We start from the raw sequence: 72,089 nt of genomic DNA, 5'->3' as shown, positions 1-72,089 counted from the left end.
GATAACATTACAAACATTTTTAACAGGGGCCATAATAGTGTAAATAATGTTTGTTTTGGCAGTTACAACTGAATGTAATGTTTTCTACTTTTCTACATCTGGGAAGGCATTTGCCTTCATCAGATGGAAAGTGTCTTGACCAACAACTTAAGTATTTCTTATAGCTATGCAGGGCATGCAAGCGAGCAAACAGAAACAAGAACAAACAAACAAGTGAAATGAAGAATACAATTGAAATTGTACAATATAATATTGTGGTGGTTCATCTCATAATTCAGTCTAGAGAATGCACCAGACATCTACAGTAAGACCTGCAAAAATCTAAATTTTCTAGGGGGAGGCCCCCCAAACACTTCGTGCCATTTCGTCCGCCCGCATTTTTCAGGGCAATCTCTATTGGGCTCAGGGCCATCTGTAAATTAGCTTAGATGTGATTAGCTTAGATTAGCTTAGATCATCTCCCAAAATCCTTAATGTCATGCACTGGGGCATGTTCATTTAAAAAACTATGAATGTTTTATATCCATGTAACGGGAAGAAACTCATCTAACTGATCATTCTTTTTTTTTCTTTTTTAAAACCCCACAATGCTAGCGCTGAGCCTCTGAACTAGCAACGAGCGAAAAATGCTAACAGATGACCGCACCAAAATTCATTCACAAAACCTTATTATTTATCTTTGCTGCACATCCAACCCATCGTTTCACATCGTGAGGGGGCACAGAATCGAGGGGTACCCTCATTATCACTCAATTATACAAACTCTCGGAGATAATAACAAGAACAGACATCAAAACATGTGGAGCTAGGTAGCTAAAAACGCTAACATGGCTCACCTGTGCCGTAGCTTCAAATGTATTCAGTATTGTATGAACATGTTTGAAGTGGGGGGTGGATGTCACATCCTCTAGGGCAGAGGTGCCCAGTACGTCGACCACGGGCGACCTGTCGACCGCGGGGGCAATGCTGGTAGATCGCGAGTCATTCATACAAAAAAAAATTCAGCTCCGTTAAAATGGACAAAACAGGTTTTGATCCCTCCTCCCTTGGCCTCCCTGCCACTTAATTCAGGAGTTTACTTGATTGACAGAAAAAGCGACCTATCGCTTTCCAGTCTGTTAACCCAGAATGCAAAGCGATACACAATCAGTCAAGTGCCGGGAAAACTCAAATTAAGTTAAAGAGACAAACAACAAAATGAGTGCGGGGACCGAGCAAAAAGCTAAAGACATACCATTTCCACACAGAATGGGAGGAAGAATATTTTTTTGTGATGTCACATTCAAAGGTTATTTGCCTTATTTGTAAAGCAAGCGTCGCTCTGCCAAAGAAAGGTAACGTGGAGAGGCATTATCGGAGTGTTCACAAGGCATATGACAGCGACTTCCCTCCGAGTAGCGAGTTGAGAAAGGTCATGTATTATTGCTACACAAACATTATCTCGCAGTCTTAGTGTTGCCAACTCATTTCTAACATGCAAAAAGACAAACAAATGCGTCTATGGTCGGTGTATTTTTTATCTTTCCAATCGAGACGAGATCTCTCTCTCCCGTCTGTGTGCGAGGTATGGGCTCAGAACAGTCTCATAATACACACATGCACACGGAAGGATTCACACTTGTATTTCATGATCCGCAAAAGGATTCACACTTGTATTTCTGGATCCACACTTGTGTTTTTCAATGCACACACAACGTGTTCTGTTTCATATACATGTGAATAAAATCCAAACACAGACAAAAGTTGTACATGTATTTTTGATCCACACATATTTGTTTTCCGTTTAAAACCTCTGAACCTGCAAACACAAACCGCTTTCTGTGCACGGATCGCTGTGCATTCGTGTGTGGGTTTTTTGAGACTCCCCTGACGCTCACCCGATTCGTACTTGTACTTTCTCTCATCTATAGCCAATCAGATGTCTCCTCCAGTCTAAGCCAATCACATGAGCGCGCCCCCACGAGGGTATGATTTCTTGCGTTCATGACACTTCATATACGCATTTTGCGCAGTCCGGTCAGCTCGCTAAACAGAGGGCGGAGCATCAGGTGATCATGCAGAGCTGCGTGTCTCCGTCAGACTCAGCAGCTGATCTGATCTCTCTCTCGCGTCCTCCACTCGCGTTTATGTCCATATCGATCAGATCCAGCTCTCCTGATCGGCCTAACTATTTAGAGTGAATATCGGCCGATAATGACCGCCCCCCCCCCCCCCCCCCCCCGGTGACAGGTCACTTTCCCGCACTGGCTTCGTAGTGCACTGATCGATTAGGCTAAGCTAACCTGTAGCTGCTCCCTCCACACTCACAACAACTTCATACAGACATAAATAAAGCAGCTGTATTCGCCATACAGGAAACACACATTTAAAACGGTTTTGCCTGCCATTTTTGTGTACACACAAGCATTAATCAATGGTTCGGAAAGTGGCGCTGTACCTTAATAATATAAAGGCTCGTATTTGCGTGCATTTCCTGTTCGGAAAGTGGCAATGTACTGAGAGTGGAGGTGTCCTGAGATGAGCACCTGCAGGCAGGCTCCATGGACCTGTCAGCTCCGGACTGCGCAAAATGCGTACATAATGCGTGCACTACGCCATGAACGCAAGAAATCTACCCTCGTGGGGGCGCGCTCATAATAATAATAATAATAAATGGGATTTACATAGCGCTTTTCTAGACCCAAAGACGCCTTACATTACGAGTAAGGTCGACAAACAAAACAAGAACAAAAACACAAACAAAAACAAAACAAAAACAGAAAAGCAGTCAGGAGGATGTTGGTTCAGAGGGGGGAGGGGCGGGTTTAAGGATAAGCAGAGTTGAAGAGGTGGGTTTTGAGACGGGACTGGAACAGGGTGAGGGAATCAGACTCACGGAGGTCTTGGGGGAGGGAGTTCCAGAGCTTCGGGGCTGCCACAGAGAAGGCTCTGTCCCCGAAGCTCTGGAGTTTGGCCTTGGGGATTGAAAGCAAACTGTTAATGTGATTGGCTTAGAATTGAGGAGACATCTGATTGGCTATAGATAGAAACAATTACAAGTACGAATCGGCTGACCGTCAGGGGAGTCTCAAAAAACCCACACACAAATGCACAGCGATCCATGCACAGAAAGCGGTTTGTGTTTGCAGGTTCAGAGGTTTTAAACGGAAAACAAATATGTGTGGATCAAAAATACACATTTAAAACTTTTTTCTGTATTTGGATTTTATTTACATGTATATGAAACGGAACACATTTGTGTGTGCATTGAAAAACACAAGTGTGGATCATGACATACAAGTGTGAATCCTTCTGTGTGCATGTGTGTATTATGAGACTGTTCTGAACCCATAGCGAGGGGGCGGGGCAGTTTACAAACACGCAGCTGCTACATGCAGCAACACACGGCGGCGGTTAAATGTTACCCGTCTTGAGGTGGTCAATGCTCCTTGCCAAGAGAGTTTAGTATGTAAGGGCGGTAACACGAGCAATTTGTCTAAACATTTAGCAAAAGTGCACCACATTCAGACGGAGGAATGCACCTAGTTCGACTGTCTTTCTAGCAGCTCTGTAGCCCCATCCACGAGTAACGTTTCCACGTCAGGTGTTATGTATGCTAGCAGCAACACACGGATTTAACTCCATTATACAAACATGGGTTAATGATTAGAGGTAAATGAGTTATTTATTTTGTTAAAGTTTCAGCTATTCTGTTTACAGTTCTGTCATCAGATTATTTAATACGATTTGTTAAAACATTGTTGTTTCTTTTGATGTGAAATATTATTTATTTTATTTAAATAAAAAGCAATGTTAATTTTGTTCACAATTTGTTAAGTTAATTTAATAATGTGTTTATTTTTTAATCAAGTATTCATCTTCATTGTCTTCATTGTTTGTTTCCACATGCCTAAAACAACCTCAAGCTAAATCTAAAAGTTGATGGCTAAATAAGAGCGTTTGAGAAATTGTGCAAGGCAGTAATAGTCCGAATAGTCCATTAATCGTTTCATTAATCGATAGATTAATCGATTATCAAATTAGTCGTTTGTTCCAGGAAGCCCTATTGTAGTTATCCCATGTATAAATAAAACGTGTTATTCAGCAACCCTTGCAATTTGGGATTTTTTTTTTGGTTGGTAGACCTCGGTGAGCTGGTCATTTCAAAAGTAGCTCACCAGCCAAAAAAGTGTGGCACCCCCTGCTCTAGGGGGTCCGGGGGTATGCCTCCCCGGGAAGATTTTTTTTAACATTTTAAAGTAAAATGCTTCAATCTGGTGCACTTTGATCAAACAATTACTAGAGACCTGATCTAGGGGAACTCTAAAACACCCATATGAAAAAGTAACCTACCATAGCCAATAACAAATACATGTAACTTATTTTATTTTTGTTGTTCATTCATATCTTATTTTACTAATTAACATTCATTCATTTATTCATATTATTTATCTCTCCAGTTTTAAACGATATTTTTGATTTACTGTCCTATAGTATACATTGAAAATGTACACACAAATACAAAAACCACACTTGCTTTAGTTAGAATTCAATAAAAGTTGTGTTGGTGGCAGCTTCTCCCATCCTGTCTTTTTGGAAAAATTAAGTGTGGTTTTGCCTGATAGGGTCCTCTGCTCACAAAGTCTGTTCTGACCTTATCAGATAAGGATGGCCAGTCGGCAGGGTCAACAGCTGCTGCCTTTATGGGGTCACGTGCTGCAGACTGTGCTGTGGTACTCGGGATCAATGTCTGTCCTGCTGATTGTGTAGCAGCAGGTTCACTTCGGACAGGTACATTTTCACCTGCAGCCTAATTAACTAACATGTACATTAACATGTATGTCAACAGGTAAGATAGCTGTTCACACTATGTATATTTTCTGCTATTTTATTTCTATTTGAGATGTTTACATTTTCGATTGTTTAATTCTAGTCTTTTAACTGTCTTGTGTACATGCACAATGCCTTGTATTTTGCTGCTGCAAAGCAAACATTTCCCTAACCCTAACCCTAACACGGTATCAATAAAGTACTTCTTATTTGATCTTAATCCTCAAATATTAGCAAATGTAACTTTTTCAAATATTGATGTAACTACATACACATCAATATGTTTTATACATATTGCGAATCAAAACCTTTATTCACTACTTATTACCAAAAATCGTAGTTCTATCTCCGGTAATCATGCATTAAAATGTCCCACCACGAACTTCCGGGGAACAATTGAGTCTCCCTAAACCACGCGATCAAGCATTTTGGACTTCCGTTGTCGTAACTCTTCTCTCAGCGCAGGACAAAACCAAAAAAAACATAGAGGGTAGTGTTTTGGGGCGCCCCTACGTTTTATTTTTCATATTCTCAAAAAAACATATGAATCCTGATCTGGGGGGCGCCTAAAAAAAGAACAAAACATATACATATATTTTAAAAAAATGTTTGAAAAAAAGAAAAAAAGATTTGGCGTGCACCTCCTGCGCTCCCTCTACAGTTTAGCGCCCTATGCGAACATCTATAACGACAGTGCGGCGGGCCGTACCTGGTCAGATCAGTATCAGAAAGTGATAACCTGCCTGCAGTATTTTTTGATTCAGAGACTCACTGGAGTGGTTATCCTGCCACCTGCTGTGTGCTGTAATCCCTGCTATCATTCAGCGCTGCAGGACATTCAGATTAGTTTCATTTCTATATATTTCAATATGTCCAAAAAAACCCTCCCCTACCTCTGTGACCTCATCCAACGACACACCCCCACCCGTCGCCTCAGGTCTGCTGAAGCTAACCTACTGCAGCCCATCAGGACAAAGCTCCGGACCTGGGGTGACAGGGCCTTCGCAGCAGCCTCCCCCACACTCTGGAACTCCCTCCCCAGCCACGTCAGATCCGCCATCACTCTCACATCATTCAAACAATCCCTCAAAACTCACCGTTTCACTCTTGCCTTCAACTCACAATCAACTAACCCCTGGCCCTTATTCCTCCTAGCTTAACACTTTCTACTTTTGTTGTTCTTTTTGTTTTACTTGCTTGTAAGCGCTTTGAGCATCAGGAAAAGCGCTTTATAAATGTAATGTATTATTATTTCAATGACAGTCATTGGATAAATTAGCAGACAGGAGTTCAGACCTTTTTTTTTCCGATTAAGTGGCTGTCAACAGAAGTAAAGAGTTGAGGTGGTTTGATAGTGTTTTACCAATTGGCTCAGCAGGCCGGTATCGTACGTTGGTAAGCTGGATCAATGGAGGGAAGTTCAACATTTTCAGGCAGCAATCAATCAATCAATCACATTTTATTTATATAGCCCAATAACGCAGCGTACACATTTGACACCCTCTGTCCTTTGACCCCAGCATCACTATCTGCTCTTTGACAACTGGACTCTAAATCACACTGCACATTTCATATTTATATCCAATCTTATATTTGATATTCCATTACTCACATACTTATGTATATATTATACGTTGTTTTATATTTTGTCCCTGTACATTTGTAATTCAACATTATAACCTTGAGCAGAACGCCAATATTTTATTGCTATTGAGATGTTGACATTTTAAAATGTTTATTTCTAGTCTTTTAATTTTATTTGACAATGCCATGTCTTTTTATGCTGCTGCAACACAAACATTTCCCAACTTGGGATCAATAAAGTACTTCTTATTTGATCTTATCTTAAACTCCCAAAGAAACGGTACAATTAACGGGGAAAAATGTAATAAACCTTTGTTTATATAACATCATATCATCAATCATCATATCATTTATAATATAAAACAATACTTCAAAGAAGTTGAATACAGAATGATATTGTGCCTTTAAACCGACTTTGCTGCAGCGTCAGATCAGAAAGCAGAATGATAAACTATTTGCGGATTGGGAAAACCGGATGTTTTTTGATCCTCGTTCTCTTCAAACAAACATTGGTTAATCCCTGGAATCAAAAGTTACAAAGAAACACATCGTGGATACGAACATAAATAAGAACAAATGTGTTTGTACTTCCTGAATGAGGCTCATTGTGTGTAATGTGAAAGAAGACGCTTGAGTCACTTGATTCTTCATTAAACCTCAGCCTCTAAGGAACTCACATCATCTTGTTTTGTTCAACACACAAATGAAAGAGTTTGGGTCAGTCTACTTTTCCTCTTCAACGTGGTTTCAAGCCACAGCAGGCAGCAGTATATCGATTCTGATACGTTTGTTTGGTTGGACTACTGCGGAAGAGGATTAGGGCCACTTTAAAAAAAGATTTGGGAGGATTTGAAAAAAATGTGTTTTTTTTTTGTTCTGAGAAAAAAGTCCGAATTATGAGAAAAAAGTCCGAATTCTGAGAAAAAAAGTCCGAATTATGAGAAAAAAGTCAGAATTCTGAGAAAGAAGTCAGAATTATTAGAAAAAAATTCAGAATTCTGACTTTTTTCTCAGAACAAAAAAACCAACATTTTTTTCAAATCCTCCCAAAAGAATAAATAATGTGGCCCTCATCCTCTTCCGTAGACTACCGTTAGGCCTGTGACCTAAGATTTTCATCGACATAACTGTATCTATGTACGAATGACAATAAAAGCCTTGCGTCTTGAAATAACAACAAAGGGAAAGGATTTCATTTTTTGCTTTTTTATTTTTGCAAATAGGAAAATAGCATATCTGGTATTCCAAAATAAAATTAAAATAAAGCCTGTGTTGAACCAGATAAACAGGCATGACAGAGAGAAGGGAGACAGAGAGACTGACAGAGAGAAGGGAGACAGAGAGACTGACAGAGAGACTGACAGAGAGACTGACAGAGAGACATAGCGATAGATAGAGAGAGAGAGATGATGATTAGGGAACACAGGTCTGGATGTAGGTCAGTAGAAGCTGCCTGGGGAGGCTCAGACACAAAGACAGCATTGGTTCAGACAGATAAACACGTCTGTCTGCCTTCAATGGTTTCCTACCTTACTAAGCATGGTTTGTTTATCAAACAGGAGTGCACCATAATGTATCCATTATGCTAAGAGACAGAGATATGGAGGAAGTGTAAATGTACACCGCTACATGCAGGGAGTGCTCTGCTTTTGAGTTGATCCAAAAGCCCCTAAAAATGAAAGTTAGGTTAGCCTACGTTGTGTAGCAGTGAGTGCCGCTTCAACAGAGACGAGTCAGCTCTGTGAAGCGTAATGAATACAGTCTCTTCATGTGAAGCACTGGTAGCTTTACAAGCATCGACGTGTTTTAAAGAACACATGATAACAGTGACTGCATTGCAAAGTTCCTTAGAAAATATTTATAATCTTTTTTTGGCATTTTACCGTTCGTTCCAAAAAGGTATACATGTTATGGAACTGCCATAAGAACACAATGACTGTTTTTCTCACTTTCCACGAACACAAGTGCACTTGAGACTCAGCTTAATGGTGTGTGTGTGAATAGGACTCCAAATCCCAGACCAATATCAGTCTGACATTCCACAGATTGATCACGCTACAATCAAACTCACATAAAAATACCAAAAACCCTCTCTCCGGAAACACATCTGAATAGCTTAATGCACTGATTGAAAAATCCTCATCGATTAAAAAAAACAAACACATCTATATATAAAGGCTACAAGCTGTACATGTTATCTTTGTCCTTTATGTTACGGTACACATATGTATGAGTATGCTAATACAGATGATTATGTAGATGTTAGCTGCCTATCCAGCTGTTTAAACTATTAGCTTTTCGTGCTACTATAACCAACATACATGTAATACAGTAACTGTTTCGCCTCACTCTTGCACTGTTGAGCCAAAACATAACAGTAGTAGTAGTAGTTGGGATTGGCCAGACAGAAGTCGGCTGCACAATGGTTGCAAGAGAATTTCCCAGAACAAAAGAGCTTAAAAACTGTCGTGGGTGTCGTGTTCGTGCTCTAGTTGGGCCAGAACAGGGTTTTCTGGTTTGTCCACTCCCCAGTTCCTAATCACAGTCAAATAAGAGCAGTCGTACGATAACAGTTGGATCAAGTTAGGTGGTTTTGTGATATGTACAAAGGCATCAATAGAGATTAGAGTGAACCGGGGCTGAGAGAAAAGGCATACGGGGTCAAACGAGGTGGATTATGATTGGACGACTGCAACGAAGGCCAGGATGGGATGCGTTCCACATCGGAAGTTTTCTCAGTTTGGCCAAAATTGAAGTCTGACGATGTCTCCGCATGTTCTCCTAATATCAAGAGTTCATTCAGCGTGAAGTGGGAAAGCGATTAGGGGAGATCAGAATTTCACCCCCATGTGATGGCTGTCACGCTCTGCCACTGCCACATGTCGTATGATGAGACACATGAACATTAAAATGTCCTTTCAACAGCGTATAAAAACGGAAGCTTAATCCATGGACCCTGAAGTTTGGCTTCGAGGAAGAATCACGGAAGTAAAAAGAGATTTATAGAGTTAGACACTCCTATTGCTTGTTACCTCTTGAACAGCAGATAGTAGGTTAGCTTGAGTGGTTTGCAAGAGGGGCCTCTGTAAAAACTGTCTCCTGTTAGGTGTTTTGCATTGTGTGCCAGGAAATCCACTTCCAGATGGGGGTTTCCTGAGGAGAATCAGATGCTCAGAAGGAACAGTGACATTTAAACAGCAGGGGGGGAGAGAAAGCCAAATAGGAGGAGGGGAAGAAACATCGTCCAGCTCTCATAATTCTTTTAAAAGTTCTGCTTGTGAAGCACCAAAAATATCCTGAGGGAGACCCGGACCCCCTCCTCCAGGGTGTTAAGGCTAAAGAGCGTCACATGGTGGGCTTGAGGATCCTGCCGGGTCTGGAGCTGCGGTGGACCTTGGTGTGTTTGGAGAGGTGATCGCTGCGGGCGAACTTCTTCTCGCAGAGGGAGCACTCGTACGGCTTGATTCCGGAGTGAGAGCGGCGGTGGCGGGAAAGTTCGTCAGATCGGGAAAACCTGGCGACAAAAGAGCAGGAAGGTGGAGTAAGGAACACGTGGCGAAAAGATACACCGCATTTTGTCCAAATTAGCCAACTGTCAAAGTCAAATTTAGTGTCAATCTTCCAGCTTGTGTGTACAGACACTGCAAAAACTGCAGATCTAAACAAGTGTAATAATCTTATATTTAGATTCTAAATCTAGTTGGTCTTGATTTTAGTTTAAATAGCTTATCTAGTGCTTTCTTATTTTAATAGCATGTGTTCTAATTTAGCACCCGAAAAACAAGGATTTCATAAATTTAATTTTAAGTAATTTGATGCTAAAAAGTACCCTAGTTTTTAGCTTCTTTTGCATTAAACTAGATTGCTAGATTTGATGTGCTATAATGACAGTCGGACAGCCAGACTTATTTGAAGACATCTTATCAAGTCAAATTCACTTACTGCACTGGCAGCCACATTTGCTTGTTTTAAGCTCAAGCATGCTTATATCTAGAAAGTTTGGCCTTACATTTGACAGGGCATTTTGGCCGTGCAGAGAGACCGTTTCCCCACAATCCAGAATACAAATATATAGGCAAATATGTATATACCTATATACAATCAAAGACACATGTATACATATGCCTGGATTAGTAATCTATGATAATAAGAGCATCAGAATAGAGTGGTGCATTGATGACGTTTCTTAGTAGGCCGACCTGGAAGTAAGCATCGTATTGATTCCCTCGTCAAAAAGCAATGGGATTTTTCCAGTGGATTTCGGTATATTTCATAAAATACACTAAAATAAGATAATAATTACCAAGGTCTTTCCACCCCCTTGTGATTTTTGAAGTGTAAATGCGATCGGCAGAAGTAAAAAGCTAGCGTTAAGCTATGTACGAACTACACAACGATCACATGACTTCATGTCACCGGCGCTAAGCTAATGACGGCTAATGTTCGTCGTAGTGTTAGCAACTGCATTATTGTGACGCATAGAGCTTCGGTAATATTCTCGAGTGGGGTATTGACTGACGTATTTGATGTCGTAGGACAAAACGTGAAAGTCTATTAAGCTTTTGTTCACCATATATCTTATGTCAGGCATCCAACCAAAAACACGTTCGAAAAACTTTGAGACGAGGGAACCCGAGGCGGTCAAATGCGAACTCATTTCTGGGTTTTAAGACTCATCCCTGCCTCATTATATTGCAGCCTGAACCAATGGAATAAAAAATGACATTTTGTATTTTTGTAATCTTGATCTTAACTCTTAGCCGTCAGCAAACATCATGGAACCGCCTCCCCGTGGATCTTAGAACAGCAAACTCCCTTGAAATGTTTAAAATAAATTTAAAATCTTTTTAATATGGTTTTTGATTTGGGTCAGCTTTCAATTCTCACTGGAATCATTTTCCATGTTTAACTGTATTTTTTCAGTTTCGCTTTTTTTTTTTTTTAATTGTTTTATTTGAACCTCTTTTAATTTATTCTCAGCTTACTTCAAGGGAATTTCATTAGGATCACTGTTGACTTTTTTTATCTTGCTCTCTATTTATTTTCATATTGTTGTCATGTTTCCTTCTTGTTCTGTGAAGCACTTTGGGCTGCATGAAAGGTGCTCTATAACCAGGGGTGCACATAAGTGGTACGCAGACACGGCAACAATCTGAAATGCGTTCCGTCACTTGTGTCACAAAGCGTACCGACGTACTTGTGAAGCTTTTCCAGAAGGCGGTTAGATCACCGGACGACAGATTCGGTCTCCGTGTGCACAGACAGGGCTGCTGATCACAGCGAAGTACTCCACTAGCCCCCCCCCCCCCCCCCCCCCGTGGACTTTCCTGAAGTACTCCACTAGCCCCCCCCCCCCCGTGGACTTTCCTGAAGTACTCCACTAGCCCCCCCCCCCCCCCCCCGGTCGACTTTCCTGAAGTACTCCACGAGCACCCCCCCCCCGCCCCCCCGTTGACATTTGCGATACAGAGGGCTTCATCAACTAACTTTGAGTGGAGCCAGAAGTTGGAGTACCAAATCATCTGAGTACCTCACTGAGAAAGTGATGTGCACCCCTGTCTATAACTCTTCAACCTTCAGTAAAGACAACTGAGAACTTCCACACCAAAACACTCGCTGCTATAGAACATGTACAATATCATTATTATTAATAATGTTCTATAATAACGTGAAGTTACGTATCTGCCACTAAGTTTTTTGCACTACTAAATATACTGTTAATATGTACTTCGTTATGTGACCGTCTATGTTTCCTGTAGATGTTGAATTGCTCTTATTACTGCACTGTTAGTGTACAGCTTTATTACGCCGTGTATACTGTATTTTTGTAACTCTGGCACAAACATTTCCTTCAGGATAAATACAGTCTTATGTTATACCAATAAAGTTTATTGTTATTATTATTATTTCATCATGCTACGTACCTCCAGCCGCAGTCGGGCCAGCTGCACGTGTAAGGCTTCTCTCCCGTATGCCGGCGGAAGTGAGCCTTCAGATGGCTGCTCTTGGTGTACATCTTCCCGCAGCCTGGGTGGGAGCACTTGTGGACTCTCTCTGTGGGCGGCAGTCTGCTCACCCGGGGGGTCATGGCCTTCAACAGCTCAGTCCCCTGACCCCCAACCCCCGTCAGGCCCTTGATCTCTAGAGTCCTCATAGTGAAGGGCAGGGGGGCGATCCTCACGTACTTCTGGTCAGCTGACTTGTTGTCTCCGCTGTTTAGAGACAACAAGGTGGTGGTGGGGTTCAGCAGGGTGACATTTTGTCCTCTTGCACCCTGGAGGCCCATGACCAGATGAGTGAGCCAGATGCCACTTTGGGCCCCTGGAGGAGAGCCAGCGGGGGTTGGAGATAGGGGCTGTAGCTGCAGAACCAACGGAGCACCAAGGAGCATTTGGGAGGAAGGTGAGGGGTTACGTTGAGCAGAAGGGGAGTGGTCTTCTGCGCTGATTTCCTCCTTTTTAAGGAAACTTGAAGTGCAATGAGAAGCAACCTTCCCTTGATCACGGCAAGTGTCTGAGGAGGCTTCGGGGGTCAAAGTGGAGGATGGAGAGTCACTGCATGGCAGAGGGGACGCTTCTTCTTTTGGAATAAGAAGAAGACCCTCGTCTTTTTGGACAAAAAGACCCTCTTTGACAAGTTCCATCTTTTCCCTCAAGAACTCCTCGATGTCTTCCAGCGTGGGAGAAAACGGGGAAGAGGGATGGAAAGGGAAATCTGGCAGCTTAGGCTCGTGACTCGCAGGTTCCTCCTCATCGCAATCCTCCGCTCCTAGGCAGGGCAAGGCACGTTTATTTATACAGCAGCTTTCAACACAAGGCAACTCAAAGTGCTTTACAAAAATGAAAGACATTAAGAAACATATTATACAATGGCATTTAAAAACATTCATCAAGACATTAAAATATGAATAACAAAGTTAAAGTTACAGTACAGTGTGCAGTGTTTCCCCTAGGATGGAGTCATAGCAGCGGTGCTAAGGCACGTGGGCCCAGCATAATGTGATCGCGGAGCGCGTGGAATTTTTTAGTGTGTGCGAAGTGTGCCCCGCAAATTTGTTTCTATGTGTCAGCAGAAGAAAGGCTCTTGAGGCCTAGTACCAGGGCCGGTTCTAGACAATTTGCTGCCCTAGGTGAGATTTCAGGCGACATTTTATGTGTAAAGATAAATGAAAAATCTCTACAAAAGACAAATACACTGCAAAAAAAGAAACTTATTGACATAGGTAATAGACGTCAAAATGGCTTCAAATGTATTCAGTATTGTATGAACATGTTTGAATTGGGGGGTGGACGTGATATCCTCTAGGGGGGTCCGGGGGTATGCCCTCCCGGGAAGATATTTTTTCTGAACATTTTACAGTAAAATGCTTCAATCTGGTGCACTTTGAGCACACACTTACTAGAGACCTGATCTAGGGGGTACAACTCTAAAACGCCCATATGAAAAAGATTGGTTTACATTTTAATAATCAAATAAGTATATGAACATAACCAATAACCTACCATAGCCAATAACAAATAAATGTAGCTTATTTTATTTTTGTTGTTCATTCATATCTTATTTTACCTAGTTAACAAGCGCCCACCGTACAGGGCAAATTAAATGTCTAACCGGGGTGAAAAGGGTGTTACATTTACTTAATTATGAATGTTGTTACATCAAGGCCGAACATTTGGATGAGCGGCAACGGTCAAAAAGGTTTTTTCCCTCCCAGAGCTACCAGCGCAGTGCCCCCCAGATCTAGCGCCCTAGGCGACCGCCTGTGTCGCCTATGCCAGTAACACAAATACTACAAATCTACATAACAAACAATAAAAAATGAAAAAGGGTCGCCACTTATTATTTTAAGAAAAAAAAAAAAAAGTAAAACAATTTTTTCTTTTTTTTCTTCTTTTTGGGTACCTGGCTGGCGCCCCCTAGCAGCGGCGCTCATATTTCAGCAGCGGCGCTGCACCGCCACTATTTGTATATAGGGGAAACACTGGTGTGAGATACACACATCTGAAATGTTTAGGTCTGACCAGTGTTTCCGCCAGACCAGGGCTGAGAGGGCGTCCACCCTGAGAGCGGGGGGGGGGGGCTTGAATTTCCGAGCTGAATAAGGCGTCAAATGACGGCAAGACGCCCCCCTGGCGGAAACGCTAGGTCTGACTCGTAATCATTGCTAACTTTATAGCAGAAATAGTTTTCTTTGACCTCACTTTCTTTCTACTTTCTTTTTTAACTTATCCTTTAGTTATGTAAAGTGTTTCATGCTAAACGAACCCCCCTTTTGAGAAAATTCTAATCTGAAACCCGGTATTCCGAGAATTCAACGGATCCAGGCCGTATTTGTGTAGCATATAACATTTATTTGTTCCCAGACATTCATGTGGCTTGCTAGTTTTGGACCCCGGACTTTAACCCCAATACACGTGACATCTGTAATCGGTTGACCAATACCTCCTAGAAAGATGTGCAGACTCATCTTCTCGTCCTCATCATCATCATCATCATCTTCCTCTTCCTCCTCATCCTCCTCCTCTCCTCGGTGCATCGCCCCCAGCTCCCCGGCGTCGGGGCTGTCGCAGGAGGCCGAGCTGCCCCCCTCGCTGTCTCCCAGGCCGAGGGAGAACAGGCTGCTGCTGTCCCTGAACAGGTCATTCTCCAAACTCAGCGTTCTGCTGCTGAGAGACACCATTGATCCAGGCCAAACGCAGAGGAGAGGCTGTCGAGGAAACACGAAGAGGGATCACGGAAACCTGCAAAGGCAACATAAAGATGACTTTTTTTAATAACCAAGCAGAAAGTAAAAGAGCATGAAGAGCTATTTACATCAATGCCCAGATTTAAAGAGGACATATTGTGTTTATGTTTAGGTTAATATTAGTATGTAGTGTATCTACTTTAAAGAGTCCTCTCCGGCTGATGTTCAGGTGTATATCAGTATGTAGTGTCTCTACTTTAAAGAGTCCTCTCCTGCTGATGTTCAGGTGTATATCAGTATGTAGTGTCTCTACTTTAAAGAGTCCTCTCCTGCTGATGTTCAGGTGTATATCAGTATGTAGTGTCTCTACTTTAAAGAGTCCTCTCCTGATGATGTTCAGGTGTATATCAGTATGTAGTGTCTCTACTTTAAAGAGTCCTCTCCTGCTGATGTTCAGGTGTATATCAGTATGTCTCTACTTTAAAGAGTCCTCTCCTGCTGATGTTCAGGTGTATATCAGTATGTAGTGTCTCTACTTTAAAGAGTCCTCTCCTGCTGATGTTCAGGTTCATATCAGTATGTAGTGTCTCTACTTTAAAGAGTCCTCTCCTGCTGATGTTCAGGTTCATATCAGTATGTAGTGTCTCGACTGGGACATGTCTCCATGCTCTAATGTTCAAAAAGCTCTTTATTGTTCTCATACTGCCTGTGCTGCAGCACCTTTTTTCACCCTCTGTCTGAAACCAGAGCCCAGTCTGCTCTGATTGGTCAATCGCTTAGAGATCTCCTGCTCCTTAGCCTATTGTGAGTGCTAGCCAATAGAAGAGCGAGTGTTACATAGTGATGTCACTATGTTCTGGAAGGAAACTTTGGGATTGTAGCCTCTGCAGACCATTTACATGCACTGAAACCTATACAACACACTACAGTAGAGGGAAAACCCCCAAACGCATACTAGGGCCTCTTTAATGGAAATGTCTTGTAACTTTTTTCACCCACAGTTCACATTGGTTACACTCAGGTATTACATTATCAGTAAAAAATGTCATTACAATATCAATACAGGACTTTTTCGATCACGTTATGTGCAATTGTTATTACATTTTCAGGAAATCATTACATTATTAGGTGTTATAATCTACATAAAAGTGTATTACATAGGGTATATCTTTTTAATGAGCAAATCATTTTTGCACTAAATGCTTTCTGAAGCTTGAAGCATGTAAACATGTCACAGTAAAGGCACAACATACATAATATGAACCTGAAAATAAGCATATGTGTCTTTCAGTTGAGGCATGTTTTGGTCAGACCCAACTTTAAATTAGAAAATCAATTAAATATTCCCCCGAAAAGTACTATAATTAACTTTTTTTAAAGGAATACAAATATAAACTGCCATCTTCCATATAATTAAAAACATGTTTTAGCACTGGTCTAGTATAAATAGAACTGTAAAAGGTATCACAGAGGTAAAAACATATTGACAATTATGGAAAGTTGAATGGAAAAATGCAAAAAAGGTATGCAAATTCTAAGTTAAGTTAGTTAGCCACCAGTGGTAGTTCACCTTCAGGTCTGCAGATATCAAATGTGGAGCTAAAGTCCAAACACACACGCTAACAGTGGTGAGAAATGCCCATTAGCTTCCACAGGATGTGTGTTGCTGCTGTCAGATTGCAGGCACATGTTGAAGCAGGGCCTCACACACTTTACACAGAGCTGGGTAAACACGGCCCGCGCTGACTTGCCCATTAGTGTGTGTGTGAGTGTGTGTGTGTGTGAGTGTGTCGAGGGGAAGTGTTAAACTCATGAGGATTGAAATCAGAAAACACCGCTCGATGACTATTTTTACCAGAAAGAGCGCTCGACAACATGGCAAACCGCCTGAATGCAAACTGCGCCCGCATAGGAATTCATGAGTCTCCGGTTCAAAAGATCTATTTATATTCCTCCTGTTAACCGAGCAGCATCCCGGATATGTGGCTCGACTTACCGTGAATTTGCTGCAGTAACTCGGTGGAGAACGAGCCGCACCGTCAAAGGGGTTCTTCTATTTTTCCGCGTTTCTGTTTTCCTCCGTCGTGTTATTGTCGTAGCACGCTCACATCCCGTCCTTGCCACGGGTCCATGTTGGCATTCCTTTTTCCAAGCGTCACGTGACAAGCATTGCTGCACAACTCTGGAGGCAAGGGGTCCCGCTCCGCAGCGCTGATTGGCCGAGCGCGGCGGAGGCTCGCCCTAAAAGGACGGCTCTGATTGGCCGCCACTCGATAAATTCAAGACTGCCATGTGTTGATGTAGAGATCACTGACTGTACACAGCCACCACAGCGACTAACTGCCATACAGTGTGGCCTATTGATGTGGTGGACACAATAATGGAGACACCCATTGATGTAACTAAGAAGATCTACCGAATAACACTATGAGGGACTGTATTCATATTCTTCAGATGTGGATGAATGATGTGAAATATAATCAAGTGTTAAATCAGACTTTAGTTCCACCTGGAGTAAATTCACAAGCTACCCTGCAGTATACAAAGTCATTCAAACTAGCTGCACCTTTACCAGCTTTGAGAACACTTTAATGATCAAAAACCTATCATATATATTATTCTGAAATGGACCAATCTGCACAATGACTACTTTTACTGTCGCTACTTTAAGTATATTTTGATGCTAGTACTGTTGTTCTTTTACTTGAGTGACATTTTGAATGTAGGGCTTCTATGTATACATTTTAAAGACACAATCTGAGGACTTCTTCCACCTCTGCTGTACAGCGGCTAAACACGATACAGTGGGGCCTATTGATGGGAAATAACCACTAAGATCTGCTTCAGTACTCAGATCTTGTTCTTGAGAAAAAGTAGAAGTACTCAGATCTTGTACTTGAGTAAAAGTAGAAGTACCAGAGTGTAGGAATACTCTGTTACAGTAAAAGTCCTGCATTCAAAATGTTCCTTAAGTAAAAGTAGAAAAGTATTATCATCAAAATATAGTGAAAGTAGCGACAGTAAAAGTAGTCATTGTGCAGATTGGTCCATTTCAGAATAATATATATGATATGTTTTATAATGATTGATCATGAAAGTGTTCTCAAAGCTGGTAAAGGTGCAGCTAGTTTGAATGACTTTGTATACTGCAGGGTAGCTTGTGGATTTACTCCAGGTGGAACTAAAGTCTGATTATTTTTCACATCATTCATCCACATCTGTAAAGTAACTAAAGGGATTAAATTAATAGTGGAGTAGATGTACACAAATAATATAAGCATCAGTGGGTTAATGAAATGCACAATATACATTTAAGTTATTATTATAATTATTAAGTACAAAGTAGCAATCATATCTTCTTTTTATAATTCTTATATTTGTAATCTTCTGTCACAACTTATTTTCTGTATCAGCGAGGACATTATTGTGTTTTAATGCATTTTTGATCAGGTTAAGTGCACATTTTATGACTGTCTATTTTTATTATTATTTTACTTTTTTGTTTTACTTTGTATTACTATTGACGTCATGATATATCAATTATGTTCTTTGCTGTTTTTATTTATTTATATGAATACAATTTCAATTAATTCCACTCAATTGGGGACTTAAGTATAACTGCCCTGAGTAAACAATATCCTATTACTAAGGGAGTTTTTAATATTCAGTATGATTTATAAAACCACTAATAATAATAATAATAATAATAACTTTAATTTATATAGCGCCTTTCATCAACCCAAGGTCGCTTAACAAAGAAACATATAACAAGACATATACAAGACATAAAAAAGGGGGCAGAAATGGAAGTGTTACATTGCAGGGGGGGGATGAGTGAGTTAATCAAATCAAATCAAGTTTTATTTATAAAGCACATTTAAAAGCGATTTGTGGTCGAGCCAAAGTGCTGTACAGTACATGTAATAAAAACACATTACTACAATCACAATAAAAGACAATAAATTACAACAGTTATATAAAAAACACAGGGAAAAGTCAGGAGTCGTGCTCCGCTCTGACTAGAAGGCCAGGGAGAAGAAGTGTGTCTTAAGAGTAGATTAAAAAACCCCTCACATGGAGGGGCAGAGTGTTCCAGAGCCTGGGGCCAGCTGCTGCGAAGGCTCGGTGCCCTCTGGTTTTTAGCCTGGTCTTAGGCACTATCAGCAACAGCTGGTCAGCAGACCTTAAAGCTCTAGCTGGGGTGCAGCGATGGAGGAGTTCAGCTATATAGGCAGGATCCAGCCCATTTAGTGCTTTAAAAACAAATAAAAGGATTTTAAAATCAATTCGGAACTGAATTGGAAGCCAGTGCAGTGAGGCCAGAATGTTGGAAGGCTTTGTTGAACAGATAAGTTTTCAGGGTTGATTTGAAGATGTTCAGAGAAGGATTACGGATTTCAGCAGGGAGGGAGTTCCAGAGGGTGGGGGCAGCGACACTGAAGGCACGGTCCCCAAAACCAATCCTACATGAATGTTCTGTAGCTTAAAGGAGCTTTAAGGCTGATGCTCTGTGCAAAGAGGCCCTCTGGTGGTTCAGCTGAGACACACAAAGTACATCTGTACACTTTGAATGGTCACTTCAAACTTGATTTAAGGAAAGCCCCTTGAGATGAACCATCTCTTTTTCGAGGGTCTCCAACAACAAAACATACAATACAAAAAACATTAACACAGCACATCAGAGCTTTCATTAGCCAACCCACCCACACAATACTCCCCTAAATCCAAAAAGAATAAATAAATCCAAAATAAAAGTATACAAATATATTTGCACATACGTCCGTAAACACACACAGGAGCTGGGAAACATATTGTAACAATTAAATAATCACACAAACACACACACATACCATGTATACATCACTTCAGGGGACATTACATTGACTTACATGCATTTTCTGGAGACTTATACTAACCTTAACCATAACCAACACATGCCTAATCCTAACCTTACACTAACCCTAACCTTAAACCTAAACCTAACCAAGTCTTCAACCTAAAATTAATGATTCCCCTTATGGGGGCCTCCATTTTGTCCCTGAAGAAACACACTCCTCAATGTCAGTTTCGGTAATGACAAGGATGACGACACCCTGAAACAGAGAAATGCAGCAAGATAAGCTGACATTACCTCCATGCATGTCATCAACACAAATATATACCACGACACAGAGTATAGTAGTATAATATATATATAGTATAATATATAGTATAATATAATAGTAGAAACAGTCTTACATGAATGAGTGGACGTACGCCTCAACTCGAGGCGGAGTGAATGAATGTTTGAACTAAAATGGCCGCTCGGCCCTACCGGGTCAGAGCACGGCATAACCGGGCAGCGACAGCAGTGACGCTGCCCTCTAGTGGCCGGCGATAAACTCTTCATCCCCCCCAGACCGGAAAGCTATGGGCCGGAATAGGTTAACGGTCTAAATCCCGTATCCAGCTGCCGGACTCGGGCTCGTAACGCGGCCCGGCCGAGTAGGCTGGGGCAGCGTCGGCGGCGACTGCGGCACCGGGAGCGGTGCGCCCAGGAAGGCACCCGAAGGAACAGTGAGGTCAAAGGACACCTCATCAGCAGGCGTCGGTGGGGAAGCGCCCATATCCGAGACGCGGGGTCCAACAGCCGGCCGCTGAGCAATCCCCTGGAGCGGCCTCGAGTGAGTCCCCAGAGACTCGGTGGTACGGGACATACGGGTCCGAAGGGCGTCCTCCTTCGCCGCTCATGCCTCGTGCCATAGCAGGCGGATATGCGGGTTTGAGAACTTCTCGAGGCGGTTCACGAAGGAGAGCGAGCCATGAAGGGGGCGGCCAAAGATGATATGTGCTGGCGAGAGGTCGCAGTCGGGGTCAGGCGTGTTACGCAACTGTAGCATAGCGCGCAGGAAGCGGTCCTGATCAAGTCTGCCCGACGGGCCGGTGTTGGACATCAGGAGGCGCTTAGCAGTCTTAACTGCAAATTCCGCCCTCCCATTCGACTGCGGAAAGCTAACGGAAGACACACGGTGTCTGACGTGCCATAAGCGGAGGAAGTCCTCAGTGTGGCTCGTCTTGAATTCCGGGCCACCGTCGCTTGAGAGCTCCTCCGGTACGCCGAAGGTGGCGAAGAACGACCGGAGGTGTTGGACCAGGCCAGCTGAGCCCGCCAGGGCAGTACCCGCCGTAGAGCTCAGGACCTCTACCCAGCCCGAGAGCCGATCCCCGACAACTAGATAGTGGCGGCCCCCATAGTCGAAGAAGTCAGCAAAAACCGCCTCGAATGGCGTGGACGGGGGTGAGGACGGCCGGGGGGGGTGTAGCCGCCTGTGACGGAGCATTGCGGTTGCAGTCTGCACACCCGTCCCTGGTGGCCTGAATGTCCCCGGACATCCCGGGCCAGTAAACTATGGACGCGAGTTTGTGATCTCATCCAGCGTACGGTCGCCAAAGATCTTCACCAACGGCTTATGGTCGGTGACCACGACGAGGTTGTCGGACCCCTGCGTGAAGTACCGCGTCTGTTCCAGACCCCAGGCCACAGCTAGGGCCTCTCCCTCGACGGCCGCATAGCGCTGCTCCGCAGGGGACAGGAAACGCGAACCCGCGAGGGTGATCCTCCACCCTCCTGGACAGCAGTCCGGTATGCCCGAGGCACAGTGACAATGTTGCTGGAGCAGGAAGTAGCCAATGCCACGCATGGACCAGTCAGGGCGGAGGCAGGTATGCTTCTGCATGTCGTAGATCTCCACGCCCTCGCGGATGGCCTCCATTATGGCTTGCTTGGACGTCTGGAAGGCTACTAACTACAGGCCCAGCGTACTGAAACAGCTGGAAGGGGGCCTGGGCATCCCCTATGCCTGAGCCGGCGCGGAATACGTTCCAACGGCGGATGAACACGTTCCATTCCTCTATCGACACGCCCACATCAACTTTGGGCCGATCGAGTCTCGGGCAGTGAGGGGCTGGGGCCTGGGCTGGCGCGGCCATGACAGGCGCTGCGTGCTGGTGGCTAAATCCATGAATCGTCAATAGAGCAATGACGAGTGCTTCAGACAAGTCATCGGATTCAAACTCGCAGCCGGGGACAGGGCATCCAACAACGACCATGGTGTCGTCATGAAGAACACATGAAGACACTCCTCAATGTCAGTTACGGTAATTTATTGACAAGGATGACGACACCCTGAAACAGATTAATGCAGCAAGATAAGCTGACAAAGTATTACCTCCATGCATGTCATCAACACAAATATACCACGACACAGAGTATAGTAGTATAATAGTATAATATATATATAGTATAATATAATAGTGGAAACAGTCTTACATGAATGAGTGGACGAACGTCTCAACTCGAGGCGGAGTGAATGAACAATGTTTGAACTAAAATGGCCGCTCGGCCCTACCGGGTCAGAGCACGGCATAACCGGGCAGCGACAGCACTCTAGTGGCCGGCGATAAACTCTTCAGTCCCCATACACACACACACATAAGGAACACACACACACACACACACACACACACACACACACACACACACACACACACACACACACACACACACACACACACACACACACACACACACACACACACACACACACACACACACACACACACACACACACACACACACACACACACACACACACACACACACACACACACACACAATCCTAAACTAAATGATCTGTTAAATCATAATAATTATTTATTTTAAATGTACCTGCCAGTGTTTTTGGGAATCAAATATGGTGAAGGATATGCAGCCTTGATTCTGAATCTGGTGCAATAATATGATACACTTTGTTTCATAAATCTCTGTATTTTTATAGTTTAAATTATATCAATATCCAGAACAGAGCAACAAATGCCGATATACTGTATTAGCATCTGATAAAAGGCAACAATTTTATAATAATAGTAATCATTATTTAAATAATAATGATAACAGTAATAATAATAATAATTAAAAATGAGACACAAAACAACATGTATTTAACAATGTGACTGTCTACTCTGCCTGTAGTGAACTTCATTCAAATAAATCAATAAATGTATCAAAATAAATAAATGATTGTAGAAAATTTAAAATAAAAAAAATAAAATAATAAACTTATGAATGGAAAATTCAGTTAACAACATTGATCAGCGTATAGGAGCATTACCTTTGTTTTTAAGAGACAAATGGCTCAGGGAAATGCTTTAATAAATAAATAATCTGCATTGTGATAGCACACATTGGCCATTAACTCAAACAGGTTTTAAAGGTTGATTTCAGTAGCATCATTACATGCTTGCTTTAACTGACCGTACAGACAAGCCACACATACAGAGCGTACAGTATGAAGGAGAGGACTGAAGCATAATGCACCAGACATTAGTGTCACATGGTTTCTTAGCAACAGTACACAGCAGGATGTAAGTCCTTATCATAGACTGTACAAGGATATAAAAATAGCTTCTGTTTACACATTTAACCTGCGGAGTGTGTCTTGAAAATTCATCACAGTTTATAGAAGGATTGCATAAAAAGGCCCTATTTCGCTTTTTGGGGCCTTTCCCTCTCCTGTATTGTGTTATATGGGTTTTTGTGGTCTGCAAAGCCTAAAATACCTGCATTCCCAACGGAAGGAGTTTATCTCACAAACAACCCCCCCCCCCCTTGCTTGAAACTCCTCCATTGGACTCTTTTGTTTTACTACACAAGGACATAACGATGTAACACTCATGCTTGTATTGGCTAGTGTTCCAACAAATTGTACGTGATAGGCAAAGGGGGCGGGACATCTCTCAGCCGTTGACCAATCGCAACAGAGCCGGCCAGCTAACCAATCAGAAAAGACTTGGCTCTGGTTTCAGCAGAGGTGGGAGTGAGTCCTACATGTGCAAGTCTTAAGTCTTGACCTACAAGTATCAAGCAAGTCCCAAGTCACTGTGGTGAGAGTCAAGCAAGTCAAGTCAAGTCAATACTCAGGTCAAGCAAGTCAAGTCAAGTCAAGTCATACTAAATTCTGATGAATAACCCAGTTTCCGCATTTAAATCAGTTAAAAGACAGTGGTTATGAAAATGTATTCAACCCACACTATGATCTTCATTACATACACAGTTAATCATTTGAAATCTAATTTAGACAGATGACAATCATATTAGATTCATATTAACCCCAGAACTGTAGACAATATAGCTAGGACTCAAAAAGTCTGTTCAAAAAGGCAGAATTCCAGGTAAGAAAATCATATGGCATTTGCCATTACACATATTTAATTGAAATTTCTGTTAACACTAGAACCGCCAACAGCGTCAGCACCTACATAGAGATCATTTTCAAACCATTTAATTTGTTCCTCTTCATAATTTCCTTATAAACTAAGCAAGACGATTTAAAACTCACTTAATTGGGTTAATTTAGAAATGGCTTCAGTTTATCATCATAACAGATCAAAAAGTTCAGATTCATTTTACAATAAATCAAGGAATGATACACTTCTACAAACCAAAAACAACATAATTAAAAAATTTAAACGAACTAATAAAAGTAGATGAACTACATTATTCAAAGGTTTCCAGTAACTTTTGATAATAACACAGGGGAAATAAACGAGGCATCTCTTTTCCTCTCTCTCTCTCACCTGACAGCCCGTCAGTATCAGGGTTAATCTAAATGAATCCCTTGGCGGTTCAAGTGTTCATTTACCCCGTTTTGTCTTCTCTTTGCTTAATCAATTTTAAACCAAGTCTAACGTAGCTTAAACTTAACGTTAGCTTTCTAGCTAACACAACACAGTCACGTAGCCTACCTTTCTCTGTGGGTTTTCTTTGAAGTGACGAATGAAGTGGGATGTTGTGGTGGTCCTGTCACTGATCTTTATGCTGCAGACCCTGCATACCGCTGTTCTCTTCTTATTAGCGTCATCGACAAAATAATCCTTGAATCCAAACTCTTGATTGAAAGCTGCCATGTTAACTAACCCTGCCGTCTAGTGGGTTGCCAGGTTTGCGCGCATGGCTTTATAATCACGTTTTTCGAAAAAACTAAACGTAATATCCCACTGCAAAAACAAACGCAAATATTTAATTTTAAACAGTCAAGTCCTTTCAAGTCATCTGTCTCAAGCTTAAGTCAAGTCTCAAGTCATGAATACCAAGTCAAAGTCAAGTCAAGTCTTTTATCAATGTTAGTCAAGCAAGTTTCAAGTCAAAAAATATGCGACTCGAGTCCCCACCTCTGGGTTTCAGACAGAGGGTGAAAAGAGGTGCTGCAGCACACGCAGTATGAGAAAAATAAAGAGCTTTTTGAACATTAAAGCAAGGAGACATGTCCCTGTAGAGACACTCGATACAAATATTAACCTGAAAATGAGCATAATATGTCCTCCTAATGTATAACAAAATGTCCAAAGAGGTCCCTGAGAAGAAGGATGCATGTAAACCTGTGACCAGCTCAACATCAGAGCTCATGTCCTGCTGTATATCCTCTGTTGGTCTTGTTGGAGGAGACATTACATTACATTGCATTTAGCTGACGCTTTTATCCAAAGCGACTTACAATAAGTGCATTCGACCAAGAAGATACAAACTTGAAGAAAATAGAATCATATAAGTACATCAGGTTTCTACTAAGTGCTACTCAACTGGCTTTAGATAAGCCAGTGCTTTGTTAGTATATAAGTGTTTAGTTAGTATTTAAGTGCTTTTCTTTTCTTATTTTTTCTTTTTATTGCTCAAAGTGGAGTCGAAAGAGATGAGTTTTCAGTCTGAAGAAGATGTGTAAGCTTTCTGCTGTCCTGATTTCAATGAGGAGCTCATTCCACCATTTTGGAGCCAGGATAGCAAACCCACGTGTTTTTGCTGATGGGAACTTGGGTCCCCCTCGCATTGCGGGTGCAGCGAGCTGTTTGGCTGATGCAGAGCGGAGTGCACGTGCTGGGGTGTACGGTTTAACCATGTCCTGGATGTAGGAAGGGCCAGATCCATTCACAGCATGGTACGCTAGTACCATTGTCTTGAAGTGGATTCTAGCAGTTACTGGAAGCCAGTGAAGGGAGCGGAGGAGCGGAGTGGTGTGGGAGAATTTAGGAAGGTTGAAGACCAGACGAGCCGCTGCATTCTGGATGAGCTGCAGAGGTCGGATGGCACATGCAGGTAGACCAGCCAGGAGGGAGTTGCAGTAGTCTAGGCGTGAGATGACGAGAGCCTGGACCAGAACCTGGGTCAGGAGGGGACGTATCCTCCTGATGTTGTAAAGAGTGTATCTGCAGCAGCGGGTTGTAGCAGCGATGTTTGCAGTGAAGGACAGTTTGTTATCTAGGGTCACACCCAGATTCCTTGCAGTCTGAGTCGGGGAAACAATAGAGATAACAATGTTGATTGTTAGGTCAAGAGTGGGATAATCTTTTCCCGGAAGGAAAAGCAGTTCAGTCTTGTCAAGGTTGAGCTTGAGGTGGTGAGCAGACATCCACTGAGAGATGTCTGCTAGACAAGCAGAGATGCGTGCGACGACCTGGGTCTCTGAGCGGGGAAAGGACAGAATTAATTGGGTGTCGTCAGCAGTGGTATGAAAAACCATGTGGGCTAATGACAGACCCGAGCGAGTTTGTGTACAGAGAGAAGAGGAGGGGAACGAGGACAGAGCCCTGAGGGACCCCTTTAGTTAATTGACAAGGGTCGGACTCGGACCCTCTCCAAGTTACCCTGTAGGTGCGGTCTTTGAGGTAGGAGGTGAGGAGGGAAAGCGCAGAGCCTGAAACTCCATGTTCTTGGAGAGTGCGAAGGAGGATCTGATGGTTCACCGTGTCGAATGCAGCAGACAGGTCCAGAAGGATGATGACAGAGGAGATGGAGGCTGCTTTAGCAGTGTGCAGTTCCTCAGAGACAGCAAGGAGAGAGCAGTTTCTGTAGAATGACGGTCAGTGTTGGAGGTCAGCATCTTGGTGGAGTAGAGAAAGGCCAGTAGGCTGAAGCAGAAGCCGGAGACCATGTAGGCCCCCACAGTGCGAGCCAGCTGCACGATGTAGCCCTGGCACAGCGACGGCAGCACCTGCAGGGGACACAGTTACATTTAAAGAGGCCCTATTATTATTATTATTTTACGCTATATTCAACATAATTTGTCCAGACTTTGGCCATTCAAACTTACTTAATTTTGAAATGTTATGTTTATCTAGTTTTGAAATGCAAATGACATTGAAGTGCTTAATAAAAAAAAAACAACGTCGCAATACGTTTTAAAGGTTAACAGTATTTTTTTACAAGAAAAAACGTTTTTTTAACTTCTCTTCCCTTGTATTTAATGTACAGTATTTTCCCACACATGGTACAAAATGCAGTTTTTTTGGCTGCATTAAGCGAATGGAAATACTACTAAGGAAAAAGTACGGTGACCGACACATGCAAGCCCACTTCAATGGCCTAAAACACTTACATTAGGATAAACCTACTGCACTTCAAACACAATGTAAATATGAAAACACAAACGTGCAAAAACTAATGCAAATGAAGAAAAATCTTCACCAACTTAATGAAACATGCACAGCATTAACTTAAAGCTGCAATAAACGGAACAGAAATAAATGATAATGATATTAAAAAAGGTTTGCACATAAAGTGTGGTGCATGGAGACTCTCTCACCTGTGTATCTGAGTGATAGAGAACCAGCAGTGTGAAGGGCACCACCTGAAGGACGCTGACTGTGTATCCTGTTACAGTTGCCATGACAGTAACTGTTATCACACTGTCTGATACACCTATGATAGCGGTGGCCAACACCATCAGAGCCACACTGCTGATCTACACCAGCCTGGCCCCCAGCAGAGAACTCCATCGGTCCATAATGGCGGAGAGCTAGTGGATCGCCGGAGCTGTTAGATTAACATTAACATGCTTATTGTAGTTGTAAGTGCACTGCCTTGCGGCCTGTAGCACCGTCCTTGATGGAGCATATGTGTGGGCTGGACCTGTATTTTACAGGAAAGGAGTGAGCAGAAAGTAGAGTAGTTGTCGATTCTTGTCCTGTTTTCTGTGAATATCTGCCTCACCCTCTCAGACTTTGAGTTGCGCGCGCTACTAAAGAGACGTGTTACCATGGAAACCAAACAATGGTGTAGCTGTATTAAAGTCCGAGTGGAAACAGTCGTGTGTAAATCTGATTTTGTCAGACATCGGGAGAAATGCGGGAGAAATATGACCCCGGGAAGAAACCGGGAGAGGGCAATGAAATCGGGAGTCTCCCGCGGAAATCGGGAGGGTTGACAAGTATGCTATACGCACACCTTGACAGCAGGGAATACAGAGGTATGAGCACAATGTATGATTTTAATTTGTTAGTTTAGATTTTGGAGCATGGCCACGCCTCAACCCCCTCTCTAATCAGTGCTTAATCTACTAATTTCCGGCCCAAAACATCCAGCCACCGTTTGTGTCCATTCTCTCAACCAACCCTCCCTCTCCCTTCCACTCATACATCCCTATTTCTACCTCATCCTTAGCCAGACCCCCTTCATTGATTCATCCCCCACTCTCTCATCCCTCCATCCCTTCATCCAACAATGTGATGAGGGAGGATCTTCTACTGCATTCCTTTGATTTCATTTAACCCTTATGTTGTGTTCGGGTCTCCCGTGACCCGTTTCAAGTAAAAATTATATGAGACCCAGCAGAATTGTTGTGGGTGGCTCTGGGTTAAATCCCCCCTCCCCCTTTCATCCACTGTAACAATAATTTTTCGCAACATGCACCTGGTCTTTTGGGGGGAAATTGTATTCTAATATTAGTCTATTATAGTCAGGTAACATAATTATCCACTGTCTTCACTATAGGGAATATAATGAGTGAATTTAATCAAATGTTTTACTTAAATATGTGGTGTAATGTGTTTTGGGGCCATAAAATACAATTACAACAGGATTGTACTGTTATGAATGTATTAGAAGTTAGTTATGATATAGTTAAAACAATATTGGATGATACTCATTATTTGTGAGTGTTTTGGAACGAGATAAATCATGTGTCAAAATGTACCCGTGAACACCATGAACGGTAACAGCTTTCGAACACAACACAAGGATTAATACAAATCCTACTCTAAAAAACTAAAAAGGTTTCAACAATTTTTGATTCAGAATCTGGTTGATTGCGTACTGGCTTTACACAAACTAGGAACTTGGATAATGTGTATAATGTATAACGTAGACAAATATTTAACTATTATAATAACTGATCATGAAGACAGTTCAAAAGATTGCCTACAAGAAATGTAAATATAGTAAACATTTTAATGTCTATTCTTTCTTTGAGCATGTCCTGTTTTGTGTAATCGTTGCTGTAGAAACCACATTGTTTCTCATAGAAGTCTTCAATATTATACTTTATGAAGTAAAGCACATTCTTCAGCACTTATTTTTGGTCAATTGAACATTTATTGGTGAATAAATCTTTACAACCAAGCCTAGATTAATTGATTCACATTGGGCCCAATTTAAAGAGGCCCTATTATGCTCTTTTTCAGGTGTATATCAGTATGTAGTGTCTCTACTTTAAAGAGTCCTCTCCTGCTGATGTTCAGGTGTATATCAGTATGTAGTGTCTCTACTTTAAAGAGTCCTCTCCTGCTGATGTTCAGGTGTATATCAGTATGTAGTGTCGCTACTTTAAAAAGTCCTCTCCTGCTGATGTTCAGGTGTATATCAGTATGTAGTGTCTCTACTTTAAAGAGTCCTCTCCTGCTGATGTTCAGGTGTATATCAGTATGTAGTGTCTCTACTTTAAAGAGTCCTCTCCTGCTGATGTTCAGGTGTATATTAGTATGTAGTGTCTCTACTTTAAAGAGTCCTCTCCTGCTGATGTTCAGATGTATATCAGTATGTAGTGTCTCTACTTTAAAGAGTCCTCTCCTGCTGATGTTCAGATGTATATCAGTATGTAGTGTCTCTACTTTAAAAAGTCCTCTCCTGCTGATGTTCAGGTGTATATCAGTATGTAGTGTCTCTACTTTAAAGAGTCCTCTCCTGAGGATGTTCAGGTGTATATCAGTATGTAGTGTCTCTACTTTAAAGAGTCCTCTCCTGTTGATGTTCAGGTGTATATCAGTATGTAGTGTCTCTACTTTAAAGAGTCCTCTCCTGCTGATTTTCAGGTGTATATCAGTATGTAGTGTCTCTACTTTAAAGAGTCCTCTCCTGCTGATGTTCAGGTGTATATAAGTATGTAGTGTCTCTACTTTAAAGAGTCATCTCCTGCTGATGTTCAGGTGTATATCAGTATGTAGTGTCTCTAGTTTAAAGAGTCCTCTCCTGCTGATGTTCAGGTGTGTATCAGTATGTAGTGTCTCTACTTTAAAGAGTCCTCTCCTGCTAAAGTTCAGGTGCATATCAGTATGTAGTGTCTCTACTGGGACATGTCTCCATGCTTTAATGTTAAAAAAGCTCTTTATTTTGCTCATACTCTCACCTCTCAACTCTCAGCACCTCTTTTCACCCTCTGTCTGAAACCAGAGCCCAGTCTGCTCTGATTGGTTAGCTGGTCGGCTTTGTTGTGATTGGTCCACTGCTTAAAGATGTCCCATCTATCACGTACAATGTGTTGGAGCGCTAGCCAATAGGAGCCTGAGTGTTACATAGTGATGTCACTATGTTCAGGAAGTAAACCAAGGAGTCCAATAGAGAAGGGGACTTTAGAGATTTTAGCCTTTGAAGACCATGTACATGCACGGAAACCTAAATAACACACTACAGGAAAGGGACACCCCCAAAAAGCATTATAGGGCCCCTTTAACTTATTCACATCTAGATTGAAGGGTTAACGTTGTGCCCAAATTAAGACATGAATGTGTGTAACTCACCAGGGCACAGAAGTCTGTCAGACACACAGCTCTAGCCTGCAGAGCGGATATAAGCCAGGGTTTTGAGGACAGGTGCGCGGCCCCTGGCATTAGCTCCAGCGCTATTATGATTCCCAGGCTGAACACCCAGATAAACGGCCGGCGACGACCAAAATGACCCTGCCACGAATCGCTCGCTGCGCCAATGACAGGTAGAACGATCAATGCTAGTACTAGGCTCCCCGCTGGCAAAAAGAGGACATTTTTGATTACGTTGGTTACGAAATACATTGCTGGACAATGAGAAACTGGTAGGTAACATCAGAAAAAATGTAGGCAAGACATCTCCTGCTCTACAGCTGTAGTAAAAGTGACACAAGGTATACAAAGAGTTTCTCTTCTCTTTCTCCAAGTAGTTCTCTTTTCACATGTCATCTGCTAGCGTCTTAATAGACTGTCTGTTCTCTCTACTGAACCGCAGTGACCCAGCTGACTGGAGCCAAGGAATGAGGCCATTGTGCTAATTACAGACCAGAGGTGGGAAGGAGGTGGAGTATAAATACCTCGTTACCGTACTTAAGTACATGTTTCTGGTATCAGTACTTTACTCCACTACTTTATTTATTACGACGACTTTTCACTTTGACTTCTTACATGTTGAACACAAATACCTGTACTTTCTACTTCTTACATGTTGAACACAAATACCTGTACTTTCTACTTCTTACATGTTGAACTCAAATACCTGTACTTTCTACTTCTTACATGTTGAACTCAAATACCTGTACTTTCTACTTCTTACATGTTGAACACAAATACCTGTACTTTCTACTTCTTACATTTTGAACTCAAATACCTGTACTTTCTACTTCTTACATGTTGAACACAAATACCTGTACTTTCTACTTCTTACATGTTGAACTCAAATACCTGTACTTTCTACTTCTTACATGTTGAACTCAAATACCTGTACTTTCTACTTCTTACATGTTGAACTCAAAGACTTTTCACTTTGACTTCTTACATTTTGAACACAAATACCTGTACTTTCTACTTCTTACATTTTGAACACAAATACCTGTACTTTCTACTTCTCTCATTTTCCAAACAGGCTGGTTCCTTTAGTCTGAATGTGTGTTTGGTGGCATGATCATTATTATTTAGAGTCATTGCGTGCCTATTGATTTGAACACGATCCGTGTATCCATCATTTCCTGGTCTTCTCTAAAGAAGAGGGACCAATGAAAACGTTGTCATGTTGCCGTTGTTCAGCATGGAAACATTCATTAGCTAACAATGACATTATTGTTCTATTAATATACAGGGAGGTCAGGTACTCTTTAAAACAGCTGCTAGTTATGGGTACTTTTTACTGAAGTACATTTCAAAGCCTCTTTACTTTTACTTGAGTAAAGAAGTTTAATCAGTACTTCTACTTTTATTTTTAAACACGAGTGTCTGTACTTCTTCTTAAGTAAAGGATGTGTGTACTTTTGCCATCTCTGTTACTGATCCGGGAGTAACGGATAACATGCAGGTAACTAGTAATTATAACCTCCCAACCCGGTGTAGTTCATCCACTTACCGAACACCATGGTCATGTGCTGTTTCTCCATGCCTCTCTGCATCAATAGAGGCGGTACGTAGACGTTTCCCACAGCGATGCACATCTTCAGACCAAATGATATTGTGTACACCATGAGCATCATCCTCAATGGATTTTCCTTCTCCATCTTTGGTTTATGTTTGCAGTATTTAATGCCTGGCTGTCCGTTTTTTTACTATGTCTTTGTCATAATGTGTCACGACACCTTTTTAGACTTTCTTATCTATTTTTGTTGGCATTCGATAATTCTTTCTTTAAGGACAAACAACGCTCCCCATCAGAGAACAACTTGTATACAACTTCAGCCAGCGTGCCATCTTCTTGAGAGTATAGCACTCCCTTCTCTCCTGTAAATATATTGGGCCTAAGAGACAAAAAAGCACCCGTTACTTATAGAATAATTGAACGTTTCCATGTGCAAATTGGTAATGTTGCTACATAATCATGTTCTCACTTTAATTAACTTTAATTTTCTCTAAGATTCATGTTTGTGCCAGTTGTAAATGGGTTCATAAAGTTACCTGAAAAGTAAGTACTTCACTTACTCACATACCCCCTGTAATAATAATAATAATAATAAATTATATTTATTTAGCGCCTTTCAAGGGACCCAAGGTTGCTGTACATGGTGGACAAACAAAACAAACCAAAAAAAATAAAGGAAGCCGGGGGACCAAGAAAGAGCTAGGGCCCGAAGGCCAGGGTGAACAGGTGTGTTTTTAATGATGATTTGAAGAGGTCCAGGGAGGCATCATTACGGATCTCGGCAGGAAGTGCATTCCAGAGGGTGGGGGCCGCAACACTGAACACCCTGTCACCAACAGTTCGGAGGCAAGAGCGGGGGATGGAGAGCAGGCCCGTGTCTGAGGACCGCAGACTCCAAGAAGGGGTGTAGGCAGTGGCGGCTGGTGGAAAATATTTTTGGTAGGGCTATGGAAATTGTGATCAAACCATACTAGGGCGGTCCGGTGGGATCCTCCCCCAGAAGAAATGTTTGAGAAATTACCCCTTAAATTATGATTTCTGGTGATGTTAGAGGGATAGGGGGGACACATTGAGGTTTACAAATATGAAATAATCCATAATCTTCAGTGTGGTTAGCTTTGTATCTTGCAAAACTGTGCAACAGTACAGTAGGCCCACACAAACTGCAGAACACGGGTGCTTCGGGAACACTCAAATGATTTAATTCCCATTTAAAATCAGGAGACTAAATACGAACATTGCGTGTGCGTGTGCGTGTGTGTGTGTGTGTGTGTGTGTGTGTGTCATACTTGCCAACCCTCCCGATTTTCTTTTTTCAAAGCTATTTTCCTTCCCGGTTTTAGAACGTGTCATTGCAACACTAAATTGATGCAATTTGATTGGATTGTGAGGCAAGGGAAGCCAGCCGCCTCTGGTTTCCCTTGGTATGGCCCTGACCAATCACAGGTTGGCAGGGGTGTGACGTGAGCCTCATCTGATTGGTCAATCCCTCCATTTTTTTTCACCAAGGGAAGCCAGTTTCGGCTGGCCTCCTCTCGCAACAGAGAGTGCAATCTACTGTTTCACCATAACATCTAGAGGGGCGCTGTTTCACTCTTTGTAAAATACTCAATAGGCGCTTTCACACCGCAGTACTTTTCCCACAAAGGTTCATGAGAACTTAGTTCATCAGAACTCTTTAGTTCTGATGAACGAAGTACAGATCGCGTTCACACCGGAATAAATCCCTGGGGGTGGATTCGGCAAATGAAGCCGCTGACGTTACTTCTTCTTCTTCTTCTGCAAACAACTTCACGGCGTATACTGCCGCCCAAAATCCCCGGCCGGAAGTTCCAGGAGTTGGGGACTGGCTTCAGTAGAAGCTGCTGGGACTCCCAGCAGCTTCTACTGAAGCCTTCCGAGTAAATCACCAGAACGACGACACCTCCTCATCTCCACCGCTCCCATGTTTTCTTTTGTGTTGCCATAAATTAGTCTCTCTGCGTTTCTGCGCTGGGCTAATGCTAATGCTAATGCTAATGCGAGGATAATAAAATGGTGTCTTCACAACACTTTTTTTTTGTTTTACGGGGCGTGGTTTGCAATCCGCTCAGCCAATCAGAAATATAGCTCTTTTCTCACAAGAGAGCCGCATGAGAGTCCCTGCTCTCTAGCAGGGACGGAAAAGGGGGTAAAAAGGTTCTCATGAACTAATTTTAGTTCCGGCTCTTTTTGGTGTGAACGCGACATTTCGGAACTACAGTTGCAAGAGAAAAGTAAGTGAATCCTTTGGAATGACCTGGATTTCTGCATAAATTGGTCATAAAATGGAGGAAGCCACTGCTGTCCAGAAAAAACATTGCTGCACGTTTGAAGTTTGCAAAAGAGCACCTGGATGTTCCACAGCACTACTGGCAAAATATTCTGTGGACAGATGAAACCAAAGTTGAGTTGTTTGGAAGGAACACACAACGCTATGTGTGGAGAAAAAAAGGCACAGCACAGCAACATCAAAACCTCATCCCAACTGTGAAGTATGGTGGAGGGAGCATCATGGTTTGGGGCTGCTTTGCTGCCTCAGGGCCTGGACAGATTGCCATCATCGACGGAAAAATGAATTCTCAAGTTTATCAAGACATTTTGCTGGAGAACTTAAGGCCATCTGTCCACCAATTGAAGCTCAACAGAAGATGGGTGATGCAACAGGACAACGACCCAAAGCACAGAAGTAAATCAACAACAGAATGGCTTCTACAGAAGAAAATAGGCCTTCTGGAGTGGCCCAGTCAGAGTCCTGACCTCAACCCAATTGAGATGCTGTGGCATGACCTCAAGAGAGCGATTCACACCAGACATCCCAAGAATATTGCTGAACTGAAACAGTTTAGTAAAGAGGAATGGTCCAAAATTCCTCCTGACCGTTGTGCAGGTCTGATATGCAACTATAGGAAACGTTTGGTTGAGGTTATGCTGCCAAAGGAGGGTCAACCACTTATTCAATCCAAGGGTTTCCCACCCTGCACTGTGAATGTTTACATGGTGTGTTCAATAAAAACATAAAAACATGTAGTTTGTGTGGTTTTAGCTTAAGCAGACTGTGTTTATCTATTGTTGTGACTTAGATGAAGATCAGAACACATTTTATGAACAATTTATGCAGAAATCCAGGAAGTTCCAAAGGGTTCACATACTTTTTCTTGCAACTATATCCGAACTAAAGGGGGAAAAGTACTCCGGTGTGAACGCGTTTATTGAGAATTGGGTCAGCAGACCTAATCATTTATAAATTGTCAGATTAAATGTAACAAAATTATTAAGACATGCTGTTTTCAACCTTTGACATTATTTCCACCAATGAGGTTCTTCAGTGTGGCTAAACTGTACAAAGTGTATGTGAGCGGTCACTTCAGAAGACTTTTGCACACAGCACCACAGAGTGGCATTCACTGAGTAGTGCAGATCAATATATAACCAGAGCCACATTTCACAGACCTCAACTTCACAAAACAAGTAGTTAAATCCATATAAAAAGTAGGTTGCCTTTATTTGAAGCTGGGAAACCAAAACATCAACATAGTCGTTTCTTTTTTGTCTTTTTGAAAGACCACAAAATTGCCATTACCAGCATCATCATCTTGCACTTTTTCCACAACATGCAAAAGATTCAAGAGTTCAGCGTTCCCTTTCCACAGACCAAAGCTCCTCAACATGGGCTCCTGTAGGAATCACAACCTGGCTTGCATTAAACTTGCCAGCCAGCACAACGGCAGGTAGATAGAAAAGAAACATCAAAAAGAGAACAGAAGAAATCTGAGAATGGGTGAGAGGAGAAATTCACAGCCTTATGCCGTGTGCCTCCTGAGGGGTGATGGGGAAAACCTCAGCGCCGCAAACTACAGGACAGTTTCTGATCCTCAAGGGTTTAGGTTCGTATAAACACGCTTTTTTTATATCCAATCATCACAAATGGACATTAGGGATTGGTGCCCATTCAGGACGTCCACGTAGAAAACACACTAACCTGCTGAGGACAGTTATTAAATAATTCAATGTGCTTCTGAACCAATGACTAGGTTTGAGTCCTGTAGACATGCAGGACTGAATCAAGGGCAGCCTTGAGACTAATCTAAACAATTTCGTGACGGGAGCCGAATAATACGTGTTCGCAATATTGTTATATTACGGAAGAGGAACTGGTCACATGTAAAAAATTAAAAAATTCTGACCAAAAGAAAAAAAAGTTGGTTCTGAGAAAATTAGGAATTCTAAAATCTAAGAATTCCGACTTTACATTTAAGGATTCCGATTCTTTTTTCTTTCAATTCTGACTTTAATCTAAAAATTCAGGCTTTTTCTCATAATTCCGACTTTAATTTAAGAATTCAATCTTTTTTTGATTTCCGATTTAAAATCTCCAATTTTTTTTTTTTTTAATAATATTTTTATAATTCTGGCTTTAATCTCTAAATTCTGACTCTTTTCTCAGATTCTCACTTTTATCTCAGAATTTCAACTGTTTTCTCAGAATTTAATCACAAAAGTGAAAAAAAATAATATCACTTTTCAGTTCAGATCTTTAAAAGAAAGTTACGTGGCCTCTTCCGTACATAGCAGATTTCTTATCTACATATTTGTTGTTGCTTTGAGACCAAACCACTTCATATTGAAAAAAAGGACAATCTTAGAAATGCTGCATCTGATCTCCGCGTCACTAGTTTCAAGATCGTTTATGGCTTTTGATGGTTAAAAATGGTTTCAAGCCTAACTCACCGCTTGTAGCAAAGACCTCAGATTTAAGGAGAGATTACATTCTTTATTGATAAACGACTGAAACTGAACTCAGTGGAAATTAAGGCATTAATATAGACAAACGAGTGCTGGATAAAGACCGAGCTGCCACCTTTATTTAAATCTTTTCCGAGTCTTAGTACTGTAAAAAATGTATCCGCATGTGAAGTAACGGGGGCAAACAAATGCTCTGAAAAACACAAGGATACAAACAGTAAGCCGAGTGAGAATACAGGAGGAGGAAATAAAGGGAAGGCCGTTCACAACAGATTGGATAGGGTCGACTTTTTTTCTTTAAAATCAAGATACATTTTATTTCTTTTCTTAAAAAACAAACATTACAAAAAAAAAATCTGAATAGAGAATTAGAACAACAGGAGAAAAAACAACATTCATTTTTTTGATCTCTCAAAAACAAAAAACTAAATAAAACCAAACATCTCTTCTTGCATTTCATGAAAAATAAAAAGGGGGTGCCTGGCACAAGGGGCTGAAATGTTGAGAAGCTGCTGTAGCCATGCAGGGGTTAATGGGGGGGGGGGGAGGGGGGTTTCTTCACGTAATGAGCTGCATCGTTAGAAAGCCAAACATATAACAGCAACCGTTTCACATAGGCAGCTGAACAGGAAGTCTCCCCCCCCCCCCCCGCCCCAAAGCAGCATTTCATCGAGTACTTAAAACACTAACTCACATGCTGGCTTGAAACATGTCACGGTGTGTGAAGTAAAACACTCCGCCGGTCTAAGATAACGCATTGAAAAAGATGGAGCAGCGGCCACGCAACAAAAAAAGCTCACCAAGAGACGTTAAAAAAAAAAAAAAAAAAAAATTGAAATTAAAAATAGGTTTTAAAACCGAACTCCTGTGTTTTAAAAAGCACACAAGTACCAAATAGAAGGCTTTCCGGCTCTGCGTGTGTCGACTTAAGCTTTGTAAATACAGCGCTTTAGTAGCTGATACTGAGAAGCTGTGTGACAATACGCTCAGTAATCGCCAGGTATCAGTGAGCGAGGTGGGAAAAAACTAAAAACAAGCGAATGGATCTGTTTCACAATCAGGACGGATGCTCGCTAGCACTGAGCTCATGGGGGGGGGGGGGGGCTCACACTAAAGTAAATTCAGAATGAATGTTGTCACTCCTTTCACACAGCGGATGATCACATGAGCACAATGTCTTAGTTAGAAGAATAGGGGGGAGGGAGGGGGGGAAGCAACAAAAATTAAAAAGCACACGAAAGAAGTCCAAACCGTTGAGCCAGGCCACCAGGAGAGAAACAAAAAAGTCAAAATAAAACAACCTCTAAACGCAGAGCAACAAAACTTTGAGAAGAGACGGAGAAAGAGACGATGGGCTTTAGGTTGGCGGGGAGGTTTTTTTGGGGTGGGGGGAGGGAGGGGGGGTACCATCGTCGTCTAGTCTTCTCCGGAAGGCGCCTCCTCTTCTGAGCCGTCCTCTTCCTCTTCGTCTTCCTCCTCCTCGGCCTCCTTCGTCTTCTTGGGGGCGGGGGAAGTCTCCTTCTTCACGGCGGCCTTCTTTTCCTCCTTCTTCTCCTCTTCCTCCTCCTCTTCTTCCTCCTCCAGGGGGCTCTCGGGCTCCTCCTCTTCCTCCTCTTTGGGTGAGCTCTTCTCCACGGTCTTGGTGCTGGGACGCCCCTTCCCCTTTCCTTTCATCGGGCTGGGGGTCACTGTTAGATGGATAGATAGTTAGATGGATAGTTAGATGGTTAGATGGATAGTTAGATAGTTAGATGGTTAGATGGATAGATAGTTAGATGGATAGTTAGATGGTTAGATGGATAGATAGATAGACAGATAGTTAGATAGTTAGGTAGACAGATAGTTAGGTAGACAGATAGTAAGATAGATAGATAGATAGACAGATGGATAGATAGATAGATAGATAGATAGTTAGACAGATAGACAGACAGACAGACAGATAGTTAGATAGATAGATAGACAGATAGTTAGATAGATAGATAGATAGACAGATAGATAGATAGATAGATAGATAGATAGATAGATAGATAGATAGATAGATAGATAGATAGTTAGATAGATAGATAGTTAGATAGATAGATAGATAGATAGATAGATAGACAGATAGTTAGATAGTTAGGTAGACAGATAGTTAGGTAGACAGATAGTTAGGTAGACAGATAGTTAGATAGATAGATAGATAGATGGATTAGATAGATGGATTAGATAGATAGTTAGATAGTTAGATAGACAGATAGATAGATAGTTAGGTAGACAGATAGTTAGATAGATAGACAGATAGACAGTTAGATAGTTAGGTAGACAGATAGTTAGATAGTTAGATGGATAGATAGTTAGATAGTTAGATAGACAGTTAGATAGTTAGGTAGACAGATAGTTAGATAGACAGATAGTTAGGTAGATAGATAGTTAGATAGTTAGGTAGATAGATAGTTAGATAGATAGACAGATAGTTAAGATAGATGAGAATCAGGTTTATTACCAGGTAGGTTTACACGTACGAGGAATTTGACTTGGTGTCATGGTGCATACATAAAGGTAAAACAAGAATTCATAACACAGGTAGAGAACTAGAAAAACATTAAAAAGCTCAATGATTGTGTGAACTGTAATTCCTGTGACGAGTCTTGGAGTACTATAAAGTGTTGAGGTTTGAAATCATTTTAAAATCCATTGAGAGCATTCAACGACTCAAACATTTAATAAAGACCGTTTGAGTGGCAGCATCATATAACCATAGATAAAATGTGGAAATGAGAATATAAAAAATGTTGATAAAAGATTATTCTGACTGAAGTTATATAACCCTTCACTGCTTATCTTTCTAAAGCTACCTCTTGTGTTGCTGGAGGTCATGAGTCAGAACCACTGTGCTTATAGCCTTAATATGACTCAAAACATTTCCAGAGATGCTAATGGGTTCCCTTAGTAACGCAGTCCTCTCACCTGTGGCCTTTAGTCGGGGTTTGGGGCTCTTCTTCTCCTTCTTCTCCGGCCTTCCCCTTCGGATCACCTTCTTGCCCTTCTTCTTGGAGCGACCGTAATCGCTGTCATCGTCGTCCTCCACCGTGAAGTCCTCGTCGCTGCCAGACTCGTCAGCTGCACAAAGAAATGTTCACGTAAGGATGTGTTCTCCACGTGTGGTTTAGCTCTGTACCATTGTTGAACCATAACAGCAAATAGCACATAGTAGAGTAGATCTTTATTGGCATCATACAAAGTACAACGACATTTCTTTGGCAACTCTCACTGCAGTAAAAAATACACACAAAGAAATAAATAAGGGTGATAAAAGCAGAGGTAGTAGCGATGACAGTGCAACGAGATACAATTCAATGTGAATGTGCATATTTACATTGGCAGCTTTAAAACGTGTATAATTGTAAGTTCATTAAGGGTTATAGTAACCGAAGGATGCAAGTAAAATAGCCAGAAACATTTCTAGTGTCTGAAGCTTTGACCATTTCCAATAAATAATTTGTTCAAATAATTTGAGTTTGTTCGAGATCCATTTCAAATTGAGTATAGAAAGTGATGTCATGGAGCTGTTGCTTTAAGAGCTGTCCTTACGGCCCGTCCACACTACAGCTTCAAAAAAAGCTTGCCGGCGGGCGTGTCTGAAGCTCGACCAACAACCAATCACATGAATCTCCCGCCCCTGACACACAAGCAGCGGTTTGATTGGCTAGAGGTTGTACTGGCATATGATTTGATTGGCTGACGCTTCCACCGAAAGCTTCAGAAGCTTCAGAAGTTGAACATTGCTCAACTTTTGCAGCCTGAAACGCCAGGAAAGCTCCGCTCTGCTACCCACAATGCAGTTCGGTGAAAAGCGAGGCAACGTGACGTCACCCCATTCAAAGTGAATGGGCAGACGCGTTGGAAACCGTTTTTGAAGCTGTCGAAGCTGTAGTGTGGACGGGCCGTTACTGCTTTGTCGGCTGATCAGTATACCATTTTAGAAACAATAATAATACTCTTTATTGGTGGCACAAGCAGAGTCGCAAAGGGCTTTAACGGAGCCCCTTTAAAAACACAAAGAATAAAACGTGGAGAGAAAGTCCCTCTGGAAGTACGTTTGGGATGTTAGTCTTTGAGGATTGACTTGCACAAAAACCTAGAAAGCACATTACAGTAGAGGGAAAACCCCCAGAAGCATTATAGGGCCTCTTTAGAGAGAGATAAGATAAGAAGTATTTTATTGATCCCAATTTGGGAAATGTTTGTGTTGCAGCAGCATAAAAAGAAATGGCACTCTACAATACAAATTCAAAGACTAGAAACAAACAAGAAAGTAGAAAATATACAATAACAAGATATAAAGCAAGTTATTATATATACATAAGTATGTGAGAGATGGAATATTACATATTAAACTGAATATATACATGTAAAATGTCTTTATGAATCTGACTACATGTTAGATGTAACCCTCTTTAATGGTCTCTCGCACACAGTGAAATGTGTTCTCTGCTTTTAACCCATCACAATAGTAGGAGCAGTGGGCAGCTATTGTTAGTAGGGATGCCGGTGATTATTCGATTATTCGTTACAGTCTCCATAATCGAATATTATTTTTAAAAATCCATAGGGCTGACGAATAATCGATTTTGATCATGGTCAGTTTCTGGCAACCCTAATTGTTAGGGCTGCTCAATTAATCGTATTTTAAATCGCGATTACGATTATGGCTTGGAAGGATTACGAAAACCACGTAATCTAAATAAAACGATTATTTTTTATTATTATTACTTTTAAAAAATATATTTTTTTTGGGTTTCTCAGTTGAATTATACTTAAAGTTCAGGGTAATCAACTGTTAAAAACATACTATTCACATTTTTCTCTCCAATAAATGGAGATTTTCAAAGTCAATGAATAATCGCATTTAATAATCGCAATTACAATTATTGACCCAAATAATCGAGATTATGATTTTTGCCATAATCGAGCAGCCCTAGCTATTGTACATCTTAGTTTTGGTTCCTAAGCAACACACTACTGGTCTAGAGTGTGACAGTTTGGTGTGTCAGTATTAACAGCAGGGGGACATACGGTCGTTGTAGCATCTTTAAAACACACAAAGGATAAAAAGTGTTCGGGAGAGAAAGTCCCTCTGGAAGTACATTTGGGATTTTAGTCTTTGCAGATTTACATGCACAAAAACCTAGAAGACACACTACAGTAAAGGGAAAACCCAAAAAAGCACAATATGGCCTCTTTAATGTCTGTATGACATGCCGACATTAACCACATGTTGTTGTGGTTGCTACAGTAAACACACAAAACAGGACGCATGAGGACCTTTTCTCCACAAGCGGTTCAGCAGTCTAAATCAGTAAATTCTTTAACTTCGGCAACACTTTATATAAAAAAAAAAAAAAGGTACACATATTCACCATCGACTAGTTGTTCATTAAGATTCAAATTAGCAGTATATTGGCTTTTTATTCGTCCTTATAAAACACTTATTAATGTTTTGTTCTACATGACCATATTCTAGTTGTTCCTCAATAACCCTCTAATTAGTTTATTTATTGTAAGTAAGGACGTTGTTGAACATGAGTTTGGTTTTAATAAGCTCAATATGGGCCTAATAAGGCAGCAGTACCACAAGAATAGTCATTCTCCCATAATAACACCAAACAAATATGGCCTATTCTCATGTAACAAGACGTGAAACTACGAGTGTTAATTGTGTCAAAATTAGGGATGTAACGATACCAAAAACTCACGGTACGATAATATCGCGATAACAAGTCCACGGTACGGTATTTATCGCGATATTGAATAATAAAGGGAAGAAAAAAGATTCTGAATTTTTTTCAATAAAACATTTTTTTACTCGGAAAATGATTTTTTATTACATAATAAATCTGATTTTTACAGCCTTTTTGTAGGATAGCAGTATTTTAAAGTGTCAAAAACAAAGTGACAGTAACAGACTGGAACAAGAAAACCAGTGTTTTTGTACCTACTAGTAGGCCTACTACCAAACAAAGTAAGCATTTTCTTTATGCCACTGCATCTCACAAATAAACAAGGACATTTAATAATCAGACCCTGCAATAAAATAAATCAAGTTTCACTTTAGTTTTTTCAAGGAACTCAACTCAAACTCACTAGTCACTCACTCAGCATCATCAGACAGGTTTTTAGGAATATGAGAATGTCCACATTTCCAGGTATTTATAAGCTGGGGTGTTTGGGCATTTACAATATCCCCTGCTCTGGAAACAACTCTCTCGCTTGGTACTGATGTTGCTGGGACAGCAGTGGTCGCGTTAACCGAATATTTTATTTAACAATGACGGAGAAATCTGAAAGCAGTCTGTAATTTTGACAGATTAGAACAAACTCGGAACAGCACCAACGTTTCCCCGCAGCGAGGCTCTGGTGTTATGCCGTGTTATGCATGCCCTCCAAAACGAAATGATATAGTTTCCAAACCGTACTTTGCCGTACAGATCAATACATGTCTGGGAGGACTTGCTTTATGCTGTGCGCGTCCCGCGAGGTGCACGCACACAAGGCATAACACCGCCCCCCACCCCGTTGACAGTTCACGAGCATGCTCTATCGTGAACTTTTCAGACCCGACGGGTAATAAGGGATTATGACGGATATTTTATGATCCTGTCTGTCGAAATGACGGACAGCGAAAAAGTCTAACGCCAGGCTTATTGACAGGGCGAGATATAAATATATGGTTGATACTTGTCAATGTCTCTAGGTGTGTAAATGTAGCCCTGTAAATACGATGTCCTTTTGTGTTATCTGTTGTATTATTTTCATGTTGTAACCTACTTGCTGCCATGTTAGACAGGTCTCTCTTGAAAAAGAGATCGATGATCTCAATGGGATCACCTGGTTAAATAAAGGTTTAAAAAAAAAAAAAGTGTTTACAAAAAATAATATATATTTTTTTAATTAATTTTTTTTGAAAATCGCGGTAGATTTTGTCAGTCTCACGACGGTATTGGGAAGTTTATTTACCGCGATACCGCGATATTCGGTATATCGTTACATCCCTAGTCAAAATAACTTAAAATGGGGTATTTTCTAACTCAGAATACGTGCACTAATAACATAGTAGTTTGGCTCTAATATGCACGTTAATTAACAACTAGTTGATGTGAATATATGTACCTTAATCTAAAGTGTTACCGCACTCCAACAGTAAACACACACTACTAGTCTAGTGTGTGTCAGTTTGGTGTATCAGTGTTAACACCACCAGTCCAGTGTGTGACAGGTTGGTGTATCAGTGTTAACACCACTAGTCTAGTGTGTCAGTTTGGTGTATCAGTGTTAACACCACTAGTCTAGTGTGTCAGGTTGGTGTATCAGTGTTAACACCACTAGTCCAGTGTGACAGGTTGGTGTATCAGTGTTAACACCACTAGTCCAGTGTGACAGGTTGGTGTATCAGTGTTAACACCACTAGTCTAGTGTGTCAGGTTGGTGTATCAGTGTTAACACCACTAGTCTAGTGTGTCAGGTTGGTGTATCAGTGTTAACACCACTAGTCTAGTGTGTCAGGTTGGTGTATCAGTGTTAACACCACTAGTCTAGTGTGTCAGGTTGGTGTATCAGTGTTAACACCACTAGTCTAGTGTGACAGGTTGGTGTATCAGTGTTAACACCACTAGTCTAGTGTGTCAGGTTGGTGTATCAGTGTTAACACCACTAGTCTAGTGTGTCAGGTTGGTGTATCAGTGTTAACACCACTAGTCTAGTGTGTCAGGTTGGTGTATCAGTGTTAACACCACTAGTCTAGTGTGACAGGTTGGTGTATCAGTGTTAACACCACTAGTCTAGTGTGACAGGTTGGTGTATCAGTGTTAACACCACTAGTCTAGTGTGACAGGTTGGTGTATCAGTGTTAACCTCACTTGTCCAGTGTGACAGGTTGGTGTATCAGTGTTAACACCACTAGTCTAGTGTGTCAGGTTGGTGTATCAGTGTTAACACCACTAGTCTAGTGTGACAGGTTGGTGTATCAGTGTTAACACCACTAGTCTAGTGTGACAGGTTGGTGTATCAGTGTTAACACCACTAGTCTAGTGTGACAGGTTGGTGTATCAGTGTTAACACCACTAGTCTAGTGTGACAGGTTGGTGTATCAGTGTTAACACCACTAGTCTAGTGTGTCAGGTTGGTGTATCAGTGTTAACACCACTAGTCTAGTGTGTCAGGTTGGTGTATCAGTGTTAACACCACTAGTCTAGTGTGTCAGTTTGGTGTATCAGTGTTAACACCACTAGTCTAGTGTGTCAGGTTGGTGTATCAGTGTTAACACCACTAGTCTAGTGTGTCAGGTTGGTGTATCAGTGTTAACACCACTAGTCTAGTGTGTCAGGTTGGTGTATCAGTGTTAACACCACTAGTCTAGTGTGTCAGGTTGGTGTATCAGTGTTAACACCACTAGTCTAGTGTGACAGGTTGGTGTATCAGTCTTAACACCACTAGTCTAGTGTGTCAGGTTGGTGTATCAGTGTTAACACCACTAGTCTAGTGTGACAGGTTGGTGTATCAGTGTTAACACCACTAGTCTAGTGTGTCAGGTTGGTGTATCAGTGTTAACACCACTAGTCTAGTGTGACAGGTTGGTGTATCAGTGTTAACACCACTAGTCTAGTGTGTCAGGTTGGTGTATCAGTGTTAACACCACTAGTCTAGTGTGACAGGTTGGTGTATCAGTGTTAACAGCAGGGGTACATACGGTCGTTGTAGGCCTCTTCCTGGTCCTCCTTCTCCTCGTCCTCGCTGCCTGCATCTCCCAGAATGATCTCCCTCTGTTTGGACACCGCCTTGGAGGCCGCCTGGCGCACGGTACGCTTTCGACTCACTTCCTTCTCATCGTCACTGTCATCTACGCAAAGAACACACACAGGGGTTCAAAATAAATTCACAACAGAACAAGAGCAGCAGTGAAGAGAGGACTCGATATACAGGGCTAAATTCAGGGTTACTTTGAAAATGTAATCCGTTACAATTATTTAGTTACATGTTAAAAACGTCACCTGTAATCTGAGTATCACAATATATAAGTAACCTGATCACTTTCCATTAGGGCTGATCAATTAAATCGTATTTTAAATCACAATTACGATTTTGGCTTGCAACGATTATGAAAACATCATAATCAAAATAAAACGATTATTTATTTTATTGGTTTTTCAGTTGAATTATATTTAAAGTTCAGGGTAATCAACTGTTGAAAACATACTGTTCAATTTTTTTTTCCAATAAATGGATGTTTTCAAAGTAAATGGATAATCGTTTTTAATAGTCGTGATATCAATTATTGACCCAAATAATCGAGATTATGATTTTTGCCATAATCGAGCAGCCCCTACTTTCCATCACTGTAGGACACCAACCATATCAAAATGCTGCTCAGATAAATACAGACGTAATGATAGAGAAGCAGCAGATTCTCACTTTAAAACAGATGGAGATATTTGACATTTGTGCTCGGTGAAGGTCAAACTTGTTACCGGGGGGTTTTCTGTCTGCTCCTCCTCACATATATATATTAGACTTCCTATATGGACTTTTCACTGCTTTTAAGTTCACTAACTACACATCTGAAGTATAGAAATATCTACTTTGGACATCTAGTTCCCAGCCGTTAAACTTTAGCTGCTTTTCTGGAATGCATCATTAACTGACATATTTAGCTATAGAGCAGGGGTGTCAAACTCAATTTCATCTCGGGCCACATTGGCATCATGGTAGCACTCAAAGGGCCAGTTTTAAATATAAGACTATATAAAACTACATATATAAATATTTAAGATATATAAAATAATGTATCGTTTAACATTATTGCCTCTGCATTGGATTATTATCGGATAGGGTAATAACTTCATAATTCTCTTCAGGGACATTTTGAAAAAAAAGTGGAATTCTGAGAAAAAAAGTCAAATTTGAAATGCATTGTGGGACATGTAGTTTATGGGCAGCGTGCTTCTGTAAATCGGCATGTAACCGTATAATAAACATATTATATTCTTTGCAAGCTCTTGTGGGGCCGCATAAAAAGAAGTCACGGGCCGGATTTGGCCCCCGGGCCTTGAGTTTGAAACCCCTGCTATATAGGAACACCATTATGGATCATATTTCTTATAGAGTTAAGGCTGGGATGTTCTTTCTGGAAGTGAAAGGAGCAGGATCCAAAAAGTATTGAATATATCCTGTGCCTACGACCAAACTACAGCATCTTTAAATCATCCCAACACCTCCAGAGGAGCAGATCATAGAAGCATATTAATACAAATGAGGAGACTGTTTGAACTCTCACCCAGATTGATCACAAAAGATGCCATAGTGTCAATGTCCTTACGATTAACCATGACTTCCACTGAGTATTGAATCAAAGCAGAACCAAACAGACTTGACGATCAATCAGCTGTGGATGTGAGAGGAATACAGTATTTCTCAGATACTCAAAAGATCAATATCCATGGCATCTATTTCACACCTTACTCCCTTTCCGGCTTTCAAAAAGTCCAGAGCCAGAATACATATCAACCTGGCTGCGAAAAAGCCTCGACAAAGTTTTGACTTATTTTATTAGCTACGGTCCTATTTCTTATATTTGAAATCTACAAATGCTGTTTACGTTCAACACATTAAAGATCCCCTGTTATACTGTTGATCATCAATATATTATAGCGCTCAGATATATCCAGAGCCTGTCTCTGATTGGCTGAAACACCAAGCAGATCATTGCAGCATTACCCATAATCCCCTCTGTTTCAGCCCGGTTTCCAAAGTGCTGATTCTCTGTCTGTTACTTTAGATGAAAATAAGGAGCCCCTCCCCACGCCCCTCTGAGAGACATTTGGTTAAAAAGAACTCAATGGTGCTCTAGGAGATTCAGGTGATAAGTTGGGGGGGGGGGGGGGGGTTACCTTGGTTGCTGATTGGCTAATGGTTACTCAAGACAAAACATTGTTATGACATCATAAAGTGGCCAAAATCTGATCAGCTCATTTTCAGACAGGTTTTTATAGAAATGGATCAAAAAGAGAGAGAATCTTTGTTCCTGAAACTTTCAGAGTCTCTTTCCACAGAGGGGACACATGTTGATGTAGGAGAGACATGAAGAAGAGGGGACACATGTTGATGTAAAAGAGACATGAAGAAGAGGGGACACATGTTGATGTAGAAGAGACATGAAGAAGAGGGGACACATGTTGATGTAGAAGAGACATGAAGAAGAGGGGACACATGTTGATGTAGAAGAGACATGAAGAAGAGGGGACACATGTTGATGTAGAAGAGACATGGAGAAGAGGGGACACATGTTGATGTAGAAGAGACATGGAGAAGAGGGGACACATGTTGATGTAGAAGAGACATGGAGAAGAGGGGAGACATGTTGATGTAGAAGCGACATGGAGAAGAGGGGACACATGTTGATGTAGAAGAGACATGGAGAAGAGGGGAGACATGTTGATGTAGAAGAGACATGGAGAAGAGGGGACACATGTTGATGTAGAAGAGACATGGAGAAGAGGGGACACATGTTGATGTAGAAGAGACATGAAGAAGAGGGGACACATGTTGATGTAGAAGAAACATGAAGAAGAGGGGACACATGTTGATGTAGAAGAGACATGAAGAAGAGGGGACACATGTTGATGTAGAAGAGACATGAGGAAGAGGGGACACATGTTGATGTAGAAGAGACATGAAAAAGAGGGGACACATGTTGATGTAGAAGAGACATGAAGAAGAGGGGACACATGTTGATGTAGAAGAGACATGAAGAAGAGGGAACACATGTTGATGTAGAAGAGACATGGAGAAGAGGGGACACATGTTGATGTAGAAGAGACATGGAGAACAGGGGACACATGTTGATGTAGAAGAGACATGAAGAAGAGGGGAGACATGTTGATGTAGAAGAGACATGAAGAAGAGGGGACACATGTTGATGTAGAAGAGACATGAAGAAGAGGGGACACATGTTGATGTAGAAGAGACATGGAGAAGAGGGGACACATGTTGATGTAGAAGAGACATGAAGAAGAGGGGACACATGTTGATGTAGAAGAAACATGAAGAAGAGGGGACACATGTTGATGTAGAAGAGACATGAAGAAGAGGGGACACATGTTGATGTAGAAGAGACATGAGGAAGAGGGGACACATGTTGATGTAGAAGAGACATGAAAAAGAGGGGACACATGTTGATGTAGAAGAGACATGAAGAAGAGGGGACACATGTTGATGTAGAAGAGACATGAAGAAGAGGGAACACATGTTGATGTAGAAGAGACATGGAGAAGAGGGGACACATGTTGATGTAGAAGAGACATGGAGAACAGGGGACACATGTTGATGTAGAAGAGACATGGAGAACAGGGGACACATGTTGATGTAGAAGAGACATGGAGAAGAGGGGACACATGTTGATGTAGAAGAGACATGAAGAAGAGGGGACACATGTTGATGTAGAAGAAACATGAAGAAGAGGGGACACATGTTGATGTAGAAGAGACATGAAGAAGAGGGGACACATGTTGATGTAGAAGAGACATGAGGAAGAGGGGACACATGTTGATGTAGAAGAGACATGAAAAAGAGGGGACACATGTTGATGTAGAAGAGACATGAAGAAGAGGGGACACATGTTGATGTAGAAGAGACATGAAGAAGAGGGAACACATGTTGATGTAGAAGAGACATGGAGAAGAGGGGACACATGTTGATGTAGAAGAGACATGGAGAACAGGGGACACATGTTGATGTAGAAGAGACATGGAGAACAGGGGACACATGTTGATGTAGAAGAGACATGGAGAAGAGGGGACACATGTTGATGTAGAGAGACATGGAGAAGAGGGGACACATGTTGATGTAGAAGAGACATGAAGAAGAGGGGACACATGTTGATGTAGAAGAGACATGAAGAAGTGGAGTGTGCACAATAGGGGACCTTCGAGGGACACATTAAATGGTTGAGCCCTGATGAGAACTTCTAATGTTGTCTTAATGAGATCCTATAAAAACCAGCGTGCACACATGACAGCAAACCCCCCTGCGTCTGGTTTATCAAAGACGATGCGTGCGGCTCGTCAGTCAGCAGGCGTTTTAAAGACGCCCAGGTGGATATGTAGAGGAACTGAACTGGACGTTACCTGCAGGCCGTTTTCTCTTCGGTCCTCTCTTGGCGGGCTTCTCCACCTTTGCTTTCTTCCCCTTTTTTCCTTTCTTTTCCTCGTAGTCACTTCCCCCGTCCTCATCCGATCCTTCCTCCTCTGCAAACTCATTGTCTTCCTCGTTGCTCCCAAAGTCATCTGCAGCAGAGAGAAGTCAGTGAGCCGCTTTCCACGTAATCACTTTCCAGCTGTTTCCATTCAAAAAAGCGCCCGAGCGATTACTACTCGTCTCAAATCGGAAAAATAAATAAACTGACTTACCTGCTGAGTCATTTTTGGGTTTGGTGACTTTCTCGTCAGACTCCTCGCTGGAAAAGAAAGATACGAGAAATGTCAACCAGAGTTAAAACACTCAAACAAGCAAGGAAAGGGTCTGGACCAGGAACCAATCAGAGCAGACCTCTGCAGAGTTGCTGATTAGAGGCAGTGTGGTGAAGCTATCTGAGGCTCCTGCTAATTCTAAGCTAGCATCTTGGATGTAGGAAGCAGCTGCTCAGGTTATGTAGGCTGAGAGTCAGAAAGAAGGACTTTAATTGCAACAAAATCAATACAACAGTGCTCTGCTGTTCTGTGAGAGCAACACTCTTCTATTCTCAGCATTACGGTACGTCTACACTACAGGCATCAAAAAATGCTTTCAACGCTTCGCCCATTCACTTGAATGGGGTGACGTAGAAGATTTTTAATCTTCGCCGAACTGCATTGTGGGGAGCATGGCATGGCTTTGCAAGCATCACGAGCGTCTATCGGCATCAAAAGTTGAACAATGTTCAACTTTTGAGGCTCGATGCTTGGCATCAGCCAATCAAATCCTGTTTATGCAAATCCCGCCAGTGCAAGCGCAGCCAATCAAACCGCGTGCAAGCTGGGAGAGCCAGACCGCAGTTCATTTCCTCATATTACAAACGAGATATTACGGTAGCAAATCAGCCGGTTCTTTACGACCGGAACTATTTACCGGGATACAAACCGGAGGAACCAGGCATGGAGGGAGGTGGCAGAGACAGTGGGTGAAACTGATAGTTTTTTCGCCTGTTTGGAGAGTTTATATCCAGTTTACTTCGTTTTAACATTGCTATTGCTTTGTATGTCGGGGGCGGGAGATTCATGTGATTGGTTGCTCGCAAACAATCGCCAAGCTTCAGACACGCCCAGCTTCAGGATTTTTTCATGCCTGTAGTGTAGACGGGCCGTTAGAGCGGTACATGAGCAGCTTTAAACGGAGCGACGGTAAATCAGAAACAGGTTTATTACCAGGTAGGTTAACACATACAGGGAATTTCAAATGTTAGTATGTATGCTAATTGTTTTATATAGAAAATCCAGTCAAGAGAATACAATTGTTTTATTGTTGAAGGCTATTTGAACTAGGGCTGCTCAATTAATCATATTTTAATCGCAATTATGATTATGGCTTCCAAACGATTACGAAAACAACGTAATCAAAATAAAACGATTATTATTTTGACTTTTTTCCCTCCAATAAATTAATGTTTTCAAAGTAAATGGATAATTGTGATATCAATTACTGATGCAAATAATCGAGATTAGGATTTTTGCCATAATCGAGCAGCCCTAATTTGAACTGTGAGAAACTTCAACGCTTCTAGCCTAAGTGAATTAATGTCCTCAGATGGAGCCGTTTGCTGCGTGTTGGAAATGCTACACATTTTAAGGATGAATAAGTAACTTGGTGCGTCCTTGATCGGTTCTTTTAACTCCCAATGCCGCTGATTTCGCAACGAACAGGGTGTCACGTAAGTTTCTCGAAGGAAAACATTTCCAACGTCTTCAGTTGATTATTAGAGAAAATGTTCACCATTTACAGAGAGGTAGAGGTTACGACAGCACAGCCAGCTGAACGCAGGGAGTGTTTCTCTTTGGTCGAAAGCACAGACACAAGTTCAGCTGCTGCAGGACACGGCGGTTTAGCTATATCTCAGATTTTGAGGCCGAACAGGAAACGCATGTCACCCCTGCTCGGCTAAAGTGAACTGACCTCGGTCCAGGGAAAGACCGCTATAAGATTTCAGAAAGCTATAACCTAACGAGCTGCATCCATGATGGATCGGATGCAGCTCTGCTCCTTCTCCCAGTTTCCTCCAGCTGAGTTTCTTTCTCTCTGCAGATCAACATCCAATATTCCTCTGCCTGAAACGGCTCTAGCGCATCTGGCTGGCTGCCTCCCTCTCTAAACATGTATTTGATCAGCTACCCTCTCCTCTTGACCTCATAAAGACTTCCTTCCACCCTCAGCCTTATTGCACATGCCAAACTTTATCATGGTGTCTTAAAGGGACCCTGTTATGCACGTTTCATCACTTCACTCTCATACTGCCTGTGATGCGCCACATCTTTGTCTGAAACCAGAGCCAAGTTTGCTCTGAGAGGTTTGCTTTTTAATTCTATTTTGAGATGTTTAAATTCCGGTCTTATTTATTTCCACTTATGTCCAATGTCTTGTTTTGTTTTGTTGTTTTTCAGGTTGCTGCAACGCAAACATTTCCCAAATTGTGATCAATAAAGTACATCTTATCTTATTTTATTAGCTGGCCGTCTCTATTGTGATTGGTCAACCGCTTAGAGATGTCCCGCCCCTTTAAATGTCAAATGTGTTTGAACGCTAGCCAATAGAAGCCCGAGTGTTACATAGTAATGTCATTATTTGCATGCACAACAACCTGTACAAACCCCCAAAAGCATAACAGGGCCTCTTTAATGCTGAATGCGATGTCCACGCTACAGAAGACACTGTTCTCATTAACGGCCCGTCCACACTACAGCTTCGACAGCTTCAAAAACGGTTTCCAACGCGTCTGCCCATTCACTTTGAATGGGGTGACGACACGTTGCCTCGCTTTTCGCCGAACTGAATTGTGGGTAGCAGAGCGGAGCTTTCCTGGCGTTTCAGGCTGCAAAAGTTGAGCAATGTTCAACTCTTGAAGCTTCTGAAGCTTTCGGTGGAAGCGTCAGCCAATCAAATCATATGCCAGTACAAGCTCTAGCCAATCAAACCGCTGCTTGTGTGTCAGGGGCGGGAGATTCATGTGATTGGTTGTTGGTCGAGCTTCAGACGCGCCCGCCGGCAAGCTTTATTTGAAGCTGTAGTGTGGACGGGCCGTAAAAGGCTCAATTCTGCTCTTCTTTACTGAGGTCCTCGTGTCTTTGAGTTATACCTGGTGCATGTCACAGGGTTCCTAGATATATGTTGATGTGTGTTACATGTTTAAAGTTCACCGATCTATAGCGATGCTCACCTGTCATCCTGTGAGTTCTTTACACGTTTCTGCTTGGGCTCACGTGGGGGGGCACGCACCTTCTTAGGCTTATTCTCCCCATACTCCTCATCTACACAGAAAGGACAAGGTTACAGTTTTACAGTCGCAGGCATTCACATACAAGGACATGTTAGCTGTTCGTCACACAAACAAGTTATTATTATTTCTGTTGGCCTTTCTTTACCGGATTCTCAATAGGATGGAAAATGGATTACGGTGGCGTATTAGCTGAGAGCATACATACTGGTTATCCACTAATCTCTCTCTAGATTTGCCAGTAACTGCATTGAATTACAACATACAGTACAAGGATGTCATAATACCACATTTATTGAAACACATCTCTTACCTGCATCAGACTCGTTGAATTGTGAGTAGTTCACCACTTTCCTGTTCCTGCGAAGAGAGATGACACATTGTGTTACGTTTCATTCAAACAGGACAAAGTTACTTCTGTTTCTAGACACTGCTGGCGGGGGTAGGGAGCAAAAAGATGATCAATATGAGCAAGCCATCAGCAACAAGTTAGCTGTGAGTGCATGTGTGGATTGTATAATGCTCTCTGAGAAGCCACAAAGCTGCGGGCGGTGAAATGGACACTGGGACACTGCTACAGTTTCCGAGGCTAATTTAGCAAAGTATAAATGCAGGAAGCCTCAGGTGACAGTAGCCAACTTCAGTTCAGGTAACACACACCTGGAGAAGCTGCGTCGGGGGAGGTTAAAGCCACAGATGAACCGTCCATCATCCAATTTGTGCATGTATATATCTATATTTTATGTATTCATGGTGTTTGATTGTAGCCCATCGTTAGCTTTTGAATTCTGGCAATTCAAATTACACAAAGTGGTGTGTTAATATGAGCTGAACTAAACGTGGTAAGTAACGATTGTTTGCAACGAGGCTTATTTTCTGCAATATACGGAAATCCAATGGAAGAATCCCATTGGTTTTTATTGAGGGAATCGTTGCAATGCTACCCCACGATCGTCCTACAAAATGAAGCTATCGCCGCACCACTAAATTATTGTTGGCAGGACTGGTTGCTCAATGCTTGATAATACCCGTGAATACCGGCGTATAACAACAAGTTTAGGTGCTTCACTGGGCGCACAAAAAAAAAAAAGAAGTGCACTGGTTACATTACTGTATCACCCAACCACATTATGCTGGTGAGTGTGTGTGTGTGTGTGTGTGTGTGGTGGGAAGGGAGTACAGGTAACTGTCAGAACATTTTACAACTACTTTGGTTACAGCAAACACACACCGACCACAGTGTAAGCCTCAGACATGTGTGATATTCAGTGGCAGTTTTACACACATTTTCTTTCACATCAGAAGGAAACACACCACGTTTCCAATTAGCTCCAATAAAGAAAGATACCAAACTGTGGAAGCTGACGATAAAACGTGTGATGTGGAAATGTATCTACGACCTAGGTGCTCTTTTGTCTGATAATAAACATTAATTGTCTGGTATAGAAATGATAGGAAATAGTAAAAAGTCACACAGGTAGAGTTCGTTAAGCTGTTTCTGTGAAAACATCTTTACAATTGAGAAGCTGTCGGAAGTTATGGTTTGGTAATTGTTAGATATGGACTATATTTCAATGTTTACCTAATTTAATTGCTTTAGATAATCTGTACACTGAGCAAGGCCGCAACAACTAATCAAGTCCATCAAAATTGATTATCAACATCGTTGGCAACTCTTTCCATTCATCAATTTTTTAGGAGTATGTTACGATGCACAGCCACTTTGCGTGCTTGCATCGTCACCGCGGGGGAAGCTAAACGACCAATGTTGCGCCTCTTTTTGGGCACGTGATGAATTGCCGATAATGATGACGACTCCTTTATGTCTGGAGTTAATGTTTGAAAAGCGGCAGAGATAAATGACACAGCGAAAGAAACAGAAAAGTGAAGAGAAGCCACGGGATAGCTCATGATTTCGGGATCGAATTGAAAAAAGAACAAAATGGTGGTCCCTGTTCTTTCTCCATTCTGTGGTGGACCAATGTAGTCAGGAACCCCATAAAGCTCTTTTATTGATAACACTTTATAAAGCTACAGCCTTCTGTATTGATTTAGTTTTGTTTGGACTAACTCAAAAGGTTTTTCAAAGCAAGCAGAAAGGTCTAGAAAATCTGGTTAACGGGTTATTCCAGGATGTAGAAATGACTGGTCAGCGGTCAAAAGGGATAGCCGCTAACGTTTAAGCTAGAACGCGTCGGACACTTAAATAAAAATTAGGGTTATTCAAATGTTGTGCCGGGGAGATGATTAACCCAGAATAAGTACAGTATCTGTTGATTTAACAACACCATATTGGCCAATAGAAAATTAGAGAAGAGACGTTGAGTTGTTGAACCTGGCATACTGTAAACATGTGTGAAGAATGAAGTATTTCTAATGCAGCAGATGGTGGATGTTTAAACGTATTTCATATTTGTGGAGATAATTAGTTCAATCACCATTGGTTTCCTAAATAACCACAAACTAAAATAGAAGTAAGCCAACGTAGGCAAAATCTAAGTAAAATTAGTAGATGTGTGTTTTTATGACTTTGCATGTGGGGATCAAGGTTTTTAAATGATAGGCTGCAGATGAAACAAAAAGGAAAATAGTATAAAATTAAGATAAATATATATACTAAAAAAAACTATTTTGTATTTACAGTAATCCAATAATCCAACGTTGTCTCCGTTTGAAGAAACATCCCTAATTTACAGACTGCTTTTCCAATGAAACATTCAGATGCCTTGAAAACCTGTGAAATGTCATGGACCAACTGTCAACTAGGTAAGTGTTTAAAGTAATATTAACATTTATTTATTCTATAAACTACTGACTTCTAACATCTCTTTGTTGCAATTCAACAGACACAGGAAAGGAATGGCTACAGTACATGTAGGGATTGAGATTTAAGAAACATATTGAGTGGTCTCTTCATTTTTTTTTTAGATCTGTATTTTGAATGTGGGGCTGCAGATGCAACACAATTGAAAATGGCACTATTTAAAACAGATAGAAAAACAGAACAGGTATTCCAAGACACACACTAACTTGAATATACATATAACTAAATGGAATAACTAACAAATAAGTAAATGCACACCACAAAACTCTGGAGTATGTGGTTGATGTGTTTGAGATATCCAACTATACTTGCTTTACTCTCTAAATTGAGGTCTAAAAAAAAAAGCATTTAGGACCTTTTTTAATTAATCTTTTAATCAAACCTAATTCCTGTTTTAAGAAAGTACAGATGCACTTTTAAATGACTCTGATTTTGTTGACTAACTTTTAAATTAGACGTTAACAGCATCTAAAAACCTTCTAATCAAGTAAAATAACAATTAATTAAACACCTGATGTTTAACACATCACCTCTAAGACTTTGTAATGTATGGAGTAAATGATTTAGTTTTAATGTGGGGCTGTTGAAATAACCCAATTAAAAAAGGGCATTATTTAAAATAAATATGCAGAAACAGGTTTTCCAAGACAACCAATGGCATGTGTGTCTTGTGTGTTTGAGATATCAAATATGGACGATACAGAATCATATATGTGCATTTAAGACTTTGTTAATGTTTTTTCTTACTTAGTTCATCTGTTAATCAAACCTCATTTCATTTGCGTTTACAGAAACAGTCCTGAGTAACGGTTCCCTTTCAAATGACTCATTCATATGTCTTGAAAACCCGCGAGATTTCGTGGGCTAACTTTAAATTAGAGCTAAAGGCATCCAAAACTCTTCTAATCAAGTTAAATAACCTTTGAAATGTAACCTCATGTGTTATAATCACGGTGGGGGAGTCATGCATTGGGGGGTTGGGGGTGTGGTGACTTTTTGTAGTTTCTCCGCCTTCTTCTGACTTCAGCCAGCAGGGTTAATTTACTGCTAACACTCAAATACCTCCGTTATTCCTCCAATAGCGACATTTTATCCTTTAATACTGCACGTATTATCGGTGTAAATAGGTAGAAATGTACGTAATTCAATGCAAATGTGATATAACCAGACTACAGCCTCGACATGCCTATTCTGCGCGGCAACAAGATCAAATCCCGAGGCCAAACGCCACCTCCCCCGGTCGGTTTTTTCCCCCTTTTGATGGGGGGTGTTAGCGGTTTTAGAGCCTCCCCTGGATGAATGGGAAGCCATATTCTCATTCTCAACCAAGAGAGGGGAAATATATGCATAAGTGGAGCCTTTAAACTGGTTCAATCACACCATGGCCTACATAAACAGGGAAACAATGCACACATGATGGGCTGGTTTTTAAAAAGCCTGATAGACACGACACACAGCATGGCCACAGCGATGGGATCCATGTTAGAAAAAGAGGGTGCACACACACACACAAGAAGGGAAGCAACACACACGCACATTCCCATTATTTTTTCATGAAATAAACACTATTCCCAGCTTCATAAAAGACACACAGCGCCGTGTGGAGACGTGCATGTTTTCTGCACAGCATTACGCACAGCACAGGACGGAATTGGCACACCTTACCTTACTGGTCTTGACATTTTGCAGGAATACTGTAGAGGTTAAAGGATGTAAGAAAAAAGGGGGAAGAAGCACACAGGGGGAGAAGGGGAAAAAAAGAAATATAGAGATTCCCGCTCTGCAAAAAAAAAACCCCGAGGTTGGAGCACAACTCCACCGTGCGAGCGAGCGCGTAAAAATAAAAGTACTGCACCGATGTGTCCTCCAAACGCTAATATTCTTATTTTTTGTGTGCCTTCAGCTACTCAAAATGGTGAATAAAACAAACTGAAACTGCAGCCTATGTGCAACCAAACCCTCGGCCTCGAAGGGGAGGGTCTTCGAAGACAAGCCAAGCCCCCTTCTGGTCTGTGAGAGGAGCAGCGCGGCATTCCGCTCCTCTGATTGGCTGGTTTGAACGACGAGGTTCTTCCCTATTGGTTGATCCAGCTGCACGTTAGAAGCCCTTTAGCATTCAGTTCCCCGCCTCCCTTAGCAAGCTCGGTTGCGTTAGCACTCTTAAGAAAACAAAAAGAGGCCCTCAGGTTGGATACAAACAGTGAATTCAGTGGGTCACTAAATACCATAAAGCAACATTGCAAGTGTGGGTTACAACGTGCACAAACATAATGTATATATAATGTAATATAAGATATTTTAAGGGTATGATTGACAGTTTTCTTGCTCATACTGAGACTAGCCTTCCTAGACTGCTGCAGCAGGAGGTGAGCTACACAACAGTGGCAATAGCATTACAGGTATACTGTTTATTCCTCTGTTGCATTTGACAAAATCAGGCCTGTTATTCATCTTTAAAAAGGGTGCACACACAAGAAGGGAAGCACACATGTAAATACCATCCTACTTTTACATTTAGTTAGCCCTTCATTTTTTTCCAGATAATCTAATGTACAGATGTTGATCTTTCAGTCAACTTGTAGCCTATATTTGACTTTTTAGTTCAGTTTTATTTTCTATTCTGAGATGTGTATGTTTTATATTTCTATTTTTATTGTGCTATTTCTATTTTCAAATGATGTGCAATTCCTTGTTTTAAAATGCTGCTGTTACCATAACAACAACAAAATCAAAAAATGTGATCAAGAAAGTATATCTTATGCCTTTTATTTTTGAAAAGCTCTATGAAATTGCCTTGTATTGAAAGGTGCTGTATAAATGAACTTGCCTTGCCTTATGTTATTTTGTACTTAGGAACATTTCCATTATTGTTCATGAAATAAACATGTTTTTATTTGTATTTGATTCATGTGTGCTTGCCTTTTTAAATAAAATGTTAGCCTACTCTTTCTACTTTAATCTGCACTGCACATTTGCTGCTGTTATGCCATGAAACTCCCCGATGTCAGACGGATAAAAGATTCCTGATTCCGATATAATGAAATGTAAAACTACATTTCAGAATGCAAAAGTCCCTCAAATCATTCCATAAATTGCTTATACCACTTTCAGATCTATAAACTCACCCATTACAATCCAGATCAACTGCACGTGTGTCAACATCTATTCAGTATAAACTCTGTTCCTGGCCTGCATGGGTTAATGCAGGGAACAGAGAACTAAAGGGTAAACTGGAGTGTGTGTAATAACTAGAATTGACATTTTATGGAAGATTTTTCTTGAAATCAGAAAGCTTTTAAAATTGGATGTTTAAATTCCGTTGTTAGGATAATCGTATAATATTAGGACAATCATATATAGCCTTACATTAGTAGAGCATGAGAAGTGGATTTAAAAATACAGGAATAGTAACTATGACTCATATACGGTAGTTGCCATATATTTATTACCAGAGGTGGGAGAAGTACTCAGATCTGCAGCTAGTTGTAATGACTTTGTATACTGCAGGGTAGCTTATGAATTTACTCCAGGTGGAACTAAAGTCTGATTTAACACTTGATTATATTTCACATCATTCATCCACATCTGTGAAGTAACTAAAGGTGGAGTAAAAGTACACACTTGACCTCTGAATTATAGTGGGGTAGAAGTACTTGAGACAATCTACTTAGTTACTTTAGACCTCTGTTTATTAATCCCTTATTTATTTTGTGGTTTTCAAATGAGATTTTCACTTAAATAAGAGTGAAATAACTGAAGACGTGTGTCCTGTCTTTGATAAAGCTGGTTGTTTATGTCTCGAAGATTCAAGGCTGTCAGAAAAACAGCATCAATAAAGAATGAGGGTATGACTGCACACTTACTCAAGGCTCTAAAGGTCTACAATCGGAGCAAAACACGTTTCTGGCTTTGAGTAAATGTGCATGCATTTGAAAAAAAGACAATACATTACAGATGCATTTCAGTGCATACATGACCTTACACTGGTAGGTGTGTTTACATTTTTGTTTGGAGTATCAAAACTATTTAAATATTCGTCACAAATGGTTCATTTACTGTGCTTAAATAACGCTTTATCAGGTCTTTTTCGACCTCAAAGCGCTTTACACACTACGTGTCATTCACCCATTCACACTTCAGAGCAGTGGCACTTTCTCTAGGGAAGCTAACATTCACACACACTCACACACCGATGCTGGAGGAAATTCCACCCCTAGCCATCCAGACAGAATTATTACTGTGATAATGTATAGTCTTTCTGTTAGGTAGTCATTGCAGCACAGTAGGACTAAGTCAATACGCTGCAGATGTGAGGGGATTAGACTCAATGGATGCACTTTTTACTCCCAGACTTGGTGACACAGTAATGTTTTCCAACATGCTAACTGTTACATGGTGGCGGGAGTGTGTGGTCCAAACCTCAGCTCATCCATTCGCCCGCCTGATGAACCTGCAGCACGTTTATACATTTCCTCCAAACTCAAATCCTCTTTAAGTAGGACACCAGACTCAAAGCAGGAAATACGCCAGGTTCATATGGATGCTATTTATTCACAAGTCTGAATGGACTGGTGAATACCATGTTCAGGACCACACAGGCCACATTATGCTTTCCCCCCTCCCTGTAGTGTGTTTTATTGGTCTTTGTGCATGTAAATGGTGTTCAAGTGTTCCCCCCTCCAGAGGGAGTTTCTCTCCCCCCCCCCTCGCCTGAAACGCCTCCATTGGACTCTTTTGTTTACTTCCTAAACATAGTGACATCCATATTTAACACTCCCGCTGCCATTGGCTAGTGCTCCAACACATTGTACGTGATAGGCTAAGGAGTTTGACATCCTCTTAGTGGTTGACCAATCCCTACAGCTAACCAATCAGAGCAGACTGGGCTCTGGTTTCAGACAGAGGGGGAAAAGAGGTGCTGCAGCATAGGCAGTATGAGAGAAATAAAGAGCTTTTTGAACATTAAAGCATGGAGACATGTAGAGACACTACATACTGATATACACCTGAACATCAGCAGGAGAGGACTCTTTAAAGTAGAGACACTACATACTGATATACACCTGAACATCAGCAGGAGAGGACTCTTTAAAGTAGAGACACTACATACTGATCTACACCTGAACATCAGCAGGAGAGGACTCTTTAAAGTAGAGACACTACATACTGATATACACCTGAACATCTGCAGGAGAGGACTCTTTAAAGTAGAGACACTACATACTGATATACACCTGAACATCAGCAGGAGAGGACTCTTTAAAGTAGAGACACTACATACTGATATACACCTGAACATCAGCAGGAGAGGACTCTTTAAAGTAGAGACACTACATACTGATATGGATCTGAAATGAGGAAAATAGGGCCCCTTTAAACCTTGAGTGTGTATAATGAGTTTTCAGAGGATATAACATTTTAATTGTTACAAAAACATGTAGTTATGCTGCCTGATTTTTTACAACAATTCCTGTTGATGTGTGAACACTATGGGTGGAGGTAACCTTTGTCTTTTTGGATTCCAGGTCCACCCACTCATGTGGTTAGTTTGAGTGGTTTCTGTCAAATTGTAGGCTGCGGAGGGCTTGTTTCGAATGTGAGTTATGCATCATGCTGTGCTGGTTTGTGTGTATGTGTGTGTGTGTCTCTCTCTCCTGCTTCTTCCACATCGAACAGACTTCTGTCTCCGAGCTCGGTGAAGATGCTGGAGTGAAGAGAGCAGGTATGTTGCTATGGAAACCAGGGAAAGTGACTCGCCTCTCTGTTCACGGCTGCACAGTTTCCTCCCGATGCTCCTCCGGTTAGATTCCTGCCTCCCTTCATCCTGCCACAATGGGAACATCCTTGAAAGCTCAGAGAAATTTTTACAGCCCAGCTCAGGGTTTGATGAGAGACTCACAGAGTGTGTGTGTGTGTGTGTGTGTGTGTGTGTGTGTGTGTGTGTGTGTGTGTGTGTGTGTGTGTGTGTGTGCACCATCACTGTGTTTACATGAGAGAGACTCAGAGTGTGTGTGTGTGTGTGTGTGTGTGTGTGTGTGTGTGTGTGTGTGTTTGCACCATCACTGTGTTTACATGAGAGAGACTCACAGAGAGTGTGTGTGTGTGTGTCTGTGTGTGTGTGTGTGTGTGTGTGTGTGTGTGTGTGTGTGTGTGTGTGTGTGTGTGCGCGCACCATCACTGTGTTTACATTGAGAGACACTCACAGTGTGTGTGTGTGCACCATTACTGTGTTTACATGAGAGACTCACAGTGTGTGTGTGTGTGTGTGTGTGTGTGTGTGTGTGTGTGTGTGTGTACCATTACTGTGTTTACATGAGACTCACAGAGTGTGTGTGTGTGTGTGTGTGTGTGTGTGTGTACCATTACTGTGTTTACATGGAGAGAGACTCATAAATGTGTGTGTGTGTGTGTGTGTGTGTGTGTGTGTGTGTGTGTGTGTGTGTGTGTGTGTGTGTGTGTGTGTGTGTGTGTGTGTGTGTGTGTGTGTGTGTGTGTGTGTGTGTGTGTGTGTGAGAGAGTGAGGGAGAGGGAGACTCACAGTGAATAACTAATTGATCCTGGTGGGAAATTGGGTTTTGTGACAGTAGCTCCATTTGAGGAGGAAATAACTCAAAGCTAAAGACAAAAATATATAAATATATACAAATAGTAGATAAATTATATAAAAATACAAAGTTGAAGAAAGTATGTGCTATAAAAAGATAAAATAAAATAAATATGTTTTTATATAAATGTAAAAACGGTTAGAGTAAAAATATCTAAAGATAATAATAATCATTATTGTCAAAGAAAGAAAATACATTTTAAAGATTCATATACACATAGATAACATTAAGATATTTGTAGTAAAATGTCAAATACAAAATATACATAAATAATATTAATACAAGTTTTATAACAACATCAGAAGTTCAGGTAAAAATGTGCATATTGTACGATAGAATATATATATATATCATGTTTATTTTATAATTTATTATGAATTTTACATAGACCAAATTCTGAGATATATGTCTGTTTGTATCACGAGTCAAATCCCACATTAGTCTCGGTCTGCTGAGGTGTTAAGATGTGATCTAATCCTGTTGTAAAATGTTCACTTGCAGCCAGGCATGATCCTTTCCTCACCTGTGCAGCACTGCCACCTTGTGTCTTATTATCAAACTGCATTAAAGCGAGTAGAAAGGCCTGCAAACACAACCTCATGTGACTCAGGTTGAGCATTAGATTTGAGTTCTGAGTGGAAGTTCAGCAAATGTGTGAGATTGAGAACAAGTCAGTTTTAAAATCCACGTTGAAAGCTAGTTACATGGTTTACTTAATATGTAGTATCTATCCAGAGGTGGGAGAAGTACTTGTAATTGAGTAAAAGTAGAAGTACTCAGATCTTACTTGAGTAAAAGTAGAAGTACTCAGATCTTACTTGAGTAAAAGTAGAAGTACTCAGATCTTGTACTTGAGTAAAAGTAGCAGTACACAGATCTTGTACTTGAGTAAAAGGAGAAGTATTCAGATATTGTACTTGAGTAAAAGTAGAAGTACTCAGATCTTGTACTTGAGTAAAAGTAGAAGTACACAGATCTTGTACTTGAGTAAAAGGAGAAGTATTCAGATATTGTACTTGAGTAAAAGTAGAAGTATTCAGGTGTTGTACTTGAGTAATAGTAGAAGTACTCAGATCTTGTACTTGAGTAAAAGTAGAAGTACACAGATCTTGTACTTGAGTTAGTAGAAGTACTCAGATATTGTACTTCAGTAAAAGTAGAAGTACCAGAGTGTAGGAATACTCTGTAACAGTAAAAGTCCTGCATTCAAAATGTTCCTCAAGTAAAAGTAGAAGTACTCAGATCTTGTTCTTGAGCAAAAGTAGAAGTACTCAGATCTTGTTCTTGAGTAAAAGTAGAAGTACTCAGATCTTGTTCTTGAGTAAAAGTAGAAGTACTCAGATCTTGTTCTTGAGTAAAAGTAGAAGTACTCAGATCTTGTTCTTGAGTAAAAGTAGAAGTACTCAGATCTTGTTCTTGAGTAAAAGTAGAAGTACTCAGATCTTTTACTTGAGTAAAAGTAGAAGTACCAGAGTGCAGGAATACTCTGTTTCAGTAAAAGTCCTGCATTCAAAATGTTCCTCAAGTAAAAGTAGAAAAGTATTATCATCAAAATATAGTGAAAGTAGCGACAGTAAAAGTAGTCAAGGTGCAGATTGGTCCATTTCAGAATAATATATATGATGTGTTTTATAATGATTGATCATGAAAGTGTTCTCAAAGCTGGTATAGGTGCAGCTAGTTTGAATGACTTTGTATACTGCAGGGTAGCTTGAGAATAGGAAGGTATCTATCAGAGAATAAACACACCATTCAGTGCATTAAAAAACATATTTTATTGTGAAGTTAATTCAGAAAGTTTTTATGTGTATTGAACATTCATGGTTAGTGTTACTGCCACATACTAGAAATGTATGTACTTAATTTCAGAGATAAACAATGAAACTGATTACTTTTACATTCATATCTTTAATTTAATATGCCATTCTTGCACACTAAATGTAAATAATATCTTATTTTTATATTGTGTTAGCTGTAATTTAACCCTTCAATAGTCTAATATTTGTCAGATAATTTACAGACTTTTATCTTCACCCTCCACCTTGTTGTTGAAAAAGCTCCTTATATCCGTTAGCTTAGCTGGCTAGCACCAGATGCTAACCACAACGATCTCCGGTAGATACCATACCCACCGGAGCGCGAGCTCTCTCGCTCGCTCGCTCGCGCACGCACACAAAATGGGTTGTGCCACACACACACAGAGCAGAGCTTGAATGAAACATAGAGACCCAGAAGTAAGCTACTTGTACTCACGAGGCCTATTATGTGCAGAATCCCTCTTGCTTTCAGGTGGTTTTGATTGACTGTCAACACGTGGACGTTTAAGGACAAAAAAACGATCAATTTTTCACTTTGCTGTTAGCAAATATTTTGGCCCTCTAGCTAACAGGAAGTCACTCAAGTGTCACAAAGTAATTTAGCCTATGGGTAGGTCAAAAATCTAATGGGTGCTGGCCATTGGCCTAATCATATCACCTGTGTTGGCTTTATGTTTTTGGTAAAAAATTAGTTTGTTTCACATTTGCATTGATATAATCAATACTTTTTCTAATTTAATTTAATAAAAATAATAATAATAATTTTTTTTTTTTTAAAACATATTTCTTGGGGGTGCTTAGGGGGTGCTTTGGCAATCCTGAGGGGTGCTTCAGCCCCTGAGACCCTTGTGCAGTGTTTTTGCAAAAAGTGCCACGTTTGAATTGCAAATTGGGTGCAGAGCTGAACATGTGTTTAGAGTTTTTTTTTAGATTTGAGCTCAGGTTTTGCGATTTGAGTGTGACTTTAAATAATTAGGCTTTATGTAAGATTGTTGTGTGTTAGCAACTGAAAAAAACTGTAAAGGCCTTATTATGAACGCGTCCTCTCCACTTCCTGTTTCCTCCTGTAGGGGGCAGCACAGCACTGCAAGATGATTGGACGCCTGCTTCAGAGCACTTTTCTGATTCTGATTCCTGTCAGTAGAGATGGATATCCGCGTGCTGGCAATGGATTTTTAACGTAGACAATCAACTGGAGAAGTTTCAGGTGATTCTATTAATCTTATGTTTTGCCCTCTTCACCTGTAGTGAGTACAATACTTGTTTTTAAAGAGATATTTTTAAAAATGTACTTTTATTCTCCGAACACTGAGTCAATAATCTACAATTCAGCAGCACTTATAAACTGCACTACTTTCATTCTTAGCTATATTCTGCAGGTTTTTATTATTTAATTTATTCACAGTTTAGTTTATATAACTTTCTATGCCTTAAATTAGATTTTTTTTTAAATCGCCATTTTCTTTTATTTCAAGGAAGTTCAAATAGAGTTTGAACCGAAGCAATTATTAAATTCTTCAGAGCACTTTGCTGATTGTGATTCCAGTCAGTAGAGCTGGATGCCTGCTGGCAGATGTTTGACTCTCTACCTCTGCCTCTGTGTGAACGCCTGATTAAAATGTCTCTTGACCCGGCTGTGACCCCTCAGCTCAGTGTCTGACAGTCTGCAAACAACACACAAGAATAGAAACAGAAACAGCGTTTAAGAACACCCCATAAATAATCATAATAAAGCTTTATTTATACAGCACTTTTCACATACACATGCAGCTCAAAGTGCTTTACAAAATGACACATCACAAAATAAGCAACAAGAACTTTAAAAGGTACACGCAGCAAAATATAACATTTGATCAGGTTAACAGACACAAGGAGGTGAAAGGTGTGATAATACAAATAAAATAAATAATGGTTTCTCTCTGACAGATAAGACACAAGACACCTGAGTCGATGCAACAATATAACATATAAAATCCCATAAAACAAAGTGAGCATATAGGTACAACAGAAATAAAAATAAAAAGATAAATAAAAATGCCATAATTCTAGGTGAAAGAAATGAAAAAAAAAAAATATTGCTATTGAAGCATGTTAGATTAATACAATAAGATAAAATCCTTTAAGACCTATAAAATAAATAAAACAATATATAGGTAGGTAAATAATAAAGACTAAAAGAACATTTAAAATGAACCTGCTCTTATATTCAAAGGCTCGTGGCATCTCCTGGCACAAACACTTGTTCCTCCTTCTCCTCCTCCTCCTCCTCCTCCTCCTCCTCCTCCTCCTCCTCCACTTTGGAACTCATTCCCTCATTCTCTCCCTCTCTGTTCTCAGATGAGTGGCTGCAGGCGATACTGTGGATAAGTGGAGAAAGAAATACAAAGTGTGTTAGAGAGAGAATCCATTTAACTCCATTCTTAACTCGCTGAAATACGTAAACACCAGGACAAAAATACTGCAGCACATACTGGTCTAGACATGTTCCTCTGATCAGTCCACAAACAAACATGGATGATCCACAAGCATGCTGTCATTAAAAAGTCCTTCCTGCTCAGAGGGAGGATTGTGGGTAATCCAGAGCAGTGTGTTTGACATGTGATGAGCTTCACTTGATTCGGTTTACTTTGCCGTCAACAGTGTGTGTTTCTCGCTCGTCTGTTTGCGCTGTGAATACATCTTGCTGCTCTGAATTTCAATGTAAAATATGACAGACATCATTTTTTCATGCTCTGGTCAATTTGAGAGTTTGGGATGTGTACACACGTCTTCCTAAAGTGGAGAGAAATCATAACAAATACACTTTTAGAGGTTTTTAACCCTCCTGTTGTCTTCGTCCCCGTCCCCCCCACTTACTTTGGTGTTCGCGGTCAAATTGGACCGGTCCTGTTTTAACTGCTGTTACATTAACACAAAAACCATTAATCATCACCACATTTCATTTAACACCCTTTCAAACTGTACATATTGTATCAGACTACTGGTACACATGAACAACTGCTGTAAATATAAAAAGAATAGACACTGAACGTATTGCGTGAGCCAGGTGTGATCCATGTGGGGGGATGGGCACATAAGAGCGGGAAATGTATCAAATGGTTCTGTGTGTGTGTGTGTGTGTGTGTGTGTGTGTGTGTTTGTGAGTGCCAGGTGTGATTCACATCATGGGGGGATGGGCACATAAGGGGGGGAACCTATAGTCTATGGGGGGAACACATCTAGTGTGTGTGTGTGTGTGTTTGTGTGTGTGTGTGTGTGTGTGTGTGTGTGTGTGTGTGTGTGTGTGTGTGTGTGTGTGTGTGTGTGTGTTTTATCTGATCCGGATGGTTAGTAATTCCTTTTCTTAATGGCGGTCATTTTTGCCCGGGAACCCCATGGGTGTTACAAAGTTGACTAAATCATCCAAAATTCAATGAAAGTGGTGATCAGCAATTTGATTTGTTCAAATGTCTACTGTGAAGGATATCATGAAGCCTTAATGCAATCGAATGTAAAACTAAAAAGTTACGATTGATGAAAGTAGTAAACCGGTCAGATTTGACCCGAAGACAACAGGAGGGTTAATACTAATATAATTCACCAAAAGAACACAACAACATAAAAAACACATTAAAGAAAAATATGATATTTTGGGTTTGTTTTGCATTTAATGATGGTCTAAGACACTCACACGAATTTCCTTTAGAAGTGCAGAAAGTACAGCTAAAGAAAATCCAATGGGAGGCTGCTTTCTGTTTTCATGGAAGAGCCTGACGACCATTCTTTTTAATTGGGCTTTCAATTTGGGGTAATTTGAGTGGTATCACTGTTCATGTTTCTGTGATATATAACTCTTTCTGTTTGAAAGCACTTTCTTCATATTGCATGAAAGGTGCTCTATAAATAAAGTGTATTATTATTATAGCTGAATTTTGGAAGTTTGCCTCCATAACACGTCGTCCTAGTGGAGAGAAAACATCACTACAAGATATTTAGATGTCGATGTTACTAACTTTGTCTTTTTGTGTTTGTAAAGTTCTACTAAATGAACCCAAAACAAACTCCATAAAAGACACAAAAAAGGTAATCTTTGTTTTTCTTACAGCATTTAATAAAGCTTTATGTGACGATTTGAAAATAGGGTCGGAGAAGAAGGACATGATGCTGCCGCTGCAAAATCTCATCTTTCATGTGCGGGGCATCTGCTGCCGAGCGCCTCTCTTCTATTTTCTATTTTTAGACCACTTTTATTTGTTTTAATTATATTTTTAACGTAGACAATCAACTGGAGAAGTTCAAGGTGATTCTTTTAATGTTATGTTTTTCCCTCTTCCCCTGCAGTGAGTTAAAAATGTATTGAATTTTTACAATACTTGTTTTTAAAGGGATACTTTTGAAATGTACTCCGAACACTGAGTCAATAATGTACAATTCAGCAGCATTTATAAACTGCTCCACTTTCATTCTTAGCTATATTCTGAAGGTTTTTATTATAAAGTTTATTCATAGCTTGGTTGATATAACTTTCTATGCCTTAAAACATGACAAAAAAAATCTAACGTTAAAAAAAATGGTCTGTATATACAAAGAAAATCCCCATTTTCTTTAATTTCATGAAAGTTAAAATAGAGTTTGAACCAAAGCAATTATCAAATGTCATATTTCTATAAGGAGAATGTAAATACAATTATTATATTTTGTATAAATGCAAAACCTATTTGACATGAAGTTAATTATGATATTTATTAGTTAACAACGTTACCCTATAATCCCCTCGTAGCCCTGTTAGAATCAGAGCACTTATATAACTTTCTCCCTCCCGATCACGGAGCTTTTCCCCGGCACACATCCTCACTCATAGCAGGAGAAAGGGCGGGAGGAAGGAAACGATAATAATGGCATTCCTCCAGTTATTTTACAAACAAAGTGGGAAATCAATAGTCCAAAAAAGGTTGATTTTGACATTTTAAAAACAGTTTTTCCTTTTTCTATTTCATAGACCAAACTGTCAGCGTTGTGAAAAGAGATCTGCTTTGACTTCTGACTCCAAACACATACAATTAATACAAATGAATACATTAATTAACATAAAATAAACAATGTTATTGAGACAGGCTGGAAATCAATGGCTACTGTGCAGTGAATTCAAATACATTGGCACACGCATCCACCCTTTTGCTTCCCTTTTGAGTTAGTTTAATACACTTGAACATGCCAGTTAAATACTATCACGTTAATAATCCAGAGCCTCTTAATTTAATTAACTTGCAAATTCATTAAATCAGTTAAATGTGAATTTGATCGTTAGCACTGATTAATTTGTCCTTGACTTTCTCAAGTTAATATTGTTTTGGTGAATTACTTCGGCCGTTATAATAATAATAATGGTGTTGTGTAAATCGGATTTGGCGACGGCCCGTTGTACACATTCTATAAAAACGTAACAAAATAAAACTGTATCCCCCCCCACCCCCATTTCACGGTGAATTTAAGGATTTTCTGCCTTCGCTCTGTGTTTTCCGGCTGACCCTTTGCCGGGAGTAAATAAAACCTCCGTCTGAATGTGACCAATGTTTCTGAGATAACAAAGTGAAGTTATCCAGTTCGCTGCACCCAAAACACGAGTTGATTAAGACGCCAAAAGAAATAAGATGGGTTACATTTAAACTTTGAAACGGTGCTCACTTAACCCGCAAAATAATAAAAAAAGGATCTGTTAAATTAACTTAAAAAACTAAGAACAGTTCAGAGGAACTCAACACAATAAAGGTATCTAAAACCTTTGGGGGAAATGTAAGTTCACTCGACTTAATCTTTTTAATTATCTTTTGGGTTCACAGTGATGTATTCTGTATCTGAACAGGGAGGAATACAATCCCACATCTCCTTTAAAACCACAGAAAAAATCCTATAGGAGAAGGTTTAAGGTTTTATCTTATAATTAAATATGTTGCCTTCTTTACCCGTAGTGAGATACATATTTTTTGTTGATTTTTAAAATGTTAAAACATGCTAAAAAGTATTGATTGAGAATTTAGTAAAATATTCAAAATGCCCTCTTGCAAGAAAAAGAAAAGAAAAATGAACCATGTTATATCAAATGTCACGTTAATGTAAAGTTAATTATTATGATATGTTATTATATTATTATGTAAGAATTATTTTCATATTTGAACATAACATTTCAGACAACTTGAAATCCAAAATTAAGTGTCCTAAACATCTGAGGAAGATTCATGTGGAAATCTCTATTTTGACTTTTCCTCACCCTTCCTCTAACTGAGATGTTAGCAGTAAAAGTACACAGACCTGTTATAACACTATTAATACAACACTGCAAAAACACCCTTTTCAAAAGTCCTGCTTTCAATACTTAATTTTGATAAAAGTAGCTTAACAGATTAACACATGTGGTTTTAACTTGAAGCGCTCCGTCCGTCTGAATGTGGGTCGACGCAGCAGGAAAACTCTCATTCATTTATATGATCAGAAAAGAGCTGTGAGGGCTTTTCGTAAGTAATTGAATTTTTAAATTAGTAACTATTATATAAGTTTTAGTAATACATCTATTAAAGTGTGTGATGGTGTTACTGTGAGAGAGTCTCCTCCATCCCACACACACACACACACACACACACACACACACACACACACACACACACACACACACACACACACACACACACACACACACACACACATACCATGTATACATCACTTCAGGGGACATTACATTGACTTTCATGCATTTCCTGGACACTTATCCTAACCTTAACCATAACCAACACATGCCTGACCCTAACCCTTAACCTTACCCTAACCCTAATCCTAAACCTAACCAAGTCTTCACCCTAAAATTAATGATTCCCCCCATGGGGACCTCCAATTTGTCCCCATAAGGGAAGCGAGTCCCCACACGTGACTGTGTAAGCAGATTTAGGTCCCCACAAGTATAGTAATGCTAGGCCACACACACACACACACACACACACACACACACACACACACACACACACACACACACACACACACACACACACACACACACACACACACACACACACACACACACACACACACACACACAGCCTCTAAATTACTGTATTTCCTGTCTTGTACTGAGTCTCTCTTAACCCC

At 40.8% G+C, this 72,089-nt stretch overlaps 2 protein-coding genes across 2 annotated transcripts; both read right to left on the bottom strand.

The window, feature by feature from the left end:
- Window positions 1-7,583: 7,583 nt before the first annotated feature.
- Window positions 7,584-17,270, bottom strand: LOC307040355 (Krueppel-like factor 15). Its single transcript, XM_079683107.1, has 4 exons — window positions 17,076-17,270; window positions 14,836-15,134; window positions 12,318-13,161; window positions 7,584-9,907 (listed from the first exon to the last, which is right to left on the bottom strand). The coding sequence occupies exons 2-4, from the start codon at window positions 15,071-15,073 to the stop codon at window positions 9,739-9,741; spliced, it is 1,251 nt and encodes a 416-aa protein (XP_079539233.1). The 5' UTR covers window positions 15,074-15,134; window positions 17,076-17,270; the 3' UTR covers window positions 7,584-9,738.
- An 18,699-nt stretch (window positions 17,271-35,969) lies between these two features.
- nucks1a (nuclear casein kinase and cyclin-dependent kinase substrate 1a) lies at window positions 35,970-58,519 on the bottom strand. The gene is made up of 8 exons (XM_079683496.1): window positions 58,217-58,519; window positions 54,041-54,087; window positions 53,671-53,761; window positions 50,675-50,721; window positions 50,393-50,551; window positions 45,961-46,110; window positions 40,182-40,334; window positions 35,970-38,923 (listed from the first exon to the last, which is right to left on the bottom strand). The coding sequence occupies exons 1-8, from the start codon at window positions 58,231-58,233 to the stop codon at window positions 38,652-38,654; spliced, it is 936 nt and encodes a 311-aa protein (XP_079539622.1). The 5' UTR covers window positions 58,234-58,519; the 3' UTR covers window positions 35,970-38,651.
- Window positions 58,520-72,089: the final 13,570 nt, after the last annotated feature.

Source organism: Notothenia rossii, assembly GCF_949606895.1.
Source record: "Notothenia rossii genome assembly, chromosome: 5".
Lineage (NCBI taxonomy): Eukaryota > Metazoa > Chordata > Actinopteri > Perciformes > Nototheniidae > Notothenia > Notothenia rossii.
Note: the sequence above shows the minus strand (reverse complement) of the source record. Positions and strands in the feature narration are given on the sequence as shown.

Excerpts from the sequence above, each read along its gene's own strand:
- LOC307040355 (XM_079683107.1), bottom strand. The coding sequence starts at position 15,073 with ATGGTGTCTCTCAGCAGCAGAACGCTGAGTTTGGAGAATGACCTGTTC. Across the intron at positions 13,162-14,835 it reads TCTGCACATCTTTCTAGGAG|GAGCGGAGGATTGCGATGAG; the intron begins GTATTGGTCAAC and ends TGCCCTGCCTAG. Across the intron at positions 9,908-12,317 it reads TGGCCCGACTGCGGCTGGAG|GTTTTCCCGATCTGACGAAC; the intron begins GTACGTAGCATG and ends TTTTGTCGCCAG.
- nucks1a (XM_079683496.1), bottom strand. Across the intron at positions 50,552-50,674 it reads ACCCAAAAATGACTCAGCAG|ATGACTTTGGGAGCAACGAG; the intron begins GTAAGTCAGTTT and ends TCTCTGCTGCAG. Across the intron at positions 46,111-50,392 it reads GAAGAGAAAACGGCCTGCAG|ATGACAGTGACGATGAGAAG; the intron begins GTAACGTCCAGT and ends TTCTTTGCGTAG.